Source organism: Diceros bicornis, chromosome 4 (assembly GCF_020826845.1).
Source record: "Diceros bicornis minor isolate mBicDic1 chromosome 4, mDicBic1.mat.cur, whole genome shotgun sequence".
In the NCBI taxonomy this organism is placed as follows: Eukaryota; Metazoa; Chordata; class Mammalia; order Perissodactyla; family Rhinocerotidae; genus Diceros; species Diceros bicornis.
In genome coordinates this window covers 61,718,713-61,790,801 of record NC_080743.1, presented here as the reverse complement: position 1 = coordinate 61,790,801, position 72,089 = coordinate 61,718,713, and the positions used below count along the sequence as shown (strand labels likewise).

General features: G+C 41.1%; 1 protein-coding gene across 1 annotated transcript; it reads left to right on the top strand.

The window, feature by feature from the left end:
* The first annotated feature begins 36,577 nt into the window (after positions 1–36,577).
* FCRL4 (Fc receptor like 4) lies at positions 36,578–61,327 on the top strand. Its single transcript, XM_058539512.1, is given in 15 exon segments — positions 36,578–36,691; positions 37,778–37,908; positions 39,635–39,655; positions 43,837–44,091; positions 45,191–45,445; positions 45,736–46,020; positions 46,860–47,147; positions 53,187–53,300; positions 53,722–53,784; positions 54,454–54,481; positions 55,347–55,429; positions 55,661–55,729; positions 60,094–60,125; positions 60,225–60,262; positions 60,264–61,327. Coding segments are annotated over 14 exon segments (1,746 nt in total). The 5' UTR covers positions 36,578–36,691; positions 37,778–37,877; the 3' UTR covers positions 60,448–61,327.
* Positions 61,328–72,089: the final 10,762 nt, after the last annotated feature.

Here is a 72,089-nt window from a genome sequence, read left to right as displayed (position 1 = left end):
AGTGAGTAGGCCCCCAGCATGGCAGGTTGTTAGGCTCAGGGTCTTACAATTGCTATAAGCCTCCAGCCTTTAGGTCTCTTGTCAGCTCTCTGAGGATTGCAGCTGGGTGGGGCTGGCCTCAGGCACGGGAGCACCCAATTGTTTCATGCTTTGGAAGGTGGGGCAAAGCCCCTATGTGGGTCTTTGAGAAGCACAAGTCTTCTGCAGCTGACAAGCCCTAGGACTCACAGGTCCACACACACAGTCAACACAGTCCTGCCCTGTGTGCGTGCCCCAACCTCCCGAAGCGGACCCAGTCTCTCCACGGCGGGAGCCCTACACACTCCACCACCGCCCCACACTCTCCACCCACTCCTTGTGCACACCCTGCCCCACAGAACTTGGCTCTGTTGCCAGACTGCAGAGAATCTAGTCACCAATCTATGCAGGCCCACAAGTTGCCTGAGGACTTGTTGTTGGGTGGGGCCAGTCTCTAGGGTGGGCTGCCTGCCTTGGCTGAGCTGGATTAAATGGGTGCTCTAGCGGGTGGGGCTGACCCTGGGCTAGCAGGCCTCAGGGAGAACTCCAATGGCATCTGTGTCAGCTCTCCCACACCAGGCCACAGCAATGGCCGCCGCCAATGTCCCAGTCCCTGGAGAGGTCTCACCTGTCACCGAGATGCACTCAGCACCTATCAGGTGAGTCTCTTTTCACCAAAGCACTGTGCACCTTTCTTTCTGGTGATTTTAGGTTGTTTTCTGAAATAGGTGAGTTTGCACATGGGCCCTTCAAGAGCCGGTTTTACTTTCTTTGTGAACCAGCTTTTCTGTGGGTACTCCCCAATTTTTAGCAGCAGGCAAAGTCAGATATTATGCCACTCATCTCGATTGTGCTGGGTCCACAAAGTGCCACCAGCGGGGGCACTCCCCTGCTCAGGGCCCCGCTCCTCCAGGGAGGGCTGTGTACCTTTGGGTTGCTCCCGGGCAGCCGTGAAGCGCTGCGTCTTGTGAAGCCTGCATTTTTCCTCTCCAGAAGGGAGTTTCTGCCTCTTCCAACTCAGTCAGTGTTGTCCGTTGTTGCAGGAGTTCCTCTTATCCAGTTTTCAGTTCTGTCTCAGAGGTAATTTTTCAATGAGTAGTTGTAAATTGGCTGTGTCCGCAGGAGGAGGTGAGTTCAGAGTCTGCCTATGCTGCCATCTTGACCTCACTTCATGCCAACTGTGCTCTTGTACTAGCTACTCAACCTCACTACACTTCAGTTTCCTCATCTTAAAATAAGAATAATAATATCTACCTCATAAGATTTTGTGAGGATTAAATGAGTTAACACATGTGAAGGGCTTAAAACTATGTCTGGAATTTACTAATCACTCAAATATTAGCTGTTATTGTTGATGGTTGTTTTATTCCAGCTGCCCATATATCTCGATTTCTATTTTGTTTCTTTCTTATAACTTCCCACTATCTGAAATCATCTTGTTTACTTAATTGTTTATTTGTATAATACTGGTCTTCTCCACTAGCATGTCAGTTTCTTCACAGCCTTAGCAGAGGGAGGATAGTGGGTGTTCTGCTGTGTGTCCTGTTTACTGGTGTTAAGAACTCTTAACCATTTCTCATCCAGCTCTCTGAACACTTCTGAAAACTGTAACTGTCTGCCATCCCCAGGGCTATTTCTGTCTCCCTAGCTAAAAGCTAGACTTCCTGGTCCGTGGAGGGGCGCTCAGTGAACCTCAACTGTAAGGATGAATTAATCAGAATTCATTTGGTTTCAAGTCAGACTGACTGAGAAGATGACCACATGTAATGCTTGAAGTTTTGTCCTTGAATGGATTTCTTTCATCATTTTATTTCAGGAACAATCCAAGTTTGTGTTGAAATGCTACAGAAGTCCGCTGCCAATTAATTCCAGCATATTATGCAAAATCATTTGTGAAATAGGTCCCTGTTTTTCTTCTTTAGTTAACTAGTTATAATGAATTCTACATGAGGCTATAGGTGTGGACTGAAGGAGAAGGGAGAATGCAGTAAAAGTGGGTGACTTGGCAGTCTGAGCTATCTGTTCATACAACTTACTTATGTCTGCTTGATCCCAGTCTTGTTTTTTATGTTATTTCCTCTTGAGGATGGATTGCTGCTCTTCAGGCACAATGTTATGATTAGATAAGACCTAGCTCATGATGAGCAGTTCAGATTGCACGGTCATTTGATGTCCCATGGTTAAGCATCAAATTTATGGTAAGACCCAGTAGCAAACTAGATGCTATTTCTCAAAAAAAGAACATTTATCTCCAGATGACAATGCAGTTTTGCTCTAAAATTCTAGGAGTCTGTGCTATAATTCTCTTCTCCTGGCTCCTCAGAAGACCCATACAACATTCGGATTTGCTACAGTTACTTCAGGAAACATCAGATCTGCTGTATCATATGTCTCAAGTGGTCAAGCAGCTTCCATGGCAGTCTGGACATGCAGAGCCTCCTCTTGCCCTGGGCTTCCCTCAAAACTGACAGCATTGTGGGCTACTCAATAACGGGGTAAAAGCAGTACACTTCAATGTTCTTCAAGGAATATGTTGCCTTCAAAATCTAAAGGCATCCACTAGGTTCTGTGCCTTTTCTTAGTGATAACGGGTTGCAGCAATTTGCCTTTACTTTGAAGACATCCTCAAATGGGGATAATAATATCATCTGACTTATAGGGATTGTGAGGAGAAATATCAGATACTTGGCTCAACATATGGCATTTAGTAAGTGCTTAATAAGTATTAGCTATGATGATATTAACGATTATGTTTATTATTGTTACTATATTTGAAATTTAAGCAAGACTGCATAGAGAAGGCCTCTTCAGACTTCTAAAAGCCTGCCTTCTACACTCCCTGACACTGCACACCACAGTCAGCAGACTCGGAAAAGAATAGGGATGACACCTGAAGTAGAGATAACTGTTTCCATATCTCTTCATAAAAAGCAGCTATCAAATTCAAGAAGCCAGCTTATATCTGTGCAAACAGTTGTTATGTGTCTGAATAATTTTATATGTAGCAATATATTCCAGTGAAATCTAAGACTCTTTTATGGTTTTTAGCAAGAATATGACAGGAAGTGTCCTCATCTATACTTGCTGTATATGTTTGTGTGAATGTGCACGTGGGGCAGAGTGTGAGGAAGGATTGGGGGAACAGTGATCTCTGCCCCCAAGAGGATAAAGAGGCCTTTGGGCTCCTAAGTACTGAACCCTTGCTAATCCCGGAAAGAATAGACAGGCCTTTATGGGTTTGTATGGTCGAAGACCTTCCTAATAGACAGTTATTCTCTACTTTGAAGAAGGAAATGGATGTTTTGAGTTCAGAAGGCAAAGGCAGTGGAGAATGGACCTGGAATGAGAATAAAGGGAAAGAAAGAGAGGCTTTGGGTCAAGGAGGGAGGTAGTCCTCTGCTCCTGAACAAATGGCAGTCCTAAGTGTCTCCCTCTCACTGTTTCCAGTACCAGTCTGTGTCACAGGAAGTCCCAGGGTCAATCAATCATAGACTCTACTACTGCAAGGGGCATCTTGATAGTGTCCAGCAGTGGTGGCTAAAACAGAGGACCTACCCTAGAGGCACTCATTCCAAGGAAGCCTCCCTACAACATGAGTGATATCATTGTCATCCATGGGCTTCAGAGCACTGACAACCACTTACCTGTGGAACTGCGACAGGACACACCCTGGGTGTGTAAGACTGGGGTGTGCTTGTAAGACTTGGGATACTTGTAAGACTCATGAGGCCATTAGGACTCACTGGGTGGAGAAAAAGCTGGAGTGCATATACTCTGGAAGTGGACTGGAACAATTTGGTTCACACTGAGTTGGAACAGACAGACATCCCCTTTTCATGTATTTATTTCTTATATGTGCCAGGTGCTATTTTAAGTACTTTCACATATTAACTCATTTAATAATGATGAAGAAGTTGATATTTATGCTCAAGGTGAGATCCAATAGGCCCTAGAGTCAATGAATGTGTTTGCAAGGTGTAAGCAGAGTAGAAACTACAAGGAACCACATGAAGTGTAGGTAAGTGGTAGGTAGGAAGCACTCTGTTGAAAGACATCAAGTAAATTTTTGGATCCTAACAGGACAATAGAGGGTATGTCATTCTCTATAAAGTTTTTCTCCCCTCATTAGACTAAAAATTACGTGAGGGCAGGGATCACGTCAGCTTTGTTCATCACTATACAACCAGGGAGATATAGCTCAGCTATATGACTCAGCACATGAAACACAGTAAATAATTGACAGATAGTTGTTAAATGAATGAGTGAATGAAGTCCCCCAGACACAGACACAAGGAGACTTGAATTGTTATAGTAAGATATCAAATCTTACAGTCCCTGGATGGCTCCTTGTCTAGTTTAGCCACAGTGTTGACCTGTATATAAGCAAATCTATAAACAAGAGAACAATTTTATTTCCTTAGGACCCACAGCAGAGGAAATGGCAATTGGCAAATAGTAGTGTCCTTGGCTTCCCCTCTTCAAAATCTTCTAGGCCATGCTTATTGGTGCCACCGTGGACAGTCTCAGTCCACAGACCTGTCCGTTTCCAAGAGAAACTTCCCCTGAGTCTCCTGGAACAGGACTCCATGCTGCTGTGGCCTTTGCTGCTGGTTCTAGGTGAGTGGACACCTTGGAGCAGGACCTGGGTGGAATGGAACCTTCAGATTTCCCCACAGCAGTAGTCTCAGATGCCTATAACAGCTCCCCTAGTCTTCCCTCAGGCATTCTCTAGGCTTACAAGGGACTGGGCAAGCTTTCCTTGGAATATAGGCCCCTTGATTCTCAAATAAGAATTTAGCAGCATATAAAAGTAAAAATGATGATAATAGAAATGCTAATATTTATTGAGTGCTCACTAGTAATTTATATGTGTTAAGTGTTTTCATCTTTACACTATCACCAAGTAGGATTTCTGTCAGAATTAAAGAATATATGAAAATCCACTGTTATTATATAATAAACCACATCAAAATGCTAAATAAGAGAAATCATGTGGTAACAGCAGGTGCCAAAGGTATTAGAATAGGTATTAAAAATCAATATCTATTCCTAAAATAAGTATCATTTAAATAAGAACAGAAGAATACTTACTTAACATGACAAAGAATATTTGTTCTAGATTGACAGCCAATATTATGCATAACAGAACAGCACTAAAATTGCCATTCAAATTGGAGCTGGAATCAAGATGCTTGCTATCATTATCATTTGTAATAGTTTTTAAATTCTGCCAACACACTAACATTAGTAGCAAAAGTAAAAGGCATACATATTGAAAGGCAAGATTAAAAAATCATTATTCACTCTTTATTCATTCCCACCACACTTGTTTGGCAACTGCCTGTTTGCTATTGTTGTGATGAATTATACAGCCTTTGCTCTTGATTATATCATCTATGTGGTTTGGTTAGAAATGCATGAAGAAGGAATTAATTAGGAAAATTCAAGATAAATATCCAAAACAGTGAAATCCTTGAATATCATCAATTAGCAGTTTGAGATTATAGTGAGAAAATTTCATCCAAAATAGCAATAAAAGTGGAAAAACATAGGCATGATAAAAAGATTTTTTTTAACCTATTGCAGGACATCTATAAAGCTGTACAAAGAAAACTTCGGTGAAGAGATGTCATTAGTCTGGATAGGAGCACTAGAGTAGAAATGTTATAAAGATGTCGTTTCTCCCCAAGCTGATTTACAGATTCTATATAACTTCATTCAAACTACCTGCAGAATTTTCCTTGGAACTCAGTAAAATATTAAAAACGTATTTGGAAAAATACATTGGAGAGAGTATCAAAGAATAGATATCATTTTAAGAGTAATGTTGGAAATCTAATTCATATGTTTTTAAAATAGATTCCAGAGCAATATAAAAAAGATGGTGTCGTGGGTTTAAGATACAAATATAGAAAAATGGAAAATAATAGAAAACTATAAATATATTTAATTACATATTAGCTTAATGTGTGATAAATAGACATCATCAAACAATAGATATTTACAGATTCCACTGAAAATTTTAAAATAAACTTCAGATAATTAAGAAATAAGTGTATTTTTTAATTCTCAAAAATGTGAAGGAAAATGAAATTAAGGCTATATTGGATTTTTATATAGATTATGTCTTCCTAAACACTAAAGAAGTAGAAAAATCAAAGAAAATTTTATAAAATAAAAATTGGAAATTTCTATATTATAATAATAATACAACTATAATAATATAAATGAATGTTGCATTGGAAAAACATTTGCAGCAAACAAGGCAAAGAGTTGAGAATTGATGTAAAAAAAATTCATATAAATTGACAAGAAAACTTGACAATGTTATTGGGTAAATGGAGAAAGATCATGATTACGTAATACAAAAACACTTCCTCCAGCAGCTGATTACTTGATTACAAGCTTTACAAAAAAACGTTGTTTATCCCCCAAACCTAGCAGAGATCCTGGCGCATAGCTGGCACTCAATAAATATTTCTTGTATAAATGAGTAAATCCATTCAAAAAATGCAGATTAAACATGGAGGTACAGTTTACAGTCATTAAATTTGCAGCAACAACAATCCAAAAAGACTAAATGCTAGTTACCCAGTGTGGGAAGATTGATGTACCATCACAAATTGCTACTGACAACAGAAATGATAAAGCATATTTGGAAAGCCAGTTAACAAAAAATGGCATGCATTTGACTCAGTAATCCCAGTTCTGAGAACCTGAAATAAAGAGGTAAGCATGGAGAAAATAAGACACGCAATGATGTTCATTGTATTTATTATGATACGATAATTTTGAAGAAATGAAAGCAGAATTCTAAACTGTATCTTCACACTCACTAAAATTAGGTTAAGATCATACACATACAAGAAAAATGTCTTCAAGGAAATAGTGAAACCCAATGAGCTATGGAATTGTGAGTATACATGGACTGTTATGCTTTTTATTTTTTTTCTGAGCAAGATTCTCCCTGAGCTAACATCTGTGCCAATCTTCCTCTATTTTGTATGTGGGTTGCTACTACAGCATGGCTGCCGATGAGTGGACCTACTCCATTCCCAGGAACCAAACCCAGGTCACAGAAGCAGAGCACACCAAACTTAACCACTGGGCCATGAGGCCAGCCCCTGGACTGTTATGCTTTTAAAAATATAACTCATATTTAAAATATTTGAAAAATGATAAAAGAAAAATCTTGAAAATAATTTCAAGATTTAATTATGATGACAGTTTTAATATTTTGCCTCTGACTTAGCCCTGTTACATCACAAACTACATAAATGGTCTTTTCTTATTCAGTAAAAGGGAGAAGTTTGACACCCCTTTCTGTGCTATTACAATCCTCTCTCTTCCCACTGTCATAGCTCTACCACGTTGTATTGTAATTGCTTATTAACTCAGCATCTCCTCCATTTTAGACTGTAAGTTTCTTCAGGGTAGGGGCAGTGTTTTGTTCTTCTTGGTAACTCCAATATTTAGACCCACTCTTGGCACAGAAAGTATTCACCAAATGCTTGTTGAATGAATGAATGAATGAACAAAGAAGTTGCCTCTGCTGAGTGCCCTTGCAAGGGGACAGCCCTTCAAATAGGATTTGTTGAGATCAGACATCTGTTAAACCCTCCTCTGGACAGCAAAATCAACCAGAGAGCAGTAGGAGAGACCAGCACCTAGAAAAGGAAAGGGCTAGACTTCTTGCTCCACCGTCCTTCCTGCTTCTGTTCTATTCCACATCAGTGTCGGGGACCAGAAAAGAGAACTGCTGAGTAGCCAATAGGTCCTGAGGATGAACTGGAGAAGGGTCCATCAGCTGTTTGAGCAGGGACAGGGTGACATAGAGAAGGCACATAAAGGAGGAAAAAGTGTGAGGGTGCCGCTGAGGAAAGGATCCTCTGCTGTGTTAATTTCTCATGCTTCTCACTGTTACAGTTCCTGGCAGAGGAGGGTCCTGTAAGATCCTCTCTGTTTCTTCTTCATGGCCTTGGAGTTATAGTGCCCAGCACAGGAGCCCTTCCCAATCCTTCTCCCAACAGCTGTGGGGGAGTGTACCCCTTTCCACTAGGCCCAGTCACTCTAGTCCTGTCTACATCTCTGTTCCTGACACCTTCCTGCTCTGCTCTGTTCAAGAGTTTGATTTCTGACCCCTTCTGCAAAGGGAGGAGGGCACACCTGACCAAGGAAGGCATGCATGGAGACAGTCTCTTCACCTTGTCACAGGTGCACTAAGGCTCCTGGGGGCTCCCCAGCTGGAAGTCCATATTAGGAACAGGGAGGCAGCTATTTGCAGAAACTGTCTTACACCCAAATCTTTGATCCAAGCTCAAAACAGACTCCTGTCATTTCCACCATTTTTATATACAAACTCAGTATTTGATATGACCCTGTTTCAACTTCTTAGCCCCTAGTCTGAACAAGAGTCAAAGCTGTTTTGGATGTACAAGGAGGAACATTCTGTCCTCAGATACTTAATCATTTGTTCTGATTCATTTCAGGCCCCAACACTCATAAGGAATCATACAAGCAAGTTCCATAACTACCCCAGAGTGAATGTGTTCCTTGGCAACCACCTAGCAAGGGGTGAGGGTTCAGGCAGCCTATCCAACCTTAGGGTCACTCCTCTTTCTTACTTAAGCAGAGAGCATAGTTTAGTAGAAAGAGTATAGTCCTAAAATTCAGTTACAGTGAAGTAAAAATCTGATCTTTGTTACATTCAGCTCTATTACCATGGGCAAAATCGCCTGAGTCTCACTCAGTTGACTGTTTAAAAATTAGGCATGATGATAACAACCCTCTGGGTATTTGTAAAGATTCAATGACCTCATATAAAGAGTACAAATAGGTGTCTGGTACCCAGTGGAAGCTCAATTCATGTCAGTTTCCTTCCATCAGCTGCCCGTCCAAAAGTTGTTCTTCCATCCTCCATGGAGCACCATCTTCCAAGGTGAAGCAGTAACAATGACATAGAAAGGATCTCTCTACACTAGAACAGAGAGAGCACGGTGGAGAGAGAGCATGGTGGGCCTGAGGGAAGATGCACTAAAAATCTCCTTTGAAACACTATTCAAGAGACACATGCTAGTATGCACCAATGCTGTACCCTGAACTCGAGTCCCTGAGACCCTGTGCACCTGGTAGTCTCTTAAGGTGAGGGAGAGGAGAGTCAGGCTTCAGAAATCACCTGCACCTGAGTAAGGGTAAAATTAAGGAGGAAAAAGCATAATTGTCACTGGGGAATCTATGAGCAGGCAGGTTTTGTGGGAAAAGTGGGTGTAAGATATTAACAGGCATGTGGAGGAGGGAAAATCAAGGAGTGAATTGAGTGTCCCCTGTCTGTTGCAGACTGCCTGGTTCTCCATGTCCACACACTATCTTGGAAGGAGGTAGAGTGATTCTGAGTTGCCAAGGAAGGGAGGAAGAGGAATTGAATGAAGTGATTTACTACAAAGATGGGAAAAACTAGCTGCTTTTACAAAGAACTCAAGCTTCATCATACCAAAAGCAGTCCCCAGCAACAATGGCTTGATAACTGCACTGCTTCTGGGGAAGGGTAGGTGTCCCAAAGGAAAAGAACTCCAAACCTTGTAAGGGTCAAAATGGAATGGGTACACTCCAGGTGTAACAGGATTGAGTGCAAACAAGCCCTGTCGAGGAGTGGAGAGACAGAGGGTGTGCTTATCAAGGTCCCTTACAAAGCCATGGAAAGAAACTCAGATAATTCAGTCATGTCAGGGAGATGGGCGGTAATTCTGTTGACTTGGTTTTATAAGACAGTTAACAGTTGAGTCTCCAGGAGCTCTGAGCCTCACTGCCCTGGGATTATGCTTGTTATTCTCTCTAGAGCTGTTTCTACCTCCTGCTCTGAGAGCCAGCACTCTCTGGCCACCAAGGGGAGTTCAGTGACCCTGACCTGTGAAATCCACCTCTCTCCATAGAGATGCCCAACTCCAAGTCCACTTCTTCAGAGATGTCTGGGCCCTGGGGTCAGGCTAGGGCAGCTCCCTGGAATTCTGGATCACTGTCATGTGGAGACAAGATTCAGGGTCTTACCGGTGTGAGGCACAGACAGTGACTTTCTGTGTGCAGAAACAGTGTCAGAGAGCCCAAATTCACAAGAGGAGTGAGTTTTGGTGAAAAGGGACATTGCAGCTGAAAAGAAGAAGGCAGAGCAGGAGCATCATTTAGACCTTGGCTCCTTCCTTTCCTGTGAGGTGGGAAAGGGGGTCTCTTCCAGAGAGATCCTGGTGTTATCTTGAGCTCCTCTTGTTTCTACTAATGCATTAGGACTGGAATGGTTATCAAGAGACTTCAAGAATCACAAAAGTTCTCAATGACTGCCACATTCCTCTTAACTTTCCCTTTCCTATTACAAAATAATCAGATATATACTGGGTGCACACAATTATGCTGTAGAGGCTGCGGAGGATACAAATGGCGTGTGAGGCATAATTGCTATGGGCAGGGAACTGACAGTCCCCTAGAGAATAACCTAGTACCCACTCTAACACAATAAGGATTAAAAGAACAGAAAGACCTATGGGGATTGGAGTAACTAGAGAAGATAGTATAGAAACAGGGGGTCTTGAGCTAGGTCTGAAAAGACGGGAGAGAAGGCAATTTATCAGCTCATGTGACATCACTTCAAAGAAGGGCTAATATTTCCCATTATCCTTCTTAGCTCTCAACACAAGTCTTTTACCCATTGAGTCACCAATCACATGGCCAAATATTTTCCCTGGAGTCACCCACCAACCCCCCCAGGGGAATCAGCCTCCTGAAATGAGCACACAATTAAATAAGAAAGCTCATGTACTGAAGGGTGAGAGATAGGGATCTTTGCCTCCCATAGAAATATATTCACAATTGACACCCACCAGCCTCACTTCTCACTCTACAAAGATTTCTGTTTTCTGGTCTTGCTCTATATTTTCCAGCTCCATCTGCTGTTACTTACAGGGTGATAACAACAACTTCAGCCATGATACTTTCTCCTCTTTATGCAGGGATCCCTGTGTCTCGAGTCTCCATGTAAACTCTGCTCCCAAGGGAGCAGGAGATTGAAACAGAAATTCTGGTCCTTGTCTGCTCCATAGTTAAGAGGCACAGGGGACACCACGTTCTCCTGGCACAAAGAGAACACGAAGGAGAGTCTGGGGAGGAAAACTCGGCATTCCCAGAGAGCAAAACTGGAAATCCCTGTTATTAGGAAGAACCATGCCAGGGGATACTAGTGCACAATTGACAATGGCTATGGCCTCATCCAGAGTGAGGCAGTGAACATCACTGTGAGAGGTAAGTTCCACCCTCCCACAGTTCAACCAGAGGCTCTCAAACTGGGCTCAGGGATCCTATAGAATCATAAGAACATTTCAAGGTGGTCATAGGGACCAGAGCTACGAAGAGCTATTTCTTTTCTGACAAAGGCAGAGCTTCCAAAATAAATAAATGCTTTAGGGGAGCTATAAATTTGGTTATGGTATAGAAAATAGTAAGATGAAAGAACAGTGTTATAGTCAGCAAGCTAGAGAAAGGCATCCTAGAATTCATCCTCACAGCTCTGGGGTAAATGCATTCACAGCTGTGCTGTCCAATACAGTGGCCACTAGCCACATTTAGCTATTTACATTTAAATTGATTAAAATAAAAAATTCACTCCTCATTTGCACTAGCTACATGTGAAGTTCACAATAGTCACATGTAGATACTGGCTACCATATCAGACAGCACAGATGTGAGACATTTTCATCATCACAGAAAGTTCTATTGGACAGCTCTGCTCTAAGAATTAAACCTGGAATGTGAGGAGAGTGAGATTTGAGAGTGTTCAAGGATGTGTTATGCTCAGTGGATGCAGGGGGGAGTTGTAAACTGTCAAGAAGAAGAGACTCTCTCTGATAGCCCACTGTCTTCCTCAGGTTCTGTGTCTTGCCCTGTCTTCACCCTCAGGGTTCCCGGGGCCCAGACTGTGGTGGGGGACGTGGTGGAGCTTCACTGTGAGGCCCAGAGAGGCTCACCCCTGATCTTGTACCAGTTTTAGGATGAGGATGTCTCCTTGGGGAACAGCTCAGCCCCCCTGGAGAAGGAGAATCCTTCAACCTCTCTCTGACCAGAGAACATTCTGGAAACTCCTGTGAGGATGACAAGGGCCTAGGGGTCCAGCGCAGTGAGGAGGTGCTACCCAATGTCATAAGTGGGTTGCTTGAGCCTGGGCTAGGGGATCTCCTTCCAGAGAATAGACTCCAAGGGTGCCAGTCTATAAGATGGAGCATTTGGTTGTGGTTGGTTTAAGATTGGGATTTTCTCAATGACTTGTATTCGAAATGGAGACCTGAGATAGTGTGAGTTAGCTGGTGGCTATTTTTCTCCTCCTCACACTAACCTTAAATGAGTGGACTACACTCCAGGTCATTGTACAAATAATTGAACATCCACTTAACCACTTCAAACTAGGGCAAAACTCATTGGGACTGCCCCTCCCCTGCCGTGTCGGCGGGGTTCCAGCCTGAGTCCCCGCCCTCTGAGCCTCACACACGTGCATGTCTCCTCAGAGCCTGCAGAGGACAAGAGCCACCTTCTGGCTGTAGTGATCTGGGGCTGCTTGGTTTCCTGGCGACTACTGTTCTGCTTTTTTACCCACTGTTCTAGAGGAAGTCAGATTCGTAACTTCTGCATTTACTCTTCGTTATTCCGTCATTGATTATCATCAAAAATGCTGCATTTGTGTGGCAGATAGCATACACATTGTTTGGAAGCTCTCACCCAGTGGGTGGGACTGTCAGTTCAAGAAATTCAAACCTCTGAGAAAGTGCTTTACTTATGTGGAGTCAACTGAGACTGAAAGCATTTAACCCAGAGTTATATGTTAAAATTTTTTTCCTGAATAGAACTCTTTAGTCAAATAGCTATCAATTAGAAACAATCTCCACGAAAGATGCATAAGCAAGAGAAATACAACAGGGAGCTAGATTTTAAAAGAAATAGTCTGAGTATTCTAAGTATTATATGACCCAATATAATGTGTATATTAAGTATAATATAATAGGCATATTAATTATAATATATTATAATACAATACATATAATTTAATATATTATGCACAACCATATATAATAATATAGAATAGAATAGAAAGAGCATTGGACTGGAAGTAAGGAGATGAGTTCTACCCACAGTTCTGCCTCATACTGGGTGGGGGATATTAAAAATCTACTCATACAATAATTTAATCTCTCTGAGCTTCATTTTCTTTCTCTGAAAATGGGGCTATCAATGCATCCACATCTTGTCCTCGTAGAGGCATTCTAAGGATAGCATGAGATACAGAATCATTTTATATAAAATGTGTTACTTCATTTACTTATTTATTTATTCCCCCAACTCATTCCATGAAGGACTTGAGAAAGCCTGTGCCAAAAACACCATTAGGGAAGAAGGCAGTGCAAAGAGAGAATTAGGCCCATGGAAAACATAAATAAGTGGAAGTCAGCCACAGCTTGCTTGCCTCGGCTTGCACTCGTACACAGGCAGGTCCCAGACCGTCCCTCTTGGCAGCAGGATGGTGCTGGCTGCCTTAAGCCTGCCTCTTTCTTTTTTTTTTTAATTTTTTGTTTATTGCAGTAACGTTGGTTTATAACATTGTATAAATTTCAGGTGTACATCATTATACTTCTATTTCTGCATAGACTACATCATGTTCACCACCCAAATACTAATTACAACCCATCACACATGTGCCCAATTATCCCTTTCGTCCTCCTCCCTCCCCTCTTCCCCTCTGGTAACCACCAATCCAATCTCTGTCTCTATGTGTTTGTTTGTTGTTGCTATTGTCTACTACTTAATGAAGGAAATCATACAGTATTTGACCTTCTCCCTCTGACTTATTTCACTTTGCATAATACCCTCAATGTCCATCCATGTTGTCACAAATGGCTGGATTTCATCATTTCTTATGGCTGAGTAGTATTCCATTGTGTATATATACCACAGCTTCTTTATCCATTCGTCCCTTGATGGGCACTTAGGTTGCTTCCAAGTCTTGGCTATTGTGAATAAGGCTGAAATGAACACAGGGGTGTATGTATCTTTATGCATTGGTGTTTTCAAGTTCTTTGGATAAATACCCAGCAGTGGAATAGCTGGATCATATGGTAGTTCTATCCTTGATTTTTTGAGGAATGTCCATACTGTTTTCCATAGTGGCTGCACCAGTTTGCACTCCCACCAGCAGTGTATGAGAGTTCCCTTCTCTCCACATCCTCGCCAACACATGTTGTTTCGTGTCTTGTTAATTATAGCCATTCTGACGGAGCCTGCCTCTTTCTTAATGCTCAGAATCCAGATTGCTCCTGCAGAAGTCTCAAGGAGGACTTTGCCTGAGTCAGCTTTCGGCATGAATGAAACATGTCCCACACTTCACAGGGGTGTGGAAGGAGAAGTCAACTCCACCCACACCACGTGAACCAAGCACTGTCCTCATCTTTTAGGTGAGGGGTGCTTCCCCAAAGAAGGAAGTCTTTATTGGATATGCAAAGCCAGCTAGCAGCCTAGTGATGGGCAATCGATATCACTACCTCAACTCCAAGAAGTCACTTGTCCCTAAATTTATATAGGCTAGGTCTTTTACCCACAATAAAATAATCACGATTCCTCTTCCAATTTAGCCCCCTCCCATCACCTTCTTCAATCCTTACGCCATTAAAATAAGCGGTTTATCTTAAGAGAGGCTTTGATGTTTCTCTTTGGGGAGTCTGTCCAGTTCTTGCACCTTCTTTTAAAAGGCTCTTGTAATATTATGACATACTGCACTTACTAGGTGGATTAGGGAGCTCCAGCCTGTTGGTGCTAAGGACAGCACCTCCATCCTTATGAGCCCTCCCAATATCCAGCAAGCTCACGTAAAGATAAGTGCCAAAATTAGGTTAAATTTTACATAACACACGGGGGAAAGGAAAAAGATCCTAGCCCTTTTTAAGTTTCCCTCAGTCACAAAAAGAGCCCTTTAAAATGTCCTGTGCTGAAAGAGACTGCAGGAGACCTCCAGAGCGAAATGTTGCCTGCCATGAAGAACTAACCAGAGGGACAACATGAGCCTGGCTCTCATCAAACTAGTGAAGGAAGTTCCAGGTCTCCATGGCCCTGAAGGGCTTCTAGAAAATTCTAAAGTGCCTTACCTGGAGGACAGAAGAAGGAAGAATACAGGCTCCAGCAGAATGAAGGCTGCCCTCTCTGCTGAGGGTACCCGTTATAGTTCATGCTTATTTCATTTGAACACTCACCTTTTAAACCTGCCAGGTGGAACTACGTACTACCTGTGCAAAACAAATGAGTGATGACCAAATAATTAAAATCCTCAAGGATTCAAAATTGTAGGTCCCTTAATTTCAAAACAGCAAGTATGCCCTGAATTTATACTATGGGATTGCACTGAACAGTGCCTGTTTGGGAGACAGGACAGAATCACAGACTCTTAAAACTGGAAAAAACCAGGTCAGAGTTACCACATTGCACAACTCCAGAAGATGTCATATACATTGTGGTTTATATAGATACTACTCCATAGAGTTGAGCAACATGGTCCTAGATTCAGTAAATCTGGCTGTTCAACAGAACCATCCACAGATTTTTAAAAAGTCCATTCTACCCCAGACTTACTGAATCTGAATTTCCAGAAATGAAGCCCAAGAAACTGTATTTATTTAAGTCCCCTGGGTAACTGAAATTCACAACCAGGTTTGGGCTGGTTTGGGCTAGTTTGGGCTAATTATTGAAATTAACAATAATAATAATAAAATAATAATAGCAAATATTGAGTGTTTACCATGTACCAAATACTGTTACTATCATTTAGCATGTATTAACTAATTTAATCTTCGTTTGAGAGGTATCATTATTATTACATTTCACAGACACACAAACGGAGGCTCAGGAAGGTTGAGTAACTTACCTAAAGTGAACCCAGCTAGCAGCTGGCCGAGGAAGTGTGGCCCCAGAACTCCTGCTCGAGTGTGCCATACTCTTATTCATAGAGAGTACACCAAGGTCTACAGAAGCTAAGTGACTCTCTTAGGTTACACAGCCAGTAGCCAAATCACTAAATTTTCCAGGTGTGAAGCATGTGCTATCTGCCCTTGGGAAGACGGGCATTTCACATTTTTAATTCATTCCACTAACGTATATTAAACACTAACTCTAAGCCAGGCACTGTGTCAGGGGCAAGAGACATAGTGGGACAGACTCAGGGACTTACTGCCAAGGAGTGCACGTGCAGGTGGTCATGTGACATGTGGGGTGCTTATTCTGACTGCAAACTTCCCAGCAAGGGGCCTTCCAGACCATCATCTATTGATGCCTGAAATGAGTAGACTCCTTTCACACACAGTCCATCCTACAGAGAGCTTCCCCTTGGCCTACACTAATTCTTGTCTGCTTTGCAGGAACTGGTGCTGGTGCCAACCCCACCAGGTGAGGCCTCTGTGTCTAGTCCACGTATACGTGGCGGTTCATTTGTTGCACAACATTTAGTTGTGCATGTTCCATGTGCTAAAGATGCTGGAATTCTCCTTCTGATTTATTTAACACTCAAAATAGAAACTTGGGAATTGGCTCAAAAATAGAAATTCAAACATGCCGTGTTCTGCATCCCTTTCCTTTTTTGGGACTAAGCACATGTTATTTTCTCATGGAACAACCCCTTCTGCTATCCCTACCCTCCATCCCTGTCTACCTGCTACTCTTTGAATTTCAGTTCAAATGTCACTGTCTCTGAGAACTCTCGCTGACTGTCCTCCCAACTCTACTTTCAGAAATAATAATAAAATACCATAATTCCTCATGGTAATAATAGCTAATCCTTAACATAGTACTTACTATGCACCAGGCACTGCTCTAAGTGCTTGACATCTGTTAATTGATTGTACAGAGTATTGTTTATATATGAGAGAATTAGGCACAGAGAGGGTAAGTAAGTTAGTCAAGGTCACACAGCTAGTAACTGACAAAGCCTAGTTTTGAACCCAGAAGTCTGGCTCCAGAATCTACACAAAGATGCCATATATTTAAATGATATATTTTGGGATAAAAAAAAAAACCACTGCATTAAATGTATACTAAAACCTCACGTTGATGATAATTGATATGTATTTACATAATTACATCCCATTTTCTTCCTGGATATTACATTCGACTTTTGTGTCTCAGACTCCCTCTCACTCAAGAATTTGAATCTTCTTCTGAACCACTTTGGCCAACAGCATAGGCACCTTTAGAATTGACAACATAATTTCAAGGCATATCAGAGAGTTACAAAGCTTTGTTTCAAGTCCAAGTTTCATTTTTTCTTGATTAAACCGTGTGTTACTGAAAGTTAAGTATCTTTTCTGGGACATTAGCCCAATATGGTAGAAAGATATTTACACAATCTGTATCTTTGAAGGAAATGATAGTGAGCAATGCTATTGATAAAAATTTCCAACCAGATGATTATTTTTGACTGAATTTGACTCAGACATCCCCAGCTTAGATTCGTCTTGGTCATAGCAGGCCTCAGGGGTTGCCCCTTCTAGGCCTCACCCATACCGCCCGTGCACAGGTGTGTCAGGCACAGGCTACCAACTTTGCGAGACCCTGTGCCTTCTGGGTACTGGTTCCCCTGAAACTCTGTCTACCCTTTAGCCCCCTTGCCAGCCCTTCTCTCCTTCCTTCTGATTCACTGTCCCAGGGATTTACACATATTTCTGTGCTTTCAGGAATCTTCTCAGCCCAGGTCTCCAGGAACGTGTCTACTCCAACTCACCCGCCCCAGGCAGGGACCAGGAGCCTGTGTACAGCAATGGTGAGGACTGCTGTTAGGTAGGGACCTTGGGGAGGAAAAGTGTAGATAAAGAGCCAAAGAGGTGAGGCTTGTAGGGATGTCCTTGACACCCCAGGTCCTGCTGAAACTCATTTAGGTGTGTCGGGTAAGTGTGAAGCAAATGGTTGCAAAAAGTGCCTGCAAGCCTTTGGCCACAACTTCTCATCTAATCTTGTCCCCTCTTTCAGTGAATCTTGAATCTGGACGTGGTTTGTTCCCGGGTCTAGAGCATCCATCAGGGACAAGAGGGTGCAGGTGAGCTTTGAGGCAGTGCTTCTGTCTTTGCTGCAGCTGAGGGGGGACGTGGGCTGCCAGGCAGAGCAGAGCCCCTCGGGGCAGTGGCTGCTGCCCCCTTGGCATTGACAGTGATCATTGCTCTGCATATGGAAGACAGTGCGGGTCTCTGCTGATGGTTGTCTTTTTCAGAGCCTACTGCTATTGCGTCTCTTTCCTGTTGTGGGAGAGATGCTGAAGCCCTGCGGGATGAAGTTTAAGGACTGGACTGCAAGAGGCTAATGGTTTTTCACTGCTCACGGTTTTCAAATTTCCTCTCCAACAGAGCAGCTCAGAACACCTCTGGAAGACAAGGTGGGTCCAAGTTCCCACCTTTTCACTTCCTGGGACTTGCTCTCCCTAAATGAAGTATGTAGTCAATGTATTAGACACAATGGCCCCTCAACAAAACATTAGCTTCCTTTATTTTCATGAGCTTTTTCCTCCTCAGGATTCCCCAGTTATTTATTCCCAGGTGAAGAAAGGGTAGCCCCAGCAGCCTCAGCTGAGCAGGCCTGAGCAGGAAAGGAGCCAAGAGGGAGCTACCGTTAGTACGAAAATGTCCTGCAGGCATGTCTTAACCTTGACTCAGATGGTCAGGATCTTCAGGTGCCAACAAGGACACCCCTGTGTCTTGTGCATCCCTTGTGCTTCTCTCCGGGGAGTCCTCAGCCATTGTTTCAAGGAAAAGGACAATTATTTGCCAGGGCCTCAATGTGGAAGGCCAGTGGCTAAGAAGAGCCCCATGGGGATGCCAGAGAAGGTTATGAAAATATGCCATTTCCGTGACCTTCTCCTCGTGACCTGCTCATGACCTAGAATTTGCATTTCCTTCAGGGACCAGGGGCTGCCTGTTGGAGCCATATTCTCAGTTCTCTTCATCCTCTCACTCAGGACTATCCCTACTCCACCCTAAGATGAAGCCAGTACAGCCCCAGGAGTCCTTGGCCTGGAGAGAAAGGCCACAGAGGGGACACAAGGGCAGGGGACACACATGAGCAGGAGCTGCCCACGAGTCCCCTGAGGGCCAGCCGTTCAGCCAGCACCTGCATAGAGTGAGAGGAGCCTTGGGCCAGGCCGCAGTCAGCATGTCACAGAGCCCCTGGGGGAGACTCTGCCATGGTCGTTGGGTTTGATTGTGACAGAGGGCTCTCAATTTGGTTAGCAGGGTGAGGAGATGTAGACTCAGCCCTTCACACTGCAAAATCGATGTTCCTGCCAGAAATTGTGATTCTGCTGCCCAGTGAATCCTTGTGCCAGGACAAGACTTGATTTCCCTCAACAACATCCCTGCACAGCATTGACTGATTATCTTGCCCTCTTTGCTTTGGTCACAAGAAGACCAAGATCCAAACTTTCAACCACTTTAACAATGAGCAGAACCTTCTAGAATGCATGTTGTGTTCTAATGCCACTCCTGGTTTTGTTTTACTAGTGTACCCCCATTTCTTCACATTTAGTCTTTCCACGTATATTTAAATCTTGATTATCATATATATTGTTATCACCCACCTCATGAGGCCAGTGTAAATCTATAAATTAAACATAATAATGTAGTGGAAGTAGTTCTAACTGGAATAAGAAAACTTGCTGTGAAAAACAAACTCTTGAAATCACTCTCAGCATCAATGCTATACTTCTATATCCATCTGATCCTACTACAGTAATGTAGTCAGGCTACTTTATACCACATTAAAATAGTTTAATTGTATGAAAAACTACCTCAGAGCCATTAAGTTCCTAGATACAGGGTTCCCTTCCTCACTCTGCACCCTCTACTTCAGATCTCTAAAAAAACAAATTAATTCTTAACACAGTTTCTAGATTAACTTTCAATTTGACATCAATTTAAAAGGAAAAAAAAAAACGCTTGACTTTCTTAGGTAATTTCAGCATGAATATTCTTTCTAGAACTTTTTTATATACTGTCAGTCTTAATTTTACATCCATTCAATCCCTAGTCCTAGAGATTTCAAATAGTTATGAAATAAGATTTTCATACCAAGAAATAAGAAATAATTGAGACAAACATGAATCTGCCTTTACAGGACAGTTTACTGCTACTGTCCTTGAAAGTAGAGACCTGCCTTTCTCCCTTTTTTATGTCAAATTTTGAAGAGTCCATGGTCCCCAAATACCTCAGACTGTCTGTCCTATCCTCCTACACCCCAATCCCTCTTCCTACCGTAGATCACCATCAGCCTCTTGGTTCTGGATTGCAGAAAAAATTTAAATCCTTTAAATGTTTCCAGAAACTTGTTTAGGCAAAGTAGACAAGACATATATTTCTGAAATGAAAGGGGAAAAATAAATCCTGAAAAAGAAGAATGATGAGTCAAAACAGCCCCTGGTTGCTGCAGAAATAATAAAAATGTCATAGACAAAAACAAGGTGGAAAAAAAAATAAAACAAGAAAGGAAAGCCAGACAAAGTACCTCTGTGAAGTTGAGGCCTGTGATGGTTAATTTTATGTGTCAATGTGACTGGGTTAAGGGATGTCCAGATAGCTGGTAAAACATTAACTCTGGGTGTATCTGTGAGGGTGTTTCTGGAAGAGATTAGCATTTGAATCAGTAGACTGAGTAAAGAAGATGGACCCCACCAATTTGGGTGGACATCACCTGAATCTGTTGAGGGCCCAAATAGAACAAGATGGTGAACAAAGGGCTTGAGCTAGGATATCATCTTCTCCTGCCCATGGACATCAGCCCTCTTTGTTCTTGGGCCTTCAGACTTGGACTGGTGCTTACACCATTGGCTTCTCTGGTTCTCATGCCTTTGGGTTTGGACTGGAACGATACCACCAGCCTTCCTAGGCCTCTAGCTTACAGATGGCAGATCATGGGACTTCTCAGCCTCCATAATCGTGTGAGCCAATCCCTCATCATAAATCTCTTTCTACATATCTACACATATCCTACTGGTTCTGTTCCTCTGGAGACCCTCACTAATACAAGGCACAAAGGACTATCTAGGTTCATAAAAAAGAGAACATATTTGTAATAAGAGCATCCAGACCCCACCTAGCAGTGCTTGCTTCTATGTTTTGCAGCTAGCAATCCTGACATGCACCCATCAGTAAGTTACAAACTAGTAAGATCCAAAAACAGGATGAAGATCTGAGACTATCTGGTTGAAACAATGATTAGGAAAGATAAATGCAGAGGCTTAAGAATAACAACATGAAGTTCATAAGGTATATTTGGGGATAGACTCTCCCCTCCCCTGCTTTTGGAAGAGAAGTGACAGGGCAGAACAAAAAAAGAACAAGATTTGGACTGGTAGAAATGCTGACTGTTATTTACCAATTGTCTGAACTTGGGAGCTTATTATCCTCTCTGAACCTCAGTTATCTTATCTGTAAAATGTGAGTAACTGCTCCAATCTCATAGGGTTGTTGAAAGATTGAATGAGACTTTCTAAGAAATGCCTATTGCAAAGGAGGCATATAATGAACAGTAACTTTAATATTTGGATCATTGTTATCATCATAATTATGGGAATTATTGTCCCTTATAGACATTCCAGAAACAACTTATCAGGAGGTCTCTAGTTAATTTTACCCATGTTGCTGCCACCATCTTTTTCTGTACTGGGTGTCCAAACACACGCACGCGTAGAATCCTACATGCATTCATATATCCTAGTCATTGGAGTAGACTTTGCAAAAAGCCCAAGTCTCTTTTCCAGTCTTCAGAGAATATTTTAGTCAGGGTTCTTGGTTTAGAAGGTTCTTGGCAACGGAAACCAATTCTGGCTCTCTTTTCAAAAAAGGGGATAGAATACCTTACTGAAGTATATCAAGGACTCAGAAAACTGGAGGACTAGGCTTAGAAAATGAGTGGCAACAAGAGAGTGTGGGCAGCCCAAGCAGCAGCAACCACAGGAAATGTCATGCGAGCCACACACTGACCCATCCACTTCAGTGTCCCCACACCCTAATGCAACCAGCTCAAGTTGCAAAGTCCTGGGGTAGAGATCTGACTGGCTGAACCTCTAGGTCACATGTCCATCTCTTGACAGCACAGGAATGGGGGGTGGAAGAATCTTGTTACTTGGGCTTTTAAAAGGAGAGGCTGCACTACTCCCCACCAAGATCATACATCAGGTGGAAATCAAAGTGCCGATAGGAAGGGTGTGTTGTATTCAAGACATCAAATAAGTAAATAAGTAAGAATCTACTAGAGATAGTAATTTGGGCATCTTAGAATCTGACTAAATTGGGCCTGTGCCCCTATTTCCCTTCTTAAATTTCAGAGAACACCCATGGAGATATGATCCCTTGACTTCCCCTTCCTATGAATTTTTTCATGCTGACATCATGGGAACCTTAATTCCTACAACTCTCACACCAGCTTTGGGGCATCAAGATTTTTTCGAGTCAGTGGTACTATTTATATTCCAGTCTCTATCCCCGGACATCTTCATGAGAGTGCCAAGTATGGCCAGTCCTTGCTCCACAGATAACTAAAATTATTTGTATATGGTCTGCTGTAGCACCCATACCTTATGCCCTACAATTACACATGCCCACACACACTCAGTTCTTTTCCGGCCTGGAAAACTTGGATGTTGACAGAACTTGAATCTCAGAAGTTCTGGATTCTGTATGTTCCAATTACAGATTTATTTGATTAACCAGTTAAAATATTGTCTTGACTCTACTTTCTACTCTGAAATAGGAGATATTTTGATTAGATGTGTTTTGTTATCCTTATAAAAACAAAATACTTGCTGATGTGACTTACCCCAGTACGGAAGAATCTATTTCTTCTTGCTTCTCTCTTAATTTATTCAATCACTAACTCCCACAAAACAACAATAACCTCACTTCAGCTCTGACAACCAACACATATGCTGACATCAGTTTTTTTTTTTTTTTTTTTAAATTCTGGAGTTCTTCAAGGTAAGAAGAACTCCACCCAGTTGCAGAGAAATGAACCAAGACACAAGCTTAGGAAAACCTCCAACTATCTGAACTTAAGAAATGTCTTCTTCGGCTTGAGAGAGCACTATATTCAGAAGTAACTGGATGGATGGGGAAGGGAGAGAAGAAAGAGTTATTATTACAAAAGGAGTCCAAAAACTTTAGGGTCCCATAAAGGAAGAGCTTCTCTGTCAAAGGGGAAGAGTGTTTCATCATGCTGAGCATGAGGGAGCTATGAGAAAGGGGGCTTCTTTTCTTCTTTCTTGAGGTAAAGTTTCCTTCAGAATGCCTCTCTCATTGACCTCCTGGCACTTTTGTCTTCTCTTTTCCTTCTTGACTTATTCTACCAAATCTGAAGCAAAGCCCTGAAAGGGCTTTGTCCTTTTCTATTTTGTACCCCTATTAAGAATACTATTCTGTTATTCAGTCACGCATTTAGTCATCTAGTCTGTGTTTAAGCCACTTTGCATAATACTATGCGTTGACTTTAAGGGAAATATAAAAATCCTACTACGCACATGTTCACCTGGTACACATTGTTGACTCACACAGTGTTTAAATTAGTTGTAATTTAGAAATCAGGAGGTTTCACATAAAAAATCTGTATTTTGTACTTCTCCTAAGAAGGTGGAAAATCAGATAATAACAGATTTTCTGGTAACAATACTCTGGAGTTGAATATCAGCCTCTGCTTTCAAATGGAGCATGTGCTCTCCAATGGACCACAGTCCCTGCCACTCCTTATTGTCTCCTTGAATCTGATGCCAAGTGACAGCTGCCATTTATTCTCTCCAATGTCCAATTGTTTTACTTACAGTAGATTTAAGAAAAGAGTGACTTTTTACCTATGTCTCTACCAAACATGGGAAAACAGAATGAGAAGAACTGTGGTTTCAAGAAGAAGAGATCATTTCTTTGTGAAAGTAAGAAGTATTCCCAAATATATATGCAAATAAAATGTGTCTTTGTTCATTAAATACAAGTAAATGTTTCCATTATGAAATAAATTGTAGTAAGAATTACGAAAAGCTAGAGAAAGATACATGTTGAAGAACTTAATAAACTAAAGAATAAAGAACCAACCTTTAAACAAGGCTTCTTTTTTTTTTTTTCATAAATTAAATCTTGCCACTGTAAAATGTGGTTATGTGCTAGGTAAAAAACAAAAAGTTTTGAAGTACAAAAACTTTCACCTAGGGTAAGTCCATAAAAGAATGTCTATTGAGAGCAAAAAAATTACGTTTCCTAAAGAGAGTCAAGCATTGGCTGATGTTCAGGAAGTTGAAAATACAGCTTAGAATTGAAAAGCTAAGTGTGTGAAAATTTTAACTAATTCATGGCATTTTTCTATAACAGTTTATAAAATTATAAATATGAATAATACCACCTGGAATAACTATATTCATTTCAGTATCATTAAGAATTAAGATGAGACTAAAAACTTTAGTCATGATGCCAACAGTCTGTTGAGATAAGTCACATCAGATGGTAATTCTGTGTAACAAACCACCCTAAAACTTAAGGCTTAAATCAACAACTATTTACTTATCATATGATTCTGTAGTTTGGCAACTTGGCCTGGGTTCAGCTAGACAGCTCTTCTGGCCTGGGCAGTGCTTGACTGATATTGGCTGGACTCTCTTATGCATTTGTGCTGTCAGCTGACAGTTGGGTTTGATCTGTATGGCTTATGATGGCCTCATTTGGGATGACTGGGATGACTAGGATGACTGGGTCCTCTTCCGTGATCTTTCATCCTTTAGCAAGCTAGTCCAGGCTTGTTTACATGGCAGTTAATGTCTTCCAAACAGTGAAGACAGAAGCATGCAAAGGCTCTTGAGACATGCAGAACTTGCGTAACATTGCTTCTGCCACTTTTATTGGCGAAAACAAGTTACAAGGCTAGACCGTATTCAACAGGTAGAAAAATAGATTTCAGCTCTTTATAGGACAAACTACAAAGTCACATTATAAGATCATGAATGTAGATTGCAGAAGAATCTGTGGCCATTTTTGCAATCTACCATAAGTTTTGAAACGTTGAAAACAGCCTGGACAAAATTAATAAACAGAATATAGATGTGCTCCTTCAGTGGTCAGTGCTGACATTGAACTTGTTATGAAATTTAAATTCAAGATGGCAATGTTTTGCCATGATAGGGAACATAAATCCATCATTGCATCATTCACTAGAAATCACTCTGTGCTAAAAAGTTAGAAATGGAACACATCTCGAATTTATAATTAAAACCATGAGCTAGATAAATGTGTGAGATTAGAAATACAGAAAGATTAGCATTTTACTCAATGAATAAGATACAGAGTACGGTGGTCCTCTATGCATGAATTTTAGGTGGCTTACTCATCACATGGTACTGAAGATAATTGAAGGAAAATAACTTGGTCGTGTCATCTAAGGAAGACTCTCCGCCTTGGCTTCCCACCAAAGATTACATCAAATACTCGGCCTTTTTAGTGGATGATATGATCAATTTAAACACTAACTATTTCTCAGAGAAACATTCATTAGTAATTGCTCAAAATTGTGATCATATTCACTGAAATCAGTTTCTAGAAATAACAGGGATGCATTGAACAACATACCCGAAATTGTGGAATCGAAAAGTGAATTTGGAAAATAAAAATCTGAAAATTAACCAGCATGGTTAAATTAGCCTTTTTCAATTAATATGATAGTTGGCCTCAAGAGTTACAAACAGAAATAATTGAAGAGTAAGGCACTAGAACACTGAAAAACAAATATGATAATGTAGGAAGGCCAGAATTCTAAATATCTCAGAAATAGTACTCCTAAATATAAAAACCATTGTGCAAAGTTTCTACCCATGATCAGACATGCTTACATTTGCAAACAGCTGTTTGCTCTTACAAAACTAAATATCTGGACCATTTGAAGTTTACAAAACTGAATCCTATGTAGCACATACAGTGTGAAACGTAAATTCTGAAACTGATTTCTTGGTGCAGAAGAAAAGATTTCAGGTTTCTAGTTTCCCAGTTAACAAATAATGAATGATGAAAAAAAAATAATATTAATTCATGCCAGCATTACCATTTATATTTTTAAAATTTGGATTTAAAATCTAATCTCCAATTTCACACATGCTTGTGTGTGTGAACACACATCCAATAGTTTGGTAAAAATGATTAAACTTTTATTGCATTCTGGCAGTGATTTTTCTCACACTTTGCTTTCTTTACTCTACGTCACCTGCCTGGCTCCCATAGGCTTTGAATTCACACCCCTCAATAGGTTGAGTCAGATTAAAACAGATGTCAATCTATGAAAAGTAATTGAACCGGAGTAAATTGGTAAAATGTAAACTCGCCCCACTCCCATAAAGTAGAAAGCATCCTTCAGTGTAATTTTTTTAAATATGCTTCTCTAAAGCAGCCTTCTCTCTGTCAAGGTTTTTGTGATGTGCAATTCCAGCTAAAAATGGGTAGTCACAGATTAAATTTAGCAGCCAAATGATGAATAGTTTAATGGTGTTTACTAGAGAATAAGTGATTTTACCTTAGTGTCTAAATTTTAAATTATTTAATATACAACCTCCCAGTAAATTGCCAGGTTTGGAAAATCACAAAATCTAACTAAAAATTATGGCATTTAAAATTTTATTTTGCTGATTCTTTTTCAAAATGTTTTGGCCAAGGGAAGTGAAGTAATAAGAAAATCAGTTTCTACAGGTAAACAAAATCAATGGAAAAGCAGTATCTCCCTTCCCCTTCCAAATAAGTGTTAAGGAGGCCCCCTAACATTTGCAGGGCCCAGGCCGAGAGTATAAATAAAGGCCTTCAGTGTATACATCTGGAGGTTTAAAAGTTATAAATAAATCTAGTAAACTAATAAAATATGTTTTAACCTCCTACCTTGACAAATATACCTTTATAAGGACCTGGTAGTCTAGGTTCAAATATAAAATTCTTGGATCCTTGGAATTCCATGCTGGAGCATGGCGCCATAAGGAAAACAAGTGCCGGTCGCCGGTCCCAAGCCTGCAGCTTCCTCTTTCTCTCCTCACCTCCAGCTCCATTCTAAAGCACAATACATGTGTACAAGCCAGCCTGCACATCCAAGCCTCTTACACATCCCTCAAACAGCGGTGCCTTGGCCATCCCTCAGGAAAAGATAAGCAAACGAGGCAAAATGTTAACAATTGATGAATCTAGATGAAGAGTGTACAGGTGTTCATTGTATTATTCTTGCCATTTTTCTAAAGGTTTAAAATTTTTTCAAAATAAATTCATAGAATCCATAGCCGGGCCTTAGACTTCAAATCTAGTGTCTGTTCCACTCCCTTTGTCACATCAATGTGGGTCTGTGAATCTGGGATAGATGACACTAAGGAGCTGTGATTCTGTTCTCATTTGGCCCAGTTTTTGCACAAAAAGATCTGTATGTTCAAGAAGATGGAGGAGTCGCTACTTAGAACAAGTAACCATCTCTGAAAAGTCTCGAAAACCAAAGAAGATTGTCTTTTGGCATTGGAGGTTAGAAATATTCTTATCTTTTGGCAGGGAAAATGAAATAAGGCTTCCAGACAGCACTAGCCCACGAAGAAGTCTAACAGCTGACTCATTGCCTTTTCTTTGGAGTTCAAAGTTGGCTATTCCAAGGAATTTTTCCTCCATCACTAGCAAATCAGACTCCACACAATGGCTACAGAAACCACAGCTGCTAGTTTGGGAGCAGAGGATGTTAATAATGAAAACAACAAATTTATCTGTCCAATATTTTTCCACTCATAAAGCACTCTCAAGACCACAGGCTCCCTATCACTTACTTAAAAATGCATAATTTTCCCCCAATACTAAAGAACATACCCTGCACCCAGATTTTGAATTCTAAATATCATTCTCCATTGAAAGGAACCAGGGCTCTTTGGAGAAGTGGTTGATTCTACAGATGGGGCAGGAAAATACAAAACAAGGCTAGAGCATCTGGTGGTGCCGAGATGAAAGCCAGGAAGTGCTCAAGAAAGCAAAAAGATGAGGGCATGTCAAAGGGAAACAGCAGCTAACCTGAAAGAACTCCCAATGGCCAAAGCGGAAATATTTTGAGCAATGACATTAATAAAGTAGCATTGGATTATTACTCAAAGTATAAAATAAATATACATGAGTCCATAGTGATATAAACAAATGATTGAATGAATGGACAAATACACAAACAGACAAACAAATCAATAAATGAGGGAGAGGAGACAAATCTTCCTTACAGAAGTGGAACTTAATCCCCTATCAGCCCCACTCCCTGAGTGTGGGCTGGACTTAGTGACTTACTTCCAAACAATAGAGTATGGAAAGGGACAAATGGTAACTTTACATTGAAGAAACCTAGCATCCACTACCATAACCAAGTGATCAAGACACACAGGCCCTTGCAATAAATCATGTCGATATCATGTATCCCCTGATATGATTGACGAGAAGCACACTCCGCCTCCGTGGTATTCTTTCTGAAAACCCATAGCCCCAGTCCAGTCATGAGAAAAACATCAGATAAACCCAGATTGAAAGACATTACAAAATATCTGACCACAGCTCCTAAAAACTGTCAAGGTCATGAAAAACAAGGAAAGATTGATAAACTGTCCCAGCTGGAGGAGATTAAGGAGAGATAATTAAATGTAGTGTGGTAATTTGGATGAGACACTGGAAGAGAAAGAGGATATTAGTGGAAAAATTGGTCAAATCTGAGTAAAGCGTGGAGTTAAGAGTAATGTAACAACCTTGGTTTCTTCGTTTTGACAAATGTACCACTACAATGCGAGATGATAACATTAAGGGAAACTGAAACCGGGTGAGGGATATATAGGAGCTCTATTTACTATCTTTGCAACTTTTCTGTAAGTCTAAAATTATTCCAAAATTTAAAGTGTATTTTCAAAATGTAGAGTTTTACATGCTTCTTTTTTCTATAAGAAAAAGTTCAGAATTTTCGGTTTCTTACATTTTCCCTAAATACAAGTATTATTGTCCCTCATTAATATAATTAATAAATTAATTATTATAAGTGCAAGTGGTGTCCCTTATTAATATAATTAATATAATTCTGATTAGTCAAGCAATTGCCTAATAAATTGTGGTATATGCTATCCATGGCCAATGTTTTGAAATGAAACCACAGTTTGGCACCAACAACCGGGGCATTTATGTCAGTGACTCAAACACAATGACAAAATAGTACTTGACTTACTTAAACTATTTAAACTTTTACATGGTGCTTGTAAACATGATTTTTGCGTTTGGACATCTTATATAATGTCATAAGCCTAAAGTCTTATTTGCTAATTGAAATTCAGTCTTTCAACAAAATTGATGCCAGAAATAAGAAAATACAAGACGCGATTTCAACTTCCCCTCAATCTTTAGTCAAGCAATAATATTTGAGTTCTTAACTTACGTAAAATACTCTTTTGCTGGTAGAATACTGTATCAATCATAAAATGCTTTCCAGTTCATGGTCTGAAGATAATAATAATGATTTCTTGAGTATTTACCTTGTGCCAGGCACTGGGCCATGAGTTCTACATCATTATTGCATTCATACATACATCAGTATTGACATCCCCAAAGTGGATATTATTTTTATATCCTTTTTTCTCATGTTGAAATTGAAATCTAAAGAGGCTAAGTACTTGACCAAAGTCACACAACTAATAAGAAGATGAGCCAAGATTAGAATCCAGGTCCATCATGTCTTACTCCTCCTGAAACAAATGAAGTCAGCTACAAGATGACAGAAAGGTCAGAGGGTTAGGTGACAAAGAACACAAGTACCACCCTGACACTCTTTATGTTCGTTTGGTGCCTTGTGTCTATGTCTACTGTGGCCTTACCATGTTTTTTTAAGTCTTTAAAAGATACATTTTCTTCATCTTATTATAGTTCTAAGGCCATGGACATTGCCTGGAATATAACTGATGTTCAATACAGACTCTAGTTGGAGAAAGAAACTACTATATGGAAAAATGATGTTTAGTAGAGAAATACCGACTACATGTAATTCACCCTATGTCTGTTATCCTCCCCTCATAGGAAGGTCAAGCATCATTTATTCACAGATATCGTGAGGGTTATGATGACGGTGATGGTGACGGCCTTCCATCTTTGTCCATGCTCATCTCTCAGTCCTAGAAAGACTTCCTTTCAACTTGGATGTTACTTCCACTAGGAAGCCTCTCTTGGTTCCCCAGAACTGGATCATATTTCCTTTCTATTGGAATATCAAAGCACTTTTCACTCTGTATTTAACTCCCTGCTGGCTTTTCTGTCTGCCTCATAGAAGGAAAGCTTGTTGAGTCTTGCTTACCTCTATACTCCTGGCACCTGGCACCATCCCTAACATACAGTTAAACTATCAATGCGTATTTGTTGAGACATTCTTGTAGCAGATTTTAGATTCTAAGATCTTTTTTTTTAAATTTTTTGTTTATTGCAGTAACATTGGTTTATAATATTGTATAAATTTCAGGTGTGCATCATTATACCTCTATTTCTGCATAGATTACATCATGTTCACCACCCAAATACTAACTACAACACATCACCACACACGTGTGCCGAATTATCCCTTTCGCCCTCCTCCCTCCCTCCTTCCCCTCTGGTAACCAACAATCCAATCTCTGTCTTTATGTGTTTGTTTGTTGTTATTATTTTCTACTACTTAATGAGTGAGATCATACGGTATTTGACCTTCTCCCTCTGACTTATTTCATTTTGCATAATACCCTCAATATCACAAATGGCTGGATTTCATCGTTTCTTATGGCTGAGCAGTATTGCATTGTGTATATATACCATATCTTCTTTATCCACGCGTCCTTTGATGGGCACTTAGGTTGCTTCCAAGTCTTGGCTATTGTGAATAAAGCTGCAATGAACACAGGGGTGCATGTGTCTATACGCATTAGTGTTTTCAAGTTCTTTGGATAAATACCCAGCAGTGGAATAGCTTGATCATATGGTAGTTCTATCCTTGATTTTTTGAGGAATCTCCATACTGTTTTCCATAGTGGCTGCACCAGTTTGCACTTCCACCAGAAGTGTATGAGAGTTCCCTTCTCTCCACATCCTTTCCAACACTTGATGTTTCCTGTCTTGTTAATTTTAGCCATTCTGACGGGCATGAGGTGATATCTCATTGTAGTTTTGATTTGCATTTCCCTGATGGTTAATGATTTTGAACATCTTTTCATGTGCCTGTTGGTCATCTGTATATCTTTTTTGGAGAAATGTCTATTCAGGTCTTTTGCCCATTTTTTAATTGGGTTGTTAGTTTTTTTGTTGTTGAGATGCATCAGTTCTTTATGTAATTTTGAGATTAACCCTTTATCAGATGTATGGCTTGCAAATATATTCTTCAAATTGTTAGGTTGTCTTTTCGTTTTGTTGATGGTTTCCTTTGCTGTGCAGAAGCGTTTTAGTTTGATGTAGTCCCATTGGTTTATTTTTTCTATTGTTTCTCTTGCCCAGTCTGACATGGTGTTTGAAACTATGTTGCTAAAACCTATGTCGAAGAGCGTACTGCCTATGTTTTCTTCTAGAAGTTTCGTAGTTTCAGGTCTTACATTCAAGTCTTAATCCATTGTGAGTTAATTTTTGTGTATGGTGTAAGGTAATGGTCTATTTTCATTTTTTTGCATGTGGCTGTCCAGTTTTCCCAACACCATTTGTTGAAGAGACTTTCTTTCCCCCATTGTGTGTTCTTGGCTCCTTTGTCAAAAATTAGAGGTCCATAGATGTGTGGGTTTATTTCTGGGCTTTCGATTCTATTCCGTTGATCTGTGTGTCTGTTTTTGTGCCAGTACCATGCTGTTTTGGTTACTATAGCTTTGTAGTATATTTTGAGACCAGGGAGTGTGATACCTCCAGCTTTGTTCTTTTTTCTCAGGATTCCTTTACCTAGTCAGAGTCTTTTGTTGTTCCATATAAATTTTAGGATTCTTTGTCCTATTTCTGTCAAAATTGGTGTTGGAACTTTGGTAGGGATTGCATTGAATCTATAGATTGCTTTAGGAAGTATGCACATCTTAACTATGTTAATTGTTCCAATCCAAGAGCAAGGAATATCTTTCCATTTCTTTGTGTCTTCTTCAATTTCTTTCAGCAATGTTTTATAGTTTTCGGTGTACAGATCTTTCACCTATTTGATTAAGTTTATTCCTAGGTATTTTATTCTTTTTGCTGCAATTGTAAGTGGGATTGTATTCTTAATTTCTCTTTCTGCTACGTCGTTGTTAGTATGTAGAAATGCAACTGATTTTTGTATGCTGATTTTCTTACCTGCAACTTGACCGTATTCGTTTATTACTTCTAAAAGTTTTCTGGTGGATTCTTTAGGGTTTTCTATATATAAAATCATGTCATTTGCAAATAGTGAGAGTTTCACTTCTTCCTTTCCAATTTGGATCCCTTTTATTTATTTTTCTTGCCTGATTGCTCTGGCTAGGACTTCCAGTACTATGTTAAATAGGAGTGGTGACAGTGGGCATCCTTGTCTTGTTCCTGTTCTTAGAGGGATAGCTTTCAGTTTTTCACCATTAAGGATGATATTAGCTGTGGGTTTGTCATATATGGCCTTTATTATGTTGAGGTATTTTCCTTCTATACCCATTTTATTCAAGTTTTTATCATAAATGGATGCTGTATCTTGTCAAATGTTTTCTCTGCATCTATTGAGATGGTCATGTGATTTTTATTCTTCATTTTATTAATGTGATGTATCACGTTGATTGATTCGCGAATGTTGAACCATCCCTGCATACCCGGAAAAAATCCACTTGATCATGGTGTATAATGTTTTTAATGTATTGTTGTATGTGTCTTGCTAGTATTTTGTTGAGGATTTTTGCATCAATGTTCATCAGTGATATTGGCCTGTTATTTTATTTTTTTGTGTTGTCCTTGTCTGGTTTTGGTATCAGGGTAATGTTGACTCCAAGAATGAGTTAGGGAGCTTCCCCCCTCCTCAATTTTTTGGAAAACTTTGAGAAGGATAGGTATTAAGTCTTCTTTGAATGTTTGGTAGAATTCAGCAGGGAAGCCATCTTGTCCTGGACTTCTGTTTTGGGGGAGGCTTTTGATTACTGTTTCAATTTCCTTGCTGGTGATTTGTCTATTCAAATTCTCTATTTCTTCTTGATCCACTTTTGGAAGGTTGTATGATTCTAAGAATTTATCCACTTCCTTCAGATTGTCGAATTTGTTGGCATATAACTTTTCATTTTATTCTCTTGTACTCTTTTGTATTTCTGAGGTGTCTGTTTTAATTTCTCTTCTTTCATTTCTGATTTTCTTATTTGAGCCTTCTCTCTTTCTTTCTTGGTGAGTCTAGCTAAAGTTTTGTCAATTTTGTTTGTCATTTCAAAGAACTAGATCTTGGTTTTATTAGTTTTTTCTACTTTTTTTTTTAGTCTCTATTTCATTTATTTCTGCTCTGGTTTTTATTATTTCCCTTCTTCTACTGATTTTGGGCTTTGTTTCTTCTTCTTTTTCCAGTTGCTTTAGGTGCATTGTTAGATTGTTTATTTGAGATTTTTCTTATTTGTTGAGATAGGCTTGTATTGCTATAAACTTCTCTGTTAGAACTGCTTTTGCTGTATCCCATAAATTGTGGCATGCCGTATTTTCATTTTCATTTGTCTCCAGGTATTTTTTGATTTCTCCTTTGATTTCTTCATTGACCAAATCGTTGTTCAGTAGCATTTTGTTTAATCTCTACATATTTGTGGCTTTTCTGATTTTCTTCCTATAGTTGATTTCTAATTTCATACCATTGTGGTCAGAAAAGATGCTTGGTATCATTTCAATATTCTTAAATTTATGTAGACCCGATTTGTGGCCTAATATGTGATCAATACTGGAGAATGTTCCCTGTGCATTTGAAAATAACGTGTATTCTTCGGTTTTTCGATGGAATGCTCTGTATATATCTACTAGGTCCATCTGTTCTAGTGTGTCATTTAAGGCCAATGTTTCCTTATTGATCTGTTTGGATGATCTATCCATTGGAGTAAGCGGAGTGTTCAAGTCCGCTACTATTATTGTGTAACTGTCTATTTCTCTTTTTATGTCTGTTAATAATTGCTTTATATATTTAGGTGCTCCTACGTTGGGTGTGTAGGTGTTTACAAGTGTTATATCCTCTTGTTGGATTGTTCCCTAATCATTATGTAATGCCCTTCTTTGTCTCTTTTCACAATTTTTGTTTTAAAGTCTATTTTGTCTGATATGAGTATTGCTACCACAGCTTTCTTTTCATTGCCATTTGCGTGGAGTATCTTTTTCCATCTCTTCACTTTCAGTTTGTGAGTGTTATTAGGTCTGAAGTGTGTCTCTTGTATGCATCATATATATGGGTCTTGTTGTTTTATCCAATCAGCCACCGTATGCCTTTTAATTGGAGCATTTAGTCCATTGATGTTTAAAGTAGCTATTGATAAGTATGTACTTACTGCCATTTTTAAACTTTCTTTTTTCTCAGTGTTTTAGTAGTCCTCTATACAGAATTGATGGTCTCTTTAGTTTGACCTCTGTCTGAAAGCTCTACTCTTTAATTCCCTTCCTCCTTCATTTTATGTTTTTGATGTCATATCTAACCTCTTTTTTGTGCATTTGTATCCATTACCCTCTTATCATGGAAATAGATACTTTTTCCTATTTGTGGTCTTCTCTTTTCCCCTTAAATCACTCCCTTTAGAATTTCTTATAGCACTGGTTTCTTGGTGACAAAGTCCTTTAATTTTTGCTTGTCTGGGAAACTTTTTATCTCTCCTTCCATTTTGAGTGATATCCTTACCGGGTAGAGTATTCTTGGCTGTAAGTTTTTTCCTTTTAGCACTTTAAATATATCATGCCACTCTCTTCTAGCCTGTAAGGTTTCTGCTGAGAAGTCAGCTGATAGCCTTATGGGGTTTCCTTTCTATGTAACTTGTCTTTCTCTTGTGGCTTTTAGGATTCTCTTTATCTTTAATTCTCGACATTTTGATTATGATGTGTCTTTGTGTGGGCCTCTTTGTGTTTATCTTGTTTGGGGCTCTCTGTGCTTCCTGTACCTGGATGTCTGCTTCCTTCCTTAGGTTACGGAAGTTTTCATCTATTATTTCTTGAAATATTTTCTCTGCCCCTTTGTCTTGCTCTTCTCCTTCTAGGACACCTATAACATGAATGTTAGTGAGCTTGATGTTGTCCCAGAAGTCCCTTAGACTGTCCTCACTCTTTTTAATTCTTTTTTCTTTTACCCGTTCAGCTTGTGTAATTTCTTCTAATCTTTCCTCTAGCTTGCAGATCCATTCTTCTGTATCCTCTACTCTGCTTTTGAGTCTCTCTAGTGAATTTTTTGTTTACAGTATTGTATTCTTCATTTCTGATTGGTTCTTTTTTATATCTTCCATTCCTTTGTTGATGTTCTCACTGAGTTCATCTATTCTTCTCCTCAAATCAGTGAGCATCCTTAACACTCTTTTTTTTGAGCTCTCTGTTGGGTAGGTTGCTTATTTCTGTCACTTAGTTCCTTTTCTGGAGTTTTGTCCTGTTGCCTTACTTGGAATGTATTCCTTTGCCTTCTCATTTTTCCTCTTTCCCTGTGCTTGTGTCTTCTGTGTATTAGGTAGGTCAGCTACGTCTCCTGTTCTTGGATAGGTGACCTTATATAAGTGATGCCTTAGGAGGACTGCAGTGTGCTTTCCTCAGTTCTCAACGTTCCAGGAGTGACCCCTATGTGGGGTACGTGTGTCCTTCTGTAGTGGCGTGTTTGCTCTCCCTGTAGGTGCCCAGGGAGGCTGAGTTATACTCCTGGCCAGCTGTTGTAATGCTCAGCTGCTTGTAGTGGTTGTGGGCCCTTCAGTCTGTTTATTGGGTGTGGGAAGCCCCAGCACAGTTGGCTTCAAGTTCTAATACCACATTTGTGTTGCAGCATTTCTTTTAAGTGAGTAGGCCCCCAGCATGGCAGGTTAGGCTCAGGGTCTTACAATTGTTATAAGCCTCCAGCCTTTAGGTCTCTTGTCAGCTCTCTGAGGATTGCAGCTGGGTGTGGCTGGCCTTAGGCATGGGAGCACCCAATTGTTTCATGCTTTGGAAGATGAGGCACACCCCCTATGTGGGTCTTTGAGAAGCACAAGTCTTCTGCAGCTGACAAGCCCCGCCACCCACAGGTCCACACACACATTCAACACACTCTTGCCCCGTGTGCACACTCCAACTTCCTGAAGTGGACCCAGTCTCTCCACAGCAGGAGCCCCACACACTCCACTACTGCCCCACACTCTCCACTCACTCCTTGTGCACCCCCTGCCCCACTGAAGTGGGCTCAGTCTCCAGGCTGCAGAGAATCCAGTCACCAATCTATGCAGGCCCACAAGTTGCCTGAGGGCTTGTTGTTGGGTGGGGCTAGTCCCTAGGGTGGGCTCTCTGCCCTGGCTGAGCTGGATTAAATTGGTGCTCTAGTGGGTGGGGCAGCCCCTGGGCTAGCAGGTCCCAGGGAGAACTCCAATGGTGTCTGTGTGAGCACGCCCACATCAGGCCATGACAATGGCCGCTGCCAATGTCCCAGTCCCTGGGGAGGTCTCATCTCTCACTGCAATGCACTCCGAGCCTACCAGGTGAGTCTCTTTTCCCCAAATCACTGTGCACCTTTTTTTCTGTTGATTTTAGGTTGCTTTCTGAAACGGGTGAGTCTGCACGTGGGCCCTTTAAGAGCCAGTTTTCATTTCTTTGTGAACCAGCTTTTCTGGGAGTACTCCCCAATGTTTTGGTAGCAGGCAAAGTCAGATATTATGCCCCTGGTCTCGATTGCACTGGGTCCACAGAATGTCTACAGTGGCAGGGCTCTCCGGCTCAGGGCCCTGCTCATCCAGGGAGGGCTGGGTACCTTTGGGCTGCTCCCAGGCGGCCGTGAAGCGCTGCAGCTTGTGAAGGCGGCATTTTTTCTCTCCTGAAGGGAGTTTCTGTGTCTGCCACCTCAATTAGGATTGTCCTTTGTTGCAGGAGTTCCTCTTATCCAGTTTTCAGTTCTGTCTCAGGGGTAATTTTTCCACGAGTAGTTGTAAATTGGCTGTGTTTGTGGGAGGAGGTGAGTTCAGAGTCTGCTTACACCACCATCTTGAATTCTCTCCTAGATTCTAGGACCTTAAGTTAAAAATTTTATGGTCCATTCTCCAGGGAGAGCATGATGGGGCTGTAATTTACTCATCAATTTGTCTCCTACTGAGATCAAAGTTTGTAGCTTTCTCTGAGACAGATGAAACAGAATATTTTCATATATGTGAGACAAGATGTGAGTAGTTAGGATTCAAATGCTTCATTATATATAGATGGTCAGTTGAGTGGTCTGGCAGAGGCCATCAGGATTCAGGCATTTCTGCCTTGAATGCGAAGTTCTCCAACTCTGGAGTGATTCAGGTACATCCTTGGATTATGTGACTCTCAAGAGGACTGCAGTCTGGTATCTGGTAGCAAAGAAACTAAGTTGCAGTTTCCTTGGAAGACAGAGGCTGGAGGGTTATGATGATCAAATGATGATCAAAGCCTTGAGAAGCTATTCACATCAAGATGTCAAAGCAGTACTTAAATAATTCTATTAAGTATTGATTTTCGTTATTGGGGTTCTCTCACGCTACGTAACATGCTGTTTGATATTTTAAGAAAGATCCCTCTACTTCCTCTTTTCGCTTCATTAACGTGACCAGCTATACTCAGAGAAGTACCTTGCTGAGTTCACTCCCCAGCTGTAGGAACCAGCCTGTCTTCTAAGAGCTGCTCCTCCTCGGGCTCTCAGAGCAGTTTTCCATGCTACTGTGGGCGTCCTTGCTGGTTCTCGGTAAGTGATGGAGTGGAAGCCTTTGCTTGCTGAGAAACCTGAACTTCTCCATGAGCAAAGGCCTCTCCTCTGGGCTGCTGAACAAATGGATTTTACTCCCATTTCAGAATAGTAGAAAATGAGCAAAGGGGGAAGATATTGATTTAATGGTATGAGAAAAAAAATTGATTTCCAGAAGTGTCTTCATCATTTGCTTTTAATTGCCTACAGAAAATTCTTCCTATTCCAAAAATGGGCTTATTTTCCATGTAAAAAAACTATAGCTAGATTCAGTTACCTCCCTAAATACAGGTCATGAAGACCCAGGGTAAAAGATGAACTGCGTCCCTTGTGAAAGGACCATGTCCTAATTGTGAGCTGATGTAGAATGATCTTCTGCTGAGAATAGTTATTTCCTTCTCTGTGTTTAAGATCAAACCTGCTCTGATGTTTGCAAAGAGCATGAGAAGAGAAGAAATAAGATGGTTTCCCTTTGATTTTTATCTTCCCTGCTTCTGTACTATTTGTCAATATTTGTCCAAATGAGGTTCTCATTTCCTAGTAGCTCAACCTGGGGAAATAAAGATCTGTCAGTCATTTGCATGCTAAATCTTTATTAAGCATGTTTGTCTTGTTCTCAGCTGTATCTCCAGACTCTAAGTATGGGAAGAGTTATTAGTGTGGCTGGCTCATCATGGGAACTCAGTAAATAGAGAATGACTGGGTATATTGGACATGGTGCAGTGCGGGGCACTGCAGAGAACTCAGGGACATGGAGGACATGGCCTCTGCCCCCAAGAGCTGACTCCCCTATAAGGAAATTGAGTACAGATGCAAGAATATTTGACTTGGCAGTACAAGAAAAATATTACTCAATAGGTCATAGGATAATGTAGATGATAATAATTAATTCCTGCTGGTAATAATTAATTCTTGCTGAGCCCTGACTATACCAGATACTCTTCTAAGAATATTCCATGTATTAATTTATCTAATCTTCTAACAATCAGTGAGATGGAATTGCTATGAACCCTATTTTACAGATAAGGAGACTGAGGCACAGAGATGGTCTCTTGTCTTAAGTTTCATGCAGTAGTACAGTGACAGTGTCACGGCTCGGACCCATAATCTAACATTAGAACTATGCTTTTAACCACAACCCCATCCTGCATGTCCAATTATGAGTTCCAAATGAACTGTGATGGTCGTGTTCTGAGTCAAGAGAAGAATGAGGGTGCTACAGCCTAGAGGCATCTGAGAAGGCTTCATGGATGAGGTGGGATTTCATCTGGGCCTTAATGCATGGGTGTGACTTGACTTCGCTTGGTACTGAAGGAAGAGAATGACATTCCGGGCAAGAAGATAGTGAAGCCAAGTCTTGGCAGCAGCTTCAGTCATAATAAAAAAATACTGACAGCAAGTGTTAATTGAAGACTTGCTAACTTAACTCATTAAAATAAAACTATGAGGCCACTTTTTGGGCCCCGTTTTACAGATGAGGGAACTGAGCCTTGACGGTTTTATGTAGTTTGTCCAGGATCATACAGCTGAAAGTCAAACCTGTTTCTGCCTGAGTTCACAGCCTGAGCTTTTGGTCATGGCGTTATCTTGCTTCTCTGTGGTGGGTGGAACTGGACGTGTTTCTCCTCTTCTCTGTTGGAAGAAGAGTGCGGGCAGGTGAGCTCTCAGGATGCAATGGTTTGGGGCTCCTTGCCTTGTGCTGATGTCTGGCTCCTGACTTTTGCAGCTCCAGTCGGTGGACCAGTTGGTAAGTCTGCCTTTTCTTTTCTCTCTTATGTTTCTAGATCCTAATAACCATTGTGTGTCTCAAATACTGTAAGAAGAGGCCTTGTTGTCCCTGCATCCTTTTCCTGAGGACTGCAGGCACATGAAAACATCACTCTGCCTTGTAATTATGACCTTAAGAGTTTGGGAGTTACACTCTCGGACCAAACCTGCCATTGTGCTGGATGAACTTGAGGGGCCTGGGATATATGTCATGGAGTTCAAGGAGAGGGGGTGCCCCCACCTGATGTGGGATTCTAGCCAACCTGACAGAATGCATAGAATCCTGAGATGGGAAGGAGAGAAATAAGCCAATGTCTCCATGGGGGAGGCTGGGGTACAAACAACTTGACTACTTCTCCATATCTCCCAGCTCCAGCTCAACAAAGCACTGCCCTATCCATGTGTAAGCAATTTATCCCAAACTTCAGCACAGGAGGTAGATATTTTTCTGTTAATAGCTCAAATCATGATGACTTTGAGCCCCCATCCTACTGGTCAGCAGAAAGTCCAGCTTTCTACTAGAAGCTGTCTCCAGGTACTTTGGCAATCCCTGTGGATTCCTTCAAGTCCATGGAGTCCATCCTGGGGGCTGCTTGCTGTCAGCTCCCACCAGCGGGAGCCACAGCCCCTTGGTGCACAGTGTCCCCTGCAGTTCCTGGATCTACAGTTCTCCCCTTTAGTGCTGTGGACACAGACCATTTCCCACAAACCCCTGCCTAACTGGGAAGAGATAGTAACTTGGCAACACTTTGCTAATGGTTCTAGGATGGAAAAACAAGATACTGAGAGTGTTTTACATCAGCTACTAGATGTGATTAACCTCTTACCCACTAACTCCATCCCAGCTTCAGGGAGGCCCAAACAAGATGTGTCTCCTCCTGGCCATAGGGCCACTGGCATGTAGCAGGGCCAGCTTACCTGGACCAGTGAGGAATCTGGCTGCTTACACCAAAGGAAGTCCCTTCCCTCCAGCACAGGACCTACTGCCAAGTCTCCATTCTCCCAAACCCAGGTGCTTCCCAGGAACAGAGACAGTGGGGATTTCTATTCGCTTCAGGAGAAACAACCCTGTACCGACTGTGGACACAGGATAGTCTGAACCAACCTCTAAAGAGAAAGAGAAAAAAAGTCTGCAGAAACATAAGAATAATTTACATTACCAAATAGAACATTTAGCTTCTTCATCTAAAACAAGCATTCAGGTTACTCTACAGTTTTTGCCTCTAAACAGAGGGAGACAATTTCCTTTACATTTGAGTATAACTAAAACACCTATTTGGGCAGTTTTTCCAGAAAAAGGTAAGAATATTTAAAGTCTCAAGCTTTAAAAAAGCAATTGTTTGTAAGCCCAAAATGTAGACATCGGTCTCAGCATAAAGGTACTAAGGAAAAAAAAACACACTTAAAGTGATTCCACTTAAAATTTTACAGTAAATAGCGTGCCCCCAAAATTGAGATTTTATTTTTGAAAAATAAAACAATACAACTAGAAATCATTTGTTTTATTTTCTACTTCACAGAATATAGGTTACCATAGGCAATTTGTAGAACAAAGCATGAACCTAATATTAATTTTTTTTTTCTTTTTGCTATGTGGTCGCTGCCACAGCTTCAGGCATCATGACTGTTCAAGGCAGGAAGTGGGGGAGGGGGATGGAGAGAACTGAAACTGTAAAAGAGCTTCCCAGTATGCTTCTCTCCTTCCACCATAAAGGAAAAACATTCCCCCAGAATCCCTATCCCTTAGTCCACTTCTAGCCTTGTTCCTCTGACATCTCTTTATCCAGAACATGTGTCTGGGAAAGTTAGTGCTTCAGTTTTTCAAACCCATTGGTGAGCAACAGGCTTGAGAGAAGGGCATTGGGACTGACTTTCAGAAGCCAAACACGTATTTTCCCTAGTATTTGTTTCTCCTTTTTGATTGTTAACAGATCTTTTTTACTACTCTTGTCAGTGACTTTGTGAGCCATCAGAACAGTGGTCCCACATAACTTTTACCAACTTCATGAATTACTGCATCTTTGCAGAATCTGGAATACCACTTTGCAATCAATTTTCTTTGTATACCTGGTGAAAGATTAGCCTATCAAGGCACTGATCTTTCAGCAGGCTGGGTAGTAGCAATAAAGGGAAAGGATGCTTGAGTAGATGTTTCCTATCATGTATAAATTGACTTGTAATTACTTTGTGTGGTAATTACTCAGGGAAGGAAAATTTTTCCTCTATCCTCTTACGTTTTATAATGGGGGCCTGCAAATTAAACTGACAAAGACAGACTAGCCAGAGAAAAGATATTTTTATTCACTACTTGCAGGAGAACACAGAAAAGTTGAGGCAAGAAGGCGGTTGGAATTTGGGGCTTATATACCATCTGAATAGGGAAAGGGGAAAGGGAGAAGGGCACTTAGGGGAGAACAAATGACTTTTATGAAAGACAGAAAGGCTATGAGAGAGCAGATGAGAGCTATGACCGTTTTCTGACAATATCTGTTCAGGTGTGCTGCACTTCCAGTCTCTCGTGATAAGAATCAGTCTTTCCTAGTTGCTCCTGGGGAGGCGATTTATGACAATTGAGTTCTCTCGTGAGGCTTTTAGATAGATAAGGGTGTTCAGAATGAAAAAAAAAAACATATATAAAATCTATTTTCAAATGCCATCAGCTCAAAATAATTTTTATGCCATGGTGGTATATTCCGGACGCCTTCAGTTACTAGCCCTCACAACCTCACAACTACAAAACTCAGAAAATAAGCACTGATATAGATATAGTCTTATATCTTATAGATAAGACAGAGCCTCAGTAACAGTTTCTTGTTGGGGAAATATAATTCAAAACAAAATCTTCTCCCAATCCAGAAATCTTCTCCACAAAAGATTAAACAAAATATACTTTTATTCTTAAATAAGCATTAAACCAGACTGTGATGTGCATCACAGATAATCCACTAAGAGGTTGCAAAGACAGAGACAAATCTCGCATTCTTATATAGCCATTCAGATACGAACTGTTACATACATGTTTTCAAGATTAAACTAGCTCTCAATTAAGAGGTCTTGACAGCACCTTTTGTCACACGTAGTTCATCCTATCTTTATCATGATAATCAGGGAGACCACCGTGTTAGCTAATTGGCTTTCATCCAGAGGAGGAATAAACCTTTCATATCTTTAGGGCTGGAGATCGTTTTGCATATTGGAGCAAGATGCCTTCCAAACTTAGGCTCTTATCCTCCCACAGGAATTGGGAGACAGGGAGCTATCCTAGATGTCTCCATTTTGAAAAGACAGGTCCTCTTGAGAAAGACATTCCAGAGTTGTGAGACTAGCAAGGGGCTTATTGAGCCACTATAAAGATTTATATACATTTGAGAGAAATTCTGAAAGAAAAGAGAGAGACTGAGAAGCCTTTTCCCTTATTTGCAACAAGGAGAATTAAACTTCGATGTTTTAATTTGTATTTACCTTTACATTCTCCAGCTTCTGTCCATCAGTGTTTCAAAGATCTTAAAGCCTGATTTCATGCAGGGCCCATATTTTACTGTCATGAAAGAGTATGTTCGAGGTTTGGGGGGATAGGACCACCTAGCTCCTCCCACACTCATGCTCTTTGTAGCTATTCAAATATAATTCTTACTTTGGACAATAGCCTGCTCGCCTCTCCCCTACCTATTTCTTGTTGGTAAAAATACAGCTTAGACCCTTTTCTATAATTGCATAATTGACCCCAAAATTCCTACACTTCCTCCATCACATCTCCCACCCCACCACATGCCCATGCCACACAACTGCTCATCTTAGAGAAGTGTCTGTAACATCTCAAGCCCGGGCAGGAGGGAGTCCAGGAGGAGTCTACTTGAGGACCTGGTCCATCAGAAAAGGTAAGGGGGTTGTGGGCCTCCCATCACTGATCTTCCATGGTGAGTCGGTCCTGCTGAGGTTGCCCTCTGAAAGGCCAATCTGCTTCTGTAGACCATGGAGCAGCCCCTGCACCCCTGGATAAGGTGGGCACAGCTGGAGAACCTGCAACCTGTGGAAACAGTAGCCCTCCCAGGAAACTTTTTAGGGATTCTCCAAAGCCAAGTCCACCTGTCTGTCCCACACAAACCACTGTGGTGGGGGCTACAGGCACCTCCACCTCAGACTCATTTCTCTTCTCCTCAGCAACTGCACCCAAACCCACGATTTCCCTCAATCCTCCATGGACCACCTTCTTCAGAGGACAGAAGGTGAATCTGACTTGCAATGGATTTCTCCTCAAGGCACCAGGGAAAATAGAATGGTACTGGCGGTACTCTGGAAGAGAAATACGAATGGAAACCCCAGGCAACACACTTCGGGTCCGTTTTTCTGGAGACTACAAATGCCAGGCCCAAGGCTCACTGCCAAGTGACCCTGTGCGCTTGCTCTTTTCTTCAGGTGAGAAAGAAGATGAATTAGTTAAAACTTTTAGAAATGGTCTCGGTACATCTCAGCTCACTGGAGTTTCCAAGAACTGAGGTCCTTCATTTCACCCTAACACTTGACCTCAGCTACCTTCAATTTCACATTCTCCCTCATGGTCTATAAGTGTTTTCCTAGCTATTATTGCTATTAGAATTTAAAATTAATTTAATCAACAGACATTCTTACACATTTACATAGTTAAGGAAAGAAGTTGGTTGTAGGGGATTCAAAAATGAAGCTGTCTTAGATCATGCCCTCAAGGACTTTATAGCCTCCTACAGGAGAAGTTACACATACATGAATGTACTGAGCACAAAGCAGAAAGTGAAAAGTCCCATAAAACAAGAGTTCAGAGGCGGGAAACCTCCAGCCTCAGGCCTTGTATCTGTCCCCACCTGTCCTAGTATCTGTCACTTCTCTACTCCTACGTTTCTCTCTAACTGACACTCATTTCCCTTTCTGTCCAGCTTTGCCTGCTGTAGAGGTAATGGGTTGGATTGCTACACAGGCTCTGCTCTGTAGGAGTAGGCATTCACTGCAGTCAACTAAGAGAGAAAGGATAGAACTAATGTCTAATTAGAATCTGAAGAGCAAGAGAATGTCCATAGTGGACCACATTCACTGTCCCTCGACCCTGGATTTGTGGCTGTGATAATAAGCCTGCTACATAGCAGATTCTGATGCACTGTGATGCTTCCCAGGATATTTCTCCAAAAGCAACCTCTTGGATGACTCCTGCTCTGAGTTTTGATGAGCAAGTTGGTGTTGAGCTTTGCCGTATTCAATGACATCAGGGATTTTGATCACACCTCCTCTCAGCTTTTTCTCTCCATATTAGAATCCTTATATTTTTAATTTGTCTTTGAATGATTAAATAAATGTGCTTGGGATTTATTTAGGAAGTGTATCTGAAGCATGTCACTGATTTGGAAGGAAACGGGTGAGCTTGGGTCAGGAGACTAAATCCTGTGGAAGAAATAAAGAAGAAAACAACAAAGCCTTTGTAACTCAAGATACACAGAGGAAAGAGGAGTGCCCTGAATGACATATCTTGTCTCTGTGTGGTTTCCAGACCTCCTCATCCTTCAGGCCCCACATTCTGTGTTTGAAGGTGACGCGTTGGTTCTGAGATGCCAGAGAAAGGGGAAAGAGAAACTGATTGCTGTGAAATACACTTACAAAGGAAAAGTTATCTCTAATTCTAATAAAACCTTGGATCTTTTGATACCACAAGCAAGTTCAAATAACAGTGGCTATTACCAATGCATTGGATCTATGGACAAAAATTATATACTTAGATCAAGTTACAAACTTATTAAAATTCAAGGTAAACCCTTCATTTCATATAGATTTGCTTAGTAATGTCAGGGTGGGGAAATTGGGTATGACAGAAGGGGATTTGTGTGTTGATATCAAAACTCTGGATAAATGAGAAGGCTAAGTCCTCCAGGAGGCAGAGACAGCGGAGTAATTGGACTTAAATAAAATGTGATAGAAGAGTCGATAAGTTTATCTTGCTATGTGTCTGAAGTTTCGTAGGACTGAGAATCCAAGCCTGCCTCTCCCAGGGTTCTAAATACCCTCCTGCTGAGAACTTGATTCTCCTCTTCTCTCTAGAACTATTTCCACGTCCAAAGCTGCAAGTCACAGCCTCCCAGCCAACAGAGGGAAATTCTGTGAACTTGAGCTGTGAAACACAGCTTCCTCTAGAGCGGTCCGACACTCGGCTTCACTACGTCTTCTTCAGAGATAACGGGGTCGTCCTGTCAGACTGGAGCACATCCCCAGAACTCCAGATCACAACCATCTGGAAAGAAGACTCAGGATCATACTGGTGTGGTGCTGAAACAGTGACCCGCAGCGTCCGCAAACAAAGTCTCCCGCTACAGATCCGCGTGCAGAGTGAGTGTTGGAGAGCCAGGTGGGCTGGCTGGGGCTGTGGCATTTTCCCTGACTGCTCCTTCTTGCCCTATGGGGGTAGGGACTACCCAATACAGATGGATTTCTCATCCTGATGGAGGCACCCGGCTTAGACTAAGAAGTGAAGTGCTATAATAAAAGAAATATAAGATTTCATTTCCACTTCCATTTCTGTAAAAACTCAGTCTTCCTTTGAAACTCTATCACCTCGAAATGATGGAGATGATCCATGGAGTTAGATACAAGAGTTGGGGAAAATAAAACAAAAACAAGAAAACAAGGTGTCCTGCTACTAAGTTGACAGATTTTAGAATGTCAGATCTTGGGGCAAACTATTTAGGAGATAAGCATCTACCTCTTCCTAATCAGTAGCAACAAGTAGTAATGTGAGTGCCTGTGATGTGTAAAGCAGAAGAGAAGGACATACATACATACACACAAAGATAAATACGATGAGTATCAACTTGTCTTAAGTACCAAAGCAGGACTTCTGGAAATGGGTGTGGTCCATACCAGTGCCGTGATGGCCACTATTGCTGTTACCTATCATTCAAAACAATCCAGACCTCCAGCTAGGACATCAGACAAAACCCAAATGCTTCTCCAGAGTTAGCCAATTTTTCTCTCCTGGAGCCTTGTGTGTTAGGATGGAGAACTTAAATTTAGTGATGTTCTAGGTCCAAAATCCACAGTCTGTGAGCTACAATGCTAGCAACTGCTAAAGAGTATATCTTAAGGTCACATAAAAAATGACCCTGTCCAACATCCCAGCCCTGCCCTCCCCACACCAGGCCCTCACTTGTCATCTTGTGTGCACACAGGAATCCCCGTGTCTGGAGTGCTTTTGGAGACCCAGCCCCAGGAGAGGCAGGTGGTTGAAGGGGAGACGCTGGTCCTTGTCTGCTCCGTGGCTGAAGGCACAGGGGACACCATGTTCTCCTGGCACAGAGAAGACACAAAGCAGAGTCTGGGGAGGAAAAGTCAGCGTTCTCAGAAGGCAGAGCTGGAGATATCTGTTATCAGGGAGAGCCATGCCGGGGAATACTACTGTACAGCTGACAATGGCTATGGCCTCATCCAGAGTGAGGTAGTGAACATCACTGTGAGAAGTAAGTTTTAACCTCCATTTACCTTATTTATTCTCAACTTTCTCAAATTAGGGGTGGGCATTGCCAACCCTATCTTTGTGATTCTTCTTTTTCTATTTTGCCGTCTTCTATTGCCACAGACAATTTCTTCCATTAGAATATTAATAATCCAGGTTATGATGAGGTCCTACTACGAGGTAATGTTGGCCAGGAGCCACTGTGCACCTTGGAGATGATTTTGTGCCTGTAGTCTGATCCATTGTGTGTTGATCTCAAAGAGCATCCTTAACTCATTAACGGTGTTTTAGGGTAGAGTACAGTTCTATCATCCTAAGTGTCAACTATACTCTCCTTTCAGTAAATCATCCACAGCACATCAAACCAGTCTCCTCAAGTATGATAGAACCAAAGTCACAGGGCATTCCTTTACTCCATTACTGTAGGCCTGAGAGAATCTCAGTACCCAAATTGTATGCAGGTCACGAAACCCACAGGAGAGCAGATACAGAGCAAGTTATATCCACTGAGGAGATAAGCCTTCCTTTGGGATCCCGCAGTTCAAGCTTATGTCTTTCTCTTCCTCTGTCCCCAAGGGACACAGGGCAAGTCAGGTTCCCATTCAGCTTCCTTGGCACTAAGGAAATGGTTTCTACTAACTGAAGTTCCTCATCTATCTCAGATTGCATCCTTGGCTAACCTATAAAGCTAGCTTTTATTGAGGAGCTACTAGAAAGCTAGATTTCCTTGCCTTTTTTTTTTTTTACAGTAAAATTCCTCAAAAGAGTTAGCTCTTCTCATTCTCTTTACTTCCTCTTTCTCTCAAACCCATCACGATCAGGCTTGCTTCATTCCACCAAAATAACTCTTGTGAAGATCACTTGTGACCTCCATGTTGCTCAAGTCAATGGGCAACTCTCAGTTTCTGTTTTACTTGACTTATCACCAGCTTTTGACACAACTGATACTTCCCTCCTTGAAACACTTTCCTCCTTGACTTCTCAGACACAATTCTCTCTCAGTTCTCTACATATTCATCAGATACTCCTTTGAGGTTTTCTTTGCTGGATCCTCATCATATTTTCTACCTTTAAATTTTGGGGACTCCCAGGGCTCTGTCCTCAGACTTTTCTCTATCTGTGCCCTCTCTTTAGATCATCTTACACAGTATTTAAATGCACTTATGATTTCTATATGCTTATGATTCCCAAATTCAATCTATAGCCTAGACCTCTAGTCTGAACTCAAAACCCATATATCCAAGTACTTAAATCAACTACTCTGCAGGAATGGCTAATTGGGTAACTCAAACTTAATTCATCGAAAACCAAACTGTTGATTTTCACCCAAAATCTACTCCTGCTTGGAGCCTCCCCTTGGTAAATGTTAAACTCCATTCTCCTAGTTACTCAGGCCAAAAAATCGAGCATCATTCTAGACTCTTCTTTTTATTTCATCCTCCATATCTAATCTACTTGCAAGTGCTAATGGCTCTACCTTCAAAATATAGCCAGAATCTGACTAATTTTCACCACCTCCACTGCCACCACCTGATCCAAACCGCAAGCATTCCCTGCCTGAATTATTGCAATAACACCTTAACTGATCTTCTACTTCACTCATTGCTCCCCACAATCTATTCTCAACACAGCATCAGAAGCAACTCTCTAATTCATAAGTCAGATCCTGTTACTCTTCTGCTCAATACCTTCCCCTGGTTTCCTATCTCCTTGAGAGTGACAGCCAACATCTTCTCAGCGGCCCACCAGGTCCTGATGATCTGACCTCCTACTACTCTGACCTATCTCCTCCACTCTTCCCTCACCTTTGCCACTCTACCCACCATGGCCTCCTTTCTCTTCCTCAAACATTCCAGTCGCACTCCCACCTCGGGGCCTTTGCACTGTTTTTCTCTGATGTCCTCATGCTCACCATCTCACTTCCTCCAGAACTCTACTCACCTTTTCACTGAGACCTTCCCCAACCACCCTATATAACATAACAGCTCTTCACCAAGGTGCTCCCTCTCCAGGTCCTGCTTGATTCTTCCTCACAGCACGTACCACCAATCGCCATGCCACATAGTCTTTGTTTGCTGTCTGTTCCCAGTCCTCCCATATGAGCCTCAGGAAGGTAGGGCTTTATTTTGACTACTATTGTATCCCAAGTGCTTGGACTAGTGCTTAGCTCATATTAGGTATTCAATAAATATTTGATGAATGAATGAATTTTATATACATCGTTTTTGTTGATCATGTTAACAATCCTAGAAGATAAAGATATTATCTCTATTTTGCAGAAAAAGAATGTGAAGCTCAGAAAGGTTTGGTAATTTGCTTAAGGTCACAAAGGTTATAGCTAGCAGCCCAGATTTGAACCTCAATGCAATCATTTAGCTCAGAGAGACAGAGAGTATTGTCAAAGTTCTCCAAAGAAGTACCACGTAATCAAGTACTCATCATCAACCATGCTAAATAAGCAGAGAACTGTGCTGTTTATGTCAGTGGTCAGCCCTGACAGAGCTGTGAACCTAAACAGTTTGGTTAGTGGCTCTGGGAAGGGCCTGGTATGCTAATGGCCCAGCTGCTGCGCAATTTTCCCTTCAACTCCCTGGAGGCAAGTCTTATAATCAAGCAGAGTCCTCACAGGCCAGGGGACTGACATATCTTCCCACAAACGGATGCCACAGGAGGGTCTGTATGTCGCTCTTGAAATTTCTTAGTGAGCAGCAACATTGGGTGTGATTCCCAGCAGAGAAGGGTAGAGATTGAGCAGAGTGTTATCTTAATGGCATTCCAAGAATCAGCCGGGGAGGGGAAGAAGATAGCAGAGCTGAAAACTGCCAAAGGACGCCCCCTGAAGACTCTTGAATGCCCTAAAATCCAGAGTGACACTGAAGGGAGGAGTGCTGCTTCTCCAGGAAGGCTCTTTACTGAGAAGTTTACCTTGGGGAGCCCCAAGTTTGCAATCCCTGAAGAGGGTAATGGTGAATTTGTTGGTCATTCACATCCAAGTGTGAAATTACTCATCTTCCTTTTGGAGGTTAAGGTCATCAAAATGAATTAGCCTCTTTTGATCCAGTCAGTGAACTAGTCACCTCACACATGTAATTTCACTTTACTCTCACAACTACCTTGCAAGGCAGATGTCATTGTCTGTTAAGGAAACAGATGATCTCAGGGATTAAGCAGATGTCAAGGATTCAGTTGATGTATGACGAAGCAGAAATTTCTTCCTAAATCTTTTTTATTCATGGACTGTATGCAAAATCTCTGTGCTTAGAAGTGACAGAATTTCTAGCAGGAGAGAAACTCTGAATTAGCCTGGAGTACTAGGCTAATGTGGGCTCTCTTAGCTCATGCTGCTGTAAGAAAATACCATCCACATGGTGGCTTTAACAACAGAAATTTATTTCTCACAGTTCTAGAGGCTAGAAGTCTGAGATCAGGGTGCTGCCATGGTCAGGCTCTGGTGAGAGCTCTCTTCCTGGCTTGCAGACAGCTGTCTTCTTGCTATGTCCTCACATGGCAGAGAGGGGGAAGAGAGAGAGAGATCTCTGGTGTCTCTTCTGCTAAAGACACTAAGTCCATCATGAGGACGCACCCTCATGACCTCGTCTAAACCTGATTACCTCCCAAAGGCCCCATCTCCAAAACTATCACATTGGGAGTTAGGGCTGCTTCCATGAATGAATTTTTCAGGGGAGCAGTTCAGTCCATAGACTGGGCTGAAGTTGGCTGGGGTGGTGCTGAGTGGGAGCAGACCTAACTTGTGGGTGTGTCCCCTAAGCTGATCAGAGGACAGCATGAGGTTCCTGAGGGCCTAGGGCATAGTATGAGGGCAACCAAATAAGAGTTAATACTTACATAGACATAGCACTTGTCACGTGTCAGGAACTGTTCAAAGCACTTTACATATATTAACTCATTTAATCCATCAAAAACAGCGCTATTATAGTTACTTATTCCCATTTTACAGATAAGAAAGCTGAGGCATGGGGGGTTTAAATAATTTTCCCTGGCCACACAACTAGTAAGTGGAGGAGCCAAGATTCTAACCCAATGGTCTAATTCTAGACTCCATGTCATTCATTTTTTTCCCACCTTTATTGAGATATAATTGACATACAACCTTGTGTAAATTTAGCGTGTACAAAGTGATGATTTGCTATATGTATATATTGTGAAACGATTATCACAATAAAGTTAGTTAACGTATCCATCACCTCACAGTTACAATTTTGTGTGTGTGTGTGGTAAGAACTTTTAAAATCTATCTTAGCAACTTTCAAATATATGATACAATATTCTTAACTATAATCACCATGCGTACATTAAACTCCAGAATTTATTCATCTTATAACTGGAAGTTTGTACCCTTTGACCACCTTTATACATTTCCCCCCTCCTCCAACCCTTGCCCTGGCAACCACAAATTTGTTCTCTATGAGTTTGCTTTTTTTTTAGATTCCACATATAAGTGAGATCATACGGTATTTGGCTTTCTCTGTCTGACTTATTTCACTTAGCATAAAGCTCTCAAGGTCCATCCATGTTGTCGCAAATAGCAGGATTTCCTTCTTTTTAATGGCTGAATAATATTCCATTCTACACGTGTGTGTGTGTGTGTGTGTGTGTACATATATATACGTGTGTGTGTATATATATATATGTATATCACATTTTCTTTATCCATTCATCCACTGATGGACACTTAGGGTGTCCACGTCTAGTTATTTTAAATAATGCTTCAGTGAATGTGAGGATGCAGATGTCTCTTTGAGTTAGTAATTTCATTTCCTTAGGATATGTACCAGGAAGAGAGATTGCCGGATCACATAATAGTTCTATTTTAATTTTTTGAGGAACCTCTATACTGTTTTCACTAGTGGCTGCACCAATTTACATTCTCACCAACAGTACACAAGGTTCCCTTTTCTCCACATCCTCACCAACACTTGTTATCTCTTGTTTTCTTGGTAACAGATGTTCTAACAGATCTGAGGTGATATCTCACTGTGGTTTTGATCTGCATTTCCCTGATGATTAGTGGTGTTGAGCACATCTTCATGTAGCTATTGGCCATTCGTATGTCTTCTTTTGAAAAAAGTCTTTTCAGGTCCTTCACCCATTTTTAAATTGGGTTATTTGGGTTTTTTTTTTTTCTTTTTTTGCTACTGAGTTGTATGAGTTCCTATTCTAATTCTGATATCTAATAATTCTAATATTATTAGATATTAACCCTTTATCAGATATATGATTTGCAGGTATTTTTCTCCCATTCTGTAGGTTACCTTTTCATTTTGTTGATGGTTTCCTTTGCTGTGCAGAAGCCTTTTAGTTTGATATAGTCCCATTTGTTGATTTTCACTTTTGTTGTTTGTGCTTATGGTGTCATATCAAAAAAGTCATTGCTGAGACCAGTGTCAAAGAGATATTTCCCTTATACTTCCTGCTAGGAGTTTTATGGTTTCAGGTCTTACATTTAATACATTTTGAGTTAATTTTTGTGGAAGTCCAGTTTTATTCTTTTGCATGTGAATATCTGGTTTTCCCAGCTACTCCCTTTCTATTAAGAGACTATGTTTTCTCCACTGAGTATTCTCTGCTCCCTTGTCAAATATTAGTTGACCGTATATGCATGGGTTTATTTCTGGGCTCTCGATTCTGTTCCAATTGTTTACGTATCTGTTTTTATGCCAATATCAATTTGTGTTGATTATTCTAGCTTTGTAGTATATGTCAGTGGAAAGAGCTGGCTGCCTTTCTCCCCTTTGCCACAATCCACTCAGACTCTTAACTCTTGCCCTCTACCACTTCATAGTGAGTCACTTCCTGTCACATACAGGCTCAGAGCTGAGCTCCCCACAAGTAGAAGGCTGCATCCTGTGCCACATCAGCCCCGGCCTAACCCTGAGGGGCCTCATGAGTCTTAGCCCATTAGATTCCTCCCTGTCCCAGGGCTCAGGACCCCAGGGAAGCTGAAGAAAAGTTTCAGGGCATCAAGGCAATTCTAGGCCCTAGACCTCTCCCTCTGTGGCTCATACAGGCTCTTCCCCCTCAGGTGCTCCGGGTTATAGAACTGGCCTTATTGCTGCGGGAGCCACTGGGGTGTCGCTCAGCATTCTTCTCCTGGCTGTGGCCCTGATGTTTTACTGCTGGCACCAGAGGAAATCAGGTTTGTGGTGTCTCTTACCCTTTGCTAGAGTCCCTGCCTTAGACACCTCAGCTATTGCAGCCTCAGTAACCACCAAGCCACCATTCTCTACCTCACTACCCCAACACTCACAGACATACTCACACCCTTTCCTTAAAGGGCACTTTTCTTAATAGATGCTGTGGGTGAGGACTGCTCATTTCTAGTTTGGTTTACTAAGCCCCAAGTGAAAGGCAGGAAGGAAGTAAAATTTTTAACTTAAAGTTTCAAAAAAGTTTTAACAGTTTCCTTGGGCAGTTTCTTTGGTTCATACAGGCTGGTCAACTAGATACTTCTGCCTATCCAATCCCCCATAAATGGACCATCAAAATAAACCAAAAGGCTCTGTGAAGAAATGACTGGGAATGGGAGCTGGTTAATCTCTCTTCCTCTTCCTCCTCAGAGACTTCCTCGAGTCCAAGCCGGAACCCACTATCTTCTGTTTCAATGGCCCAGCTCTCCACAGGTCAGCCTGCCAGCTCCTCCCCTACCTGGGGGAGAGGGTTTCTCCCTGGTACCACCTGCCACATGCTTCCAAAGTCTTCTTGCCTTAGCCTAGGTCAAGCTAGTTTCAGATGCCAGAAAACTTGGTGTGGAAGACAGGCACAGAAACTTTTTTGGTTCTAGAACAATTACTCACATCCTTCAATTCTGTCTCTTAATTTAATTCAATTCAACTCACCAGATCCTTCTGAGCACCTTCTGTGGGCCTTGCACTGGGCTGAATGTAGGGAGCTTAAGACCTCTGACCACAAATCTCCTTAGCAAGCCCAAGTCGGAGCCCGAGGTTCCTCTGGGCATGACCACAGATGCTCCTCAAAGTCCACCTACAGCCCCTCACTACTCTACAAGAGACAATTTGGTTATTTTCAATATTTCCTGAGGTGTATCAACACAGACCTAAATCTTAATCAAGTCTCAAATAATTGCATATTTAACCCAGGAATGTGTAGCCCTGTTCCCAGCAAGTTATATGTTTTGTTCCATTTTTTTTCACATCATTTTCAGGAGAATTTGGGACCGGGTCCATGTTTGAATTTTCTGGTGACCTCTCTTAGGCAGCTCCTGTGTGTGAAGTAGTATTTGAGAAAGAGCTCCCTCTGCTGACATAAATGTGGCTTTGCTTATTTTGCAGGAGGTGGTTTTCTGAGAGACACAACCAGGTGAGGCCTCAGCTTTCTGGTTTCCCAAGAATAAAATACGCAGAACTGTGGGGTTGCAAAATTAGGTCAAGTGATTTCTCTGTGTTCCTAAGGCTAGGTGCTCCCGTTTTCACATTCATTGAAACAGCCAAAATCACAGCTTGCATAAACCTTCTAGTAGTTTGTATTATAGATTTTGGATGTATTTAGATCAGTTTCTTATCTGAAATTTATCCATTTATCTAAAATGATGATATCAAAGGTTATAGATTTTCTAGGTTATTTATTTCTGGTGGAAATAGTCCTATAATTAAACAATGTATTACTATAACTATGTGTAAAATGACTATCTGTTCTAGATTTTCCAGGGAAGTCACATTTTCTAATAATCTTCTTTTTGCTCCACATGTGCACATATATTTGTCAGATTTTGTGTCTTTAACTTTGGTTTGGAAAGTACGGTCCTCTGCTTCTGTCTGTATCAGTGTCTCAGTCTTAGGTTGTAGCCAGGGACTTGGAGCATGGACTATGTCTAATTCCTTCTTGAATTGTCCAGACAGGATGATGTGAAGACACTACCTCCTGCTGATGAGGTCAGGTTTTTTAACCAATTGTGAGTGGCCATTCTATCTATGAGATGACTGTTACTGTGATGTCAGAGGCTGTCTGGCTTTTTTCCCAGGCAAACTGCCCATACCACAGCCCCAGGGTTTCTTTCAAAATACAACCTGACTCTATATAGACCTATTGAAGGTGTGAAGTTATTCAGGGCTCCCAGTCCCCTGGTGTCTGCTGACTTCCCTCCATTCCCCTGTCTCTATGGCTATTCCAATCTTGTGCATATTATAATGTTCCAGGGATGATCATGTGTTTCTGTGTCTCACAGGAGTCCTCCCACCCCAGGCTCAAGAGGGCCCTTCCATCCCACATGCCCTGCCCCAGTGGAGCTGCAGCCATTGTATGACAATGGTAAGGATTCCCCAGTAGGAAGCTGCTCCCGGCCTGAGCCGGGGAAAGATAATCTGCTTTGAGGACTGGCAAAGCCCCCTGGTCTCCATAAGGTATCCCAAACCCAGACATTCCCAATAAACAGTTGCTTCATCATATGTCCAAGAAGAGTGGAGAGCATGCTTAGGAAAAACATCTGCAGCACATACCACTGCCTGAGACAGCCTAGAAAGTGTTGTTTTTTATTTCCAGCGCACCCCAAAGAGGGAGACTTGGTATATTCTGAGATCCAGTTTATTCAGCTGGGAGAAGAAAGGGAAGGTAAGTCACTGGGGAGAGATTTTGGCTGCAAACTACATTCATTCAAGACATTTTTATTGAGTACTTTCTATGTGCTGGGTACTGTTGTAAGCACAGGGAGTCAATTAGTGAATAAGGCAGATAAAGATCCCTACAGTGTGGTGCTTAGACTCTGAAGAGAGAAGATAGACACTAAAAAATACATAATGTATTTTTTCTGAAGATCAGAACAAAATTAAACATCCTTCTGATAGACATTGTGATCATGAAGGTGTGTGTATGAGGGTTGCCCTTAAGTAATGAATGAATGTTTACAAAGCACCTACTGTGTGGTGAGAACATTTATATATATATAAATGTATATATATATGTAGCACACACACACACACACACATATATATACACACACATGTATATGTTTGGTTAATCCATATAACAACCCTGTGTAACCAATATACCGAACAAGCAAGGTTTATGATTTAATTACAAAAATTTTCCGTCTCCTAGTGTCTTTTTAAACTTTATTTTGTGGGACATCTTCCCAGGCACTCAGGATGAAAATTCTGGCAGCCAAAGGCTTTTCAACACATTCTCTATTCAGTTAGGTAACAGACAATGGTGGACACTTTATGTCACAGTCTCAATTTAGTAGCTAGGATACCTAGTTCAAGATGTTAATCAAAACTTCCCCTCCCTTAGTTCAGGCAAATTTCAGAATGGATGTTGATGGATGGTAGGGATGAGAAGGTGGACAGGACAGAGATGGCTTCTTTGTTTCTTTGGTTGGCCTCCCCTAACTAGCCTGGAGGGTGCTGGGGGAAGGACTTACTCCAATTAGTATCTTGGAAGCTGGTTTCCACTTCTCTGGGCTGGCAGATGCTTATGTGGGCACTCTCCCTTGTGAAGTGCAGGCGTTGTCTCTTCTGAGGTGTCCTGCTGGATCCCTCCTTCCTGAAGTTTCTTTGGCACAGCTGATGCACTTCTAATTCCAGAGTTGTTTGCAGCTCCTTCACTGGCCTCACTCCCAGTTGATCGCATCCAGATTTCTGCTGCTGGAGTCCCTTGGTAGCTGTAAACCCCATTGGACAGGACCCAAAATGACCACACTGCTGCTTGTTCTCTCTCCCACGTGGACCACATCTGTCCTTGGGAACACTTGGACGTTTCAGGTCTGCGCTAATCCAGCAACATTCTTCTGATCCAATAACGAGCTGTGTGTCAGAACTCTCAACCTTGTAGATTGGTGGCTTTCAAATATTTTATTGTAACCCACCATAAGAAATGCAAATTGTGGGGCCGGCCTGGTGGCTTAGCAGTTAGGCACTCGCGCTCTGCTGCTGGCGGCCCGGGTTCGGATCCCGGGCGCATACCGACATACCGCTTCTCCGGCCATGCTGAGGCCGCGTCCCACATACAGCAACTAGAAGGATGTGCAACTATGACATACAACTATCTACTGGGGCTTTGGGGGGAAAAAAAATAAATAAATAAAATTATAAAAAAAAAGAAATGCAAATTCTATTGTTAGCCAGGGTGAATGTGCACACGCAAACACACACAAATACTGACACATAACTGAAACAAAAGCTGTATGAGACAATACTTAGTGTGATACACTCTATTTTCTATTCCATTCAAATTTATTGTTTTAATCAGCTTTTTGAGGTATAATATACATATAATCCACTAATTTTAAATGTACAGTTCAATTAATTTTAACAAATATATACAATCACAGAACAACCACCACAATCATGGTGTAGAACATTTTCAACACTTCGAAAATCCCTTCATGCCCCTTTGCAGTTAATCTCCTCCCAGCCCCACTCCTGGCAACCAATGATCTGCTTTCTGTCCCTATAGTTTTGCTTTTCTATAACTTCATATAAATGGAATCATATATAATATACTGTTTTTATCTGGCTTCTTTCACAACATAATGTTTTGCAATTCATCCATATTCTAGCATATTATAGGGAGTTCACTACTCCTTTTTTTTTTGATATGTAAAATATTGTACATATTTAATGTATACAACTCATGAGTTTGGGGATAAGTACATACCAGTGAAACAATCACCACCATCCAGGCCACAGACATATGCATCATCTCCCAAAGTTTCCTTCCACCCTCTATATTATTATTATTATTGTTGTTGTTGTTGGTATTATGTGTGGTAAGAACACAAGATCTACTTTCTTAGCAAGTTTTAAGTATACAATAGAGTATTGTCAGCTACAGGCACTATGCTGATAATAGATCTCCAGAATTTATTCATCCTGCATAACTCAAACTTTGTACCCTTTGACAATTACCTTCAGTCTCCCCTCCTCCCAGCCCCTGGAAATCACCATTCTACTCTCTGCTTCTATGAGTTTGACTATTTTAGATTCCACATGTAAGTGAGAACATACAGTATTTATCTTTTTGTGTCTGACTCATTTTACTTAGCATAATGTCCTCCAGGTCCATCCATGTTGTCATAAATGGTAGGAATTCCCTCTTTTTAAGGCTGAATAATATTCCATTGTATATGTATATCACATTTTCTTTATCTGTTAATCCATCAATGGACATTTAAGTTGTTTCCATATCTTGGTGATTGTGAATACTGCTGTGATGAACATGGGAGTACAGGTATCTCTTCAAGATCCTGATTTCAATTACTTTGGATAAATACTCAGAAGTGGTATTGCTGGATCATATGATAGTTTTATATTTAATTTTTTAAGGAACCGCCATACAGTTTTTCATAATGGCTGTACCAATTTACATTCCCACCAACAGTGTACAAGTGTTCCCTTTTCTCTACATCTTCCCCAACACTTTTGTTTTTTTGGTAATAGTCATCCTAACAGGTGTGAGGTGATATCTCATTGTGGTTTTGATTTTTATTTCCCTGATTATTAATGATGTTGAGCACCTTTTCAATACCTGTTGGCCATGTGTATGTCCTCTTTGGAGAAATGTCTGTTCAGGTTCTTTGCCCATTTTTTAATAGGGTTATTATTATTATTATTATTTTGACTATTGAGTTGTGTGAGTTCCTTATAGATTTTGGATGTGAATCCCTTATCAAATACATGGTTTGCAAATATTTTCTCTCATTACAAATATTTCCTTTTCTACGTATGGCACCTCACTTGGGAGTTTAAAAAAACCCAGTATCTTTGTACCTAGTAGAAATTTCAATTGTAACCTGATCCTAAACTTATTTTGCAAATGAGATTAAGGACTTTGACCAGGTCACAAAACCAGTAAAAGACCAAGTCTTCTGTTTTGCTGTTATATCTGCTGTTTATAGTGCCTATTACTATATTTGGCCAACATATATCATCTGATCACCTGCTTTGTCTGTCACTTTGATTCTCAGTCATCTCCACTAATCAGGACCTTTTGAATGGTGGAATTAGAACTGCCAACAATTTGCTTGGGTTAATTGGGTGCAGCTTATAGTGTTACCCTGATCATTTGCTGTTCTTCACACTCTGTATTTGACATATTTGTCAAAATATTATTATAGCTGAGCATTCTGTTGGTGGACTAGTTATATTTTAGGCACTTTGTGTATTGATGATCTGTAGTAAGATTTCTTCACCAGTGCTTCAAGGTTTGCATGAAGCCCCTGAGTTTGTATGCAAAGTTCCGTGCATATGACTATTTTTCTGGGAAGAGAGTATATAGGTTCTATCATACCATTAAAAAGATCTATAACCCCAAAAGGTCTATGGTAGGATTATGGTAAAAAAAAGAAACCTCAAGTGTCCCAGGATATATCTTTTTTTCAGGCTCTATCTCTCCACAAAATTACTATGTGTTTCTGATGATTTTATCTTTTTCTCTGAGACTCTTAATTTCTAACATAGTATCTGACAAATCATGCCTGCTAAACATTTTTCTCACTGTGGCTCCATCTCTAAGAAATTGTGGCAATAAAATCAAGAACTAGAATATGCTAATGTAACGTGAGAAAAACAGGGTATACATATGAAGAGCTGTCAATGGAACTTGCTGAGCAATCAGGGGTGAACTTTGAGGTTTGGGGTGAGATGGAGGTGCTATAAGTTAAGAGAGGAAAGAACTAAAACTAAGAGACAAATTGTCTCACATCTGGTAAAGGAAGGGAGTGAGATTTCTTGGCATGGTATTGAGGGAAGACTTTACAGATCAATGGAGCTTGAAAAGAACTTGCGGAGAGCTGGATTAAGAAGTGATAAAACAGAAAATCACAAGCCTTGTAGGGCATGTTGGGGGTCAGGGTTAGGAAAACCTGACAGTCAATGGAAAGGGCTCAATGGCTCCCAGCCTCTGGGCAATAAGCTAGAAGACTGAGTGCCCAGTGTATCCAGGTGCCTGTAATTCAGTGGTTCCCTTTCTCTCCACAGCCAAGACCTCCAGAACATCTTTAGAGGACAAGGTGAGTTTCATCTCCTGTCTATTTTCTCTCCCTCTACTACCTATAGCCCCATACTCCCTTTCTCTTCACAGTTCTTCTTCTATCTTCTTTCCACTCCAGCATGCCTCCGTTGTCTACTCGGAGGTGAAGACACGGCACAGGTGATTCAACTGGAAAGGTCCGCTCTAATGATGAAGATGCCGTGGAAAGTTGCAACAACGTCCTACTCATGTGGCTTGTCCCTAATCCAAAGCCTGTAGCTCAGTGCAGCCCTCAAGGTCTCTGGAGTTACCAGCTGGTTCCAACTTCCCAGTTCTTCTTGCCCATGTGCACTGACTCCTGATTCATCTACTCTGAAGTGTTGATGGGATAGCTCCTGAAAGACTTCTCTAAAATAACCAGGATCCATAGTTAGCTATGGAAGACCCTGTGTACCTGCTCTGAGCCTAGCCTAATGTGTTCCCAAGGGTCTGATTTAGGGAAAAGGAATAAGGAGGGAGAAGGACTGATGTTGAAAAACAGAAGTGTCAACTTTGGTGAATTGGGATTTGCACATAGAATAGAGTGAGTGACTCAGGTCTCTGTTTAATACATCTACAATAATTCTTCCACTGGGGAATCAATTGGTTTCACTATGAGTGGCTGCACAGGTACTTTGCAGACCGTGCATAGCCCCTTCCCTCCTGCTTACACTGTTTATACTGTCAGGATTCAGTTGTAGATGCAAGAACCCACTCCAAATGGTTTACAGAGAAAGAAATTTAAAAGAGGATATTATATACTTTGCAAAATCGTCAGAAGAGTTGGAGAGGCAGGCTGTAGGCTGAGCTTCCAAAAGCAAAAACTAATTATGTTAATATTATTAGAGACAAAGATTTTTAACATTAGAGAAAAGAAACACAAATATAAAATTAAGAAGTTAAGTAACAACCCTCCAAACCCAAATTTGAATTGGAAGTATCTGTTTAAACTGATGACAAACTCTGCCTTTTTAAAAAAGATATTTATTTCCTAGGTCTGTCCACTGAAAAGACTCAGAAATAATTACCAACCCAGTAACACTGAACATCAATTGCACATGTTGTAGTCTCTAAATACTGTTCCCTACTCAAAGGATATAGAGCCACCTTTCTTGTAGGAACTCTATCTTTGAGTTACCAAATAGTTGATGTGAGAATAATTCTTCCAGTAAATAAAGAAGGAATGAAAGAAATAGAAAACCACTATTTTGTGTGGATATTTCATGCTACACCTACTGGTTAAGTTAACATCAAAAAACAGACAGCCTAACATTATGTGCCTCTTGGTGGAAGTATTCAATACCACCTACAAAGTATTCGTGCCCAAGATATCAAAACTGAATCCAATCAAATCTCTAGATCTAACTACCAAATTACAGGAAACACACGGGACAAAGGAATATGTTAAATACACCATGGGACTGCAGTCAGCAAAATTCAAACTGTGGAAAAATTCTACAGGACAAATGACCTGGTTTCTTCAACAAATAAATGACAAAAAAAGGAAGAGAAAAAAATGAAAGAGAGAGCGAAGACCGATAAATTAAATGAGACTTGAGACGGACATATCAAGCAAAAGGAATGAGTGGGCCTTGTCTGAATCCTGACTCAAACAAATCAAGAAATAAATCACTTATGAAATACAAAGGGAAAATTGTACGCTAGTATTAAGAAATTATTGTGTGTTTTGGATATGTGATAGTTTTGTGGTTAAGTTTTTACAAAAAAGGAATTTACATATTTTAGAATTCATACTGAAGTATTTGTAGATTAAATGATATGATTTTGCTTGAAATAACCCAATAAAGGGAGGTGGTAGGAAGTAGATGGGGGTAAGATGAAACAGGATGGGTCCTGTGTGCACATTTCTGAAGCTGGGTGGTGGGTACATTGCAGGATTCGGAAGGAGAGCTTATACTAGTCTCTGCTTTTGTATGTTTTTAATTTTTCACAATAAAACGTTAAAATAGCTATAACTGGAATACCACCTCATTTCATCACCTCCAGTGCTTCCACCCTTGTCCGAGGCACCTCTCACTTTTATTCACAGTAGTGGATTCATGTCTTCCTTCTTTGTCTCTTTCCTCCCTACAGCCCATTCTCAGCACTGGGGCCACTGTGCTCAAAACCTTGCAATGAATTCTCATCTCCCTTACAGTAAGAGCCAGAGTCTTTAAGTGCCCGCAATGCTCCACCTGATCTTTCCTCCTATCGCCTTTCTGGACGCATCTCCTACTACTTTTCCCCTCGTGGCTTAGCTGCAGGCACTCTGCACATACCAGGCAAACACCCACTTAAGGCCTTTGCATTGGCTACTCCCTCTGCTTAGAAAGCTCTTCCTCCAAGATATTCGCCAAGGCCTTGAGGCCCACCCTGAATCACATAAATTTGGAAATTACTTTCACCCATCTTCAGCACTTCCAATTTCCCTTCTCTGCTTCACTTTTTTTTTCTCCATAGTACTTATTACTTTAAAACTTACTATAACATTTACTTATTTATTATGCTTGTTGTACATCAGCACTTTGGAAAGTGAGTTTCTTTTTTTTTTTTTTTTGTGAGGAGATCAGCCCTGTGCTAACATCTGCCAATCCTCCTCTTTTTTTGCTAAGGAAGACTGGCCTTGGGCTAACATCCATGCCCATCTTCCTCCACTTTATATGGGACGCCACCACAGCATGGCCCGCCAAGCGGTGCGTGGGTGGCACCCAAGATCCAAACCGGCGAACCCCGGGCCACGACAGCGGAGCGTGCGCACTTAATCGCTTGTACCACTGGGCTGGCCCCGGAAAGTGAGTTTCTTAAGGGCAGCAATCTTTGTCTTTTTTGTTCACTGATATATCCTGAGTATCTAGAACTGTGCCTGGCACACAGTAGGTGCTTAATAAATACTATTGGGTGAATGAATTGTCTATTTCATTGCGGAAAATCACTGCCCTCTCCAAATGGAAGGGATCCAATGTGAACAATCTACTACCACATAGCAAGCTGGCCCCTCAAGGATCTGGCACTTTATCAAACTCAGGTATGGCCTCTGTGTCTGTCAGGTTGGGCACTTAAGAGTGGCCAGATTGGCCTTGGTGAGCAGATGCTTATATAACTGAGTCCATACAGCCCTCTGCGTCTTCCACCAATGCCACTGCATACATGAACTCTTTGAGCAATCAATGAGGGGAGTAGCTAGGGAAAGAGGCTGACTGACATTCACCTAGGGCAGGTTATCATGTCCCTCGGATTATTGAGATCTTCCTCCACAGCAAGGCCTTTTGTGAGCAATCATATAAGACACAAATAGTCTCATACTCTGCGTCCATTCGGAAAGGTCCTCTTGTATAACTTTCCCCTAATCTTCCAGTTTTGTTCTTTGCAAACCCCAGACCTGTGGCCCCTGCTCATGAATCAGAGTAGACTCTCATCTCGGGATATCTCATCTTCCAGGCAAAGTGGACCACTGGATGTGCCACTAAAAGTTCTGCCACTGGCGGAACTCTTCTTCATAATCCTTCAAGGACTCCCTGGAGTGAGGCTACAGTGCTACAATAGTGCCCTCAAGCTGATTCTGGCATGTTTATACCAGGACAGACTTTTATTCCTCCTCTGTCAACTGGTCATTGGGAACTCACCACCAGGCTATAGTTGTTGGTTGAGAGAGAGGTAGGAGAGCAACAGATTGAGCCAGTCATCATTTATTCAACTTACAGGTGCCTTCAGGTGCCAGACCTTCTGTAAATCACTTCCACTTAGTGATGGAATGATCCTGGACATGTATGAGTTCTTGGTTAGTGGCTCAGACAACTTCCAGCTCACCATGAACAGCTCAGGTCTCTGGTGTGCCATGTTCAAATACTCAGTGACTACCTGATCCAAGAGCTTTATTAAAAAAAAAAAAAAAAGGTAGTTACTTGAAGAGGGCACAGATTTGCTCCAAAATCCTAGGGTCATTGGCTAGTTATTCTCCTGCCAAGGCTTTCTACAACCTCCACACAACATCCTGATCAGCCATAGCACTTTTGGATGCTTTGGGTGTGCTGAGTCATAAAAACTAAGGACAGAACTGATTGCACTGTAACCTAGACATGCTGAAAACCTCCTGCTTGCTCAGGGGCCCACTCAAAGATAGCAGCTTTATGTTATTGAGTCAGAATAGGGCAACCAAATGTGATATATGTTGCTTCCAATATCCAGAGTTCTATCAAGTGCTGGCATTATTTCTTAATAGAATGGGAGCAACAACTCATCTTACTTTGAAAGGACTATCCCAACATGTTGCAAAGGGCCAGTTACACTGTAAAACCCAGGAAAGGAAGGATTACATGTCAAAAGAATTAAAAGAATTTATGAATTCATAGCAGCAAAAACCTGGATATTTTGCTGAGGATAGTAGGCCAGAGAGGGAGAAAGATATTTTGTTTGGAGCTAAGTTAATGGATAGAGATGCACTTGGGAGAGATTCTGGATTCAGTGTATAAACACAGCAGCTGCAAGTGGTCCTAATTAATTGCTGTCTTGATGGATCAAAACTTATACTCAACAGTGGCCTGGGCTAAATGAAGCTGAGACAGCAACGATTCCTTTGTATAATGTAGTGGAAAGATTCAAAGATTTATATATATGAGATTAATGAAGTGATTTATCAGGTATGACCCACTCACATACACCCTAACTGTGTCTCCCAAGAGGGTCCGGAGGACACTCCTTTCCACACAGCATTGAAAAATGCATTAGTGATAAAAGTCCAAGTATCTTTGAAAAGCATAATACAAACAGGCCGGGGAGAAAGGTGAGGACACTGCTTCTGAAATAGGCTCCTTGATTATGATGGAGTTCAGGGTAGCAGAAACCAAGGAAGGCATGGCTACTCTAATAGGAAGCAAGGCAAGAATGCTAATCAGAATACTATGGCTGACAAGGACTTTGGACCATGGGACCAGTACAGATATGCAGACCATATCTGTATATCTGAAAACAAAACAGAAGCCTAGCTTGAATCATCAAAGAGAGTCATGGCCACCGCATTTTTTTGTGCCAATTACTCTATCAATCAGAGTTTGGTGGCAGACAACAGAACCCACTATAGCTGATTTACAAAGAAAGGGATTTAATATAGAGTATTGAGGGAAAGGCTGGAGAATGAGGCTCTAGTCTGAGCCCCCAGGAACAACTCCCAGAAGCAAACTGCCAAACTGTCCTGGCAAGAGAGTAGCCACTCCCCCACAGGTGACTCAAGATACACAGGGCCTCTGCTGCTACTGAAAAAGTTCCAAAATCAAGAAGTTGCTATAACTGCCATTCAACATTGCCTAACTGTAGACTGACCAGGCAGTAGATCTTGCCTTCTGTAGCGCAGAAGAATAAAAACACCCATCTCTACCATCCAGCTTCCAGAAAAGCCCACAGCAGCAATTTCATTAAGCCCAAGCCCACCCCTAAGTCTGGCAGGCGATTTGTTTAGTGGAGGAGAGGCTATGTGCAGAAACACTGGCTTCACTCTTCCCATCTCTATTGAACAAGAAGTCACGTAGAAAGGGTCGGTATTAGGAGAGCCGTTCTTATTTGCCATGATAGTTCTTTTAGAACGCTTTGTTTGTGCGTTCATATACTTTAGTGTAACTAGTAAAAGTCACAGGCAGGGGAGTGTATCAAAACAGAGCAGGGGCTTTTTTTTTTTTTTTTTTTTTTTTTTTTTTTTTTTTTTGTGAGGAGATCAGCCCTGAGCTAACATCCGCCAATCCTCCTCTTTTTTTTTTTTTGCTGAGGAAGACGACCCTGGGCTAGCATCGGTGCCTATCTTCCTCCACTTTATATGGGACGCCGCCACAGCATGGCTTACCAAGCAGTGCGTCGGTGCGCGCCCGGGATCCGAACCAGCGAAGCCCGGGCCGCCGCAGCGGAGCGCGCGCACTTAACCGCTTGCGCCACCGGGCCGGCCCCCAGAGCAGGGGCTTTTAAATCCAAGAGATTTCAGTTCAAGTCTTGAATGTGCCACTTATTAGCTAAGTCCTTAGACAAATTACTTAAATTTTGTGGATTCAATTTCCTTCTAAGAAGAATGAAAATAATATGTACCTTGTACAGTTGTGAGCACATTCCGATCTCAAGATTTTTGCCCTTGTTTTCCCTCTGGCTATAATGCTTTCCTCCCTGATAGCTACTACTTGTTCCCTCTCAATCTCTAGTGCAGACTCAAATGTTACAATTTCCCTGAGGTCTTCCCTTACCACCTGTTTAGGATAGCCACATCTCCCAAACCCCATCAACTCCTCTCCTCCTTATGCTACTTCCTATTTCTCCAAAGCACTTTTCATCATCTGACATGCTAAAATTTTTCTTATTTGTTTATTGTTTGATTACCCCAGCTATAATTTATGCTCTGTGAGGACAGGGACTTTTATTTGTGGTGTTGACTAATGTATCCCCAGTATGTCTTTCAGAACCCGAGACAGGGTAAGCACTTAAGTAACATTTGTGAATTACGAGGATTATATAAAGCAACGAATGTAAGCGCCTGATAATGTGTCTTTTGAATATCAGCATTCAATACACGTTAATTATCAGTATTAGTATTTATTAACTTAACATATTTTCTAGGTCAACAAATATTTATTGAGCACTTAGTGCAACAAACATAAAGACTGATCAGAAAAAGTTCCTCTCCTTAAGAAGTTTCCAAAGTAATGTACTGGAAGAGATAGATACATAAAGAAATAGTTTCCATGTAATGTGAAAGTAACATTACAAGTGCATTTAGCCCATATGTTAGGGAAAGTAACATTAACAGTTGTAACAGATAACCCCAGAAGTCCTGGGAGCTTTCCAAAACAAAACATCATTTACTCTCAGGGTGAAGGGCAAGGATCTGCTCCACACAGTCATTCGGGAACCCAAGCTCCTTACATCTCATGGTACTGCCAACTTCAGGGCTCCCAATTTCTCTGCAAAAGGAGAGAGAGTGTAGAAGGTCACCCAAGAGACTTTAGGAGCCAGCCCTGAAAGTGGCATGCCCTCATTCCTCCCACAGTCCATCAGCCAGAACTAAGTAACAGGTTCCCCGCCTTACTCAGGGGATGGGAAAAGCAATCCAGCTGTGGTCCAGGAAGTGGAGGGCACAGATTTTGATGAGCATCTCAGGCAGTCACTACCCCTCCCAACCAAAGGAAACTTTTCTGGAAGAGATAGCACATGGTAATGGAGAGAGCGTTTGACATGTGGAGCCAAGAAGATCTGAATTCAAATCCAAATCATGATTAGTAGCTATGTGACCTTAGTTAAGTTACTCTCAGTTACTCAAATACCTTTTCAGAGATGAAAAATGAGAATAACAGTAGAATCTAATTCATAAACTTACTGTGAGGATTAAAAGTGTGAAACCTTGAGCACAGTGCCTAGAACACAGCAAGCGTTTAATAAATGTTAGCTATGAGGAAGAGGAGGAGGGAGGAGAAGGAAAGAAGGAACAGAAAGAAGAAGAAAAGGAAACTGAGTTGGAGAACTAGACACAGAAACCACAGGTTGGGGAATGAAGAGAAGGACATTCAACAGAAATAGAAAATGTGCAGAGGCAGCATCTGTTCAGGAAATTACAAGCAGTTTAGCATATTTGCAAAGTAAAATTCTCTTTACTGGAAAATTGCATCAGTCTGGAAAGGGCGAGACCCCAGTAGGCCTTGATGCCACAAGGAGCTTTATCTTGTAACTATAAGGAACCACTGAAGATTTTAGTCAAACAACATGTTTCAGATTGGTCCTTCAGGTAGATCTTTCCGGTGGCTGTGCAAACAATCACTTCAGGGTGGGAGAGATGGGTGACACGGAGAATGGCTGGTGCTGTTACTGTCATCTAGGGTAGAGGAACAGGGCAGAGCCACAGAGGTGGTAGAGGGGAGGGGTACAAAATTTGTTTGTAGGAAACTCAGTAAAAGCAGTTGATCCTTTGGATATGAAGGAGAGCATCTAGCACAACTCCCAGGAATCCAGCTCAGACAACCAGGGAAAAATGATGGTGCCACAAATGGAGATAGATTGAAGTATAATTTACAAACTCTTCAGCACACCACAGTCCCACCCAGTTCTTCTCAATCTTGCATTTAATGGGCCAGAATTTAATTTTCTAAATTTGCTCCCCAAAAAACTTCTTGAAACTTTGAGATTCACCTCGGGTTTCTCTCCCCTGGCCAATCATTTTGTGGCCCAATATTTTTTAAAGAGTTTAGTGTATTTTTGACAGTTCCTTGCCTCTACCCTTGAGTCAAGTTAGAAAATTTACCTAGATAGTTTCTATGATCCTTCCAACTGGTATGTTTGATCATCCTGCTATACACACCATCTGCCTTCAGTTCACATCAGCTGCATCTCAATTTCTTGCTTATTACATTTAATACGATCTCTAAAGCTAAGTGTGAACTTGAAGTAAGATGTAAAAACAGCCCCCACCCAAATGTCAGTTCAAGAGTCTCAGAAAGAGGAACCCCAAGATAAATATACCATTTACGTTTATGCAAAAGTGTGTTGGGTTTTCGGACTTCCCAGAGGCATGGAAAAATAACACCTCAAAAATTTACATAAGCTGGAGGGGCAGGGGGAAAGCCTCAAACCAGTCGGCTTCTATTACTTTCCGGTTAAAAAAAAAAATGAAAGTTTCATTACAAAAGGAAGTCAGCTTATCTGCACAGGGCCCTCCTTTCCTGAGAGCACAAGAAGCCAAAATTCTCCTCAGTAAGCTGCTGAGGACCATGGAGAAGACAGTTGAGTTAGATTCAGGGATGGCGACATAGTTTTCAAGGCCCAGTGAAAAATGAAAATGCAAGACCCCTTGTTCAAAAAAGGGGAAAAAATGCTGTTAAATGCACTAAAATATAAAGCTTTTCCCTTTTTTTCCATAGTCCTTGACTTGTCATGATGTTATTTATTTGCTATTTGACATCATTCTGAGAAAAGAACAAATAAAATTTTAAATTATTAGCATGAATTTTATTGTTCATCTTTGTATGTTGCAATGCCAACTTTAATTGCAAATAGAAGAGAATTTTACTCCCATGGGGAAATCACTGAAATTAGACAATTTGTATTTCACAGCTCATAAGTGCAAATGCATTTTTTTCTTATGAGAAGAGTTGAAATGCCGCAAAAAAATCTCTCAACTTTTTAACTTTTCTTAACATGTACACATTCTACCAATACTTTCTGATTACTGATAAGTGAGGAAGGACTGGAAGGCAAAGGAACTACATGTTGCCCTATCTTTCTCTTTCTCTCTATGTTATTTTCAGCATAAGTGATAAGCTAATACAGGGAGGTAATGTAAGAAAGGATACAACAGGGCTCCTTGGTCATTCAAGTTTCTTAGGACATGATTGCCTTTTGACTACGTTTCAAGCAAGTTCTGGTTCAAATGGAAAGCATGGCTTCTTGGGGATGTCAGTCATTGACGCAGTATGCTTACTTTGTGCTTGCTTTGAGTCACTGAACTCCCACACATCGTGGATCCAACTGGAATTCTGTGTTCATGGGGTATTGCAAATGCTATTTGAAAATGGGCAACAAGGAAGGTGGACACACATATTGCAGATATCTCCTCTGCTCATGCGCAGATTCCACTGTCCCATCAGACTTCAGTTATAAAACACAAGTTTGAAAATAAAATTATTAGGAATTTCAAGACAACAACAGCAGAGCATTAAACCAAGCTCAGGGCCTTCCTGCACGCAGGACCCTCTATGACTGCACAAGTCATTAGCCCATGAAGCCAGCTGTAGTTAGATGTTTTCCTCAAGTCATGAAAGGCTGGTCAGAGGCCTTCTCCAATGGAGAACCAACATTCTAGAATCAAACAGGCCCAAAACAAATTCTAACTCTCTTTTTCTAAATTCTTCATAACTATTTGAACCCACCATTGGAACTTATAGCTATACTAGTGCTGGGATTAGAAGGCAATTGGAACTGAAAGCCCCAGGCTGAGAGCAGCCTTGGTGAAAAAGTTACTGCGTAAATGCAAAGAAGAGCTGAGGTCAGAGTTCAGGGTGGCAGGCTAATGAACTTCATAACTGCCATTTATGCAGCATCTACTATGTGCTTGTGAAATATACTTTGCTAACATCTTATTTAATCCCAACAGCAATTAGAAGGCAAATACAATTAATATTTGCTTTATAAATGAGGAAACTGGGACTCAAAATCGTGCATAATTTGTCCAAAGTCATCCAGATGGTAACTGACAGAGCTAAGATTCAGTTTCATGTCTGTCCAATTCGAAAACCCATGTTCTTCCCACACATGCAGCTTCCTCCCTGGCCAACCATCAGAGTCTGAATAGACGAGACAGATAGTATATTGAGATGGCTGAGTTGGAAAAGAACCACAGAGAGGAGAAGGGTCTTTTTGCAGAGATTTTAGGTGAGATTCACCTTGGCAGGTTCAGCATGCAACCTAAGACAGGGAGAAAAGTTTGTTTCACAAACGTAATGAAAGGTTACTGTTTCAATTATTTTTTTCCAAATATAAACAGGTAGGTAAATAAATAAGAAATAAAAATCATTATGAACAGACTAATAGAGGGTATTCAGAGGTTGCATTAGGTGAGGGAAAAGGGCATAGATTAGAGAACTAGCAAAAGGTTGGAAGGTTGGGGAGCTTTTGTTCCTGGAGCCCTGTGCAAGGTTGCAAAGCCACAGCATACAAAAAGAGTATGGCCAGCATTCACGGACAGAAGTCAAGGGCCAGCCTAATCTGACAATGTCCCTTCTGGAAAACAGTAGCAAGTGTTCAAAGTGGCCCAAAGGCACGAGAAGCTTGCCTCAGAATCCCAGAAAGTCTGATGGTGGATATCAGACATTTCTCTCTCCATCATCTCTGGCTGTTGCTCTTATTTATCAAACTCAGGCAATACCCTAGAGAAAATTGTGAAATATTCCGGTAGACTCTTAACAAATCTTGATATCCTAGCCGAGAGGATTCAAATTACAAACATCCATTCACAAAGTACTGATACATGCTAACCTGGACGAGCCTCAGAAACATTACACTGAGAGAAGCCAGATACAAAAGACTACATGTTGTATAAATCTGTTTCTATGGTCAGAATAGGCAAATCTTAAAGAAAAAAAAGTAAAGTAGTAATCTGTTGCCTGGGGCTGTGGGTGAGAACAGAGACTGACTGCAAATGGGCACCAAGTTTCTATTTGGGGTAGTGGAAATTTTTAAAAATTAGATTGTAGTGATAAAACAAGTGAATTTTATCATTGAAAATTAAACTTCAATAGTTATTAAATATATGTGCATTCACCCAATGATTTTTCGTAAGCATTCATTACCACAAATAAAAGCATTTTGGTAGAAAAGCTGGAGTGTAGAAAGTAAATAGAGCATTGAAAGAGCAACAGATTTTGGTGTCAAATGGATATGGGTTTTGTATATGCTGAGCATACATTATCACCTTTGATTTTCACATCAACCCAATGAGTTGGGTGTAGTTGTCTGTTTTAAAAAGGAAGAAGCTTGAGCGCAAGTTTAGTAATTTGTTCTAGGTCATCCAGCTGGAAAGTGGCAGAGCCCTGAGTCTCTGGTGACAGAATCTGTGATCCTTCACCTCTCTGTTGTGACAGAATATTGCCTGTGAGCCTTTCCCTCAGCAAATGACCTGATAGTAACATTTAAAAATTAAAACCTCCTTTTGTCCTGATCTGTTTACACTGCCAAGACTCCCTCTTCATCTTTATCAACGCTGTCTCCCCAGTAGAGTCTATGAGACTTTTCCCCCAGTTGCTTATGGCCAGAGCATCCTCTTCATCACACACAGTTGCCCTCATCACTCAAAGAGCTCCTGCGAGTTTCCACCCCTTTTCCAGATTGAGAGAGCCCTGACAGCTGTGCCAGGCCCATCCAATGGTCATAAGATTACTATGGTTAATTCCCCTTTCCTACTTTAAATATGTCTCTCCCTTTGTCCTCCAAAAACCCTTTGGCTTTTATC